We start from the raw sequence: 65885 nt of genomic DNA on the forward strand, positions 1-65885 counted from the left end.
CTTATTTCAACCATATCAAGTACTGACATCAAACGAACTGACGCATGCGCAAAACATATCATTTTGACTTACTTTTATTGTTTTCATCATTTTAAGGAAAATAGTACTAAACGTTTTTACATCATAATCATATAGAAGAATCGATATCACTCTGGATTCGTAATCACAAATGTGGAATCGGAGGTTTTCATGTGTAGTAATAATTTAAATGGTGTATTTAGTGATCAAAAAAAGATTATCATCACAAATCGTTACTCTCTGTTTAACAAGGTGATGTATAAACATATTTAATCAGCATCACTTACTTGTCTGAAATACTCATAGTCATTTTATCACTATCCAATTCCCTTTTGGTCATCCGGCTTCACAATCATCTTGTAAACTAATGAAGCATCGGACGTGAGACCGTCTATATAGCTTATTTATGAAACTATAGACAATGAATACAAATTGCTGTCTACGTAAAAAATACTTTTGTCTAATATACATGCATTATCTATACCTATTATTTACTTTTTATTGTTTTTGTCAATGAATACGCATAAATTTTCCAAAACAAAAGACAATACGCTCAATGTTTAAATGGCCATATTACAAAAGGGACTAGATATTTCTGTTCAAAATAGATGATCAACCTGGGGAGACATTATTATAATGGTGTATTTGACTAAAATTCCAACGTGGAGTAGATAAGAGAATCAAGATTAGTGTATGTTACACTACGCGATAAGGGGATTTAAATACATAAAAATTGTAAAAGGTATTGTTAACAAAAAATGCGGTAATCTCAAAGTGGTGGTTGAACTTGAACAATACAAAAATCACCTCGTAGATTAACAGATTATTGCCCTGCGATCTCTAATGACATTGTCAGGTAGAGGTTTATTTAACCTTAAGCCTTTAATGTATATTCATATATCACCTAATCCTTTATTCATTATTATGACTTTAACTTATATCAACCTTGTCCTGCTGAGACCCATCACAGTAGCCTTTGAAAATAGTTCGGTACCTGGCCTGGACGAACTCTGCAATTCGAAACTGAAGCAGACGACAATTTTCAGCAGACGACAATTTTCCATTTAGTGCATAATTCTTTCATTCATTTACGTTTGAGTTTATAAAAAGATAAATAACAAGAGGGCCATGATGGCCCTGAAGTCGCTCACCTGTATATAGGCCCCCAGAGCGGGGCCAGTTTAAACCCCAGGGCTTTTATTTGAACAAACTTGGTAGACACCCATTAGAAGATGTTTCATGCTAAACATCTAAGGTCTAGCTGGTAAAGTTTTTTCTTTACACATATAGTTAAAAACAATGACACACCTAGGGCAGGGCCAGTTTTGACCCAAGGGCTTTTATTTGAACAATCTTTGTAGACACTTACTAGAAAATGTTTCATGCTTAATATCTAAACTCTAGCTATTCGGGTTTTTTCAAAGAAGATTTTTAAGTTTTTGCTATACACATATAAGGAAAATCAATGTCACCGGGGCGGGTCCAATTTTGACCCCAAGGCTTTTATTTGAACAAACTTTGTAGACACTCACTAGAAGATGCTTCGTGCTTAATATCTAAACTCTAGCTATTTGAGTTTTTTCATAGAAGATTTTTTAAGTTTTTGTTATACACATATAAGGAAAATGAATGACCCCCGGAGCGGGGCCAATTTTGACCCAAGGGCTTTTATTACAACAAACTTGGTAGACACTCACTAGAAGATGTTTCAAGCTTAGTATCTAAAATCTAGCTATTTGTTTTTTTCAAAGAAGATTTTTTAAGTTTTTGCTATACACATATAAAAAAATCAATGACCCCCTGGGGCAGGGCCAATTTTGACCCCAGGGCTCTTATTTGAACAAAATTGGTAGACATCCATTAGAACATGTTTCATGCTAAATATCTGAGCTCTAGGTCTTTGGGTTCTTTACAAGAAGATTTTTTAAGTTTTTACTATATGCATATAAGGAAAATCAATGACCCCCTGGGGCGGGGCCAATTTTGACCCCAGGGCTCTTATTTGAACAAACTTGGTAGACATCCATTAGAACATGTTTATTGCTACATATCTAAGCTCTAGCTCTTTGGGTTCTTTAAAAGAAGATTTTTTAAGTTTTTACTATATGCATATAGGGAAAATCAATGACCCCCTGGGGCGGGGCCAATTTTGACCCCAAGGCTTTTATTTGAACAAACTTGGTAGACAATCACTAGAAGATGCTTCATGCCAAATATCTAAGCTCTAGCTCTTTGGATTTTTTAGAAGAAGATATTTAAAGTTTTTTCTTTTGGTTGCCATGGCAACCAGAGTTCTGCATGGAATTAAATTCTTTGAACAATTTTCAAAGGTGACCACCAAAGGAACATTCATGTGAAGTTTGGATGAAATTGGCTTAGTGGTTTATGAGGAGATGTCATTTAAAGTAAAAGTTTACGGACGGACGGACGGACGGACGGCCGGACGACGGACGGACGCCGGACGAAAAGCGATCACAAAAGCTCACCCTGTCACTTTGTGACAGGTGAGCTAAAAAGAAAACGCTTGCACAAAATAATTTCGATCGTTTCCCACTTCATCATTAAATCTCTCAATTACATTTTATACGCCCTCTTAACTACAGGTTAACATTGAAAATTTTAGCGTTTCATACATAACTCCGCGAGCTCTTATATTTTTCTGGTCCAAGGATCATCGATTGTTGAGGACTGGATACTGCTTAAGGTGTTGCTATGTGGCGCGAGACGCACAAACTTGTAGAGTTTAGGATTGAATATTGCATAAGCCGGTGCAATGGGGGGGGGGGGGCGTGAGACGCGTTAAACTTTTCTTTATCTCTGGAACATTTAACCTGCTGGGTTGCGCAGATTCAAAACAGTTTTCTCAGCAACTACTTACCACAGCCTCTTGATATTTGGTATATGTATATAGCATTAACACATAGTCCCATGTTGTGGGATTCGATTTCAGGTCTGTCGCTCATCCACTTCCTGTTTACAGACTTAGTTAAATTTTCGACATTAATGGTCCATGGTAAATTTTTTTCGTAAGTTTTATCAGCAACTACTTATCACATCCTCTTGATATTTGCTATATTATTAACACATGGTCCCATGCGTTTCAGGTCTGTCGCTCATCCACTTCCTGTTGAATTTTCTTATTAATGGGCAATGATAGGAAATTTTCGTACCAGTTTTCTCAGCAAGTACTTAACACAGCCTCTTGATATTTGGTATACAACATTAACACATGCTCCTATACCATGGGATTCAATTTCAGATCTGTTGCTCAACCACTTCCTGTTTACCGACTTAGACAAATTTTCGACATTAATGGTCATTCGTAACATCACATCCTCATATGAAATGGATGAGCGACAGACCTGAAATCGAATCCCATGGTATAGGACCACGTGTCAATGTTGTACGCGAAATATAAAGAGGCTGTTATGATTAATTGCTGAGAAAAATGTTACGAAAAATTCCTACCATTGACAATGTCGAAAATTTAAAAAAGTCGGTTAACAGAAAGTAGATGAGCGACAGACCGGAAATCAAATCCCAAAGTATGGGACCACGTGTAAATGCCGCATGCCAAATATCAAGAGGCTGTGATTAGTAGTTGCTGAGAAAACTGTTACGAAAATTTCCTACATGTACTGTTGAAAATATTGAAGATTTAACTAAGTCGGTAAACAGGAAGTTGATGAGCGACAGGCCTGAACTTGAATCCCACGGTATGGGACTGTATGCCAAATATCAAGAGAGGCTGTGATAAGTAGTTGCTAAGAAAACTGTTACAAAAATTCTTCCCCGCCCGCCCACCTCCGGCCATACACCATACCATAACCCGGGTTTGCACCTGTCCAAAAACAGATCCCATTTTTACCTCCGTCATCTTAATGAAACGTAGACAATGTGCATAACACGTCGAGATTTCAAAATGTTACTAGGAATATATCAAACATAAAACAGACTACATCCGAGACCACTAAATGAGCTGGTTCTGTTGACATTTTAGTCCTGGATAGGATTTTGCCTAGTCAATTGGATAGGAAAATAAGCCATTTTGACCTCTTTCCACTAAGTAAACAATCCTGGAATGACCAAATTCTGGACAAGACCTTACCACAGTGACCTTGACCTATGAGAATGTACTAGGTGTTGCGTAATACATGTCTAATCTCGGCGATACAATACTCGACATAAATAATTCAAAATCTATCAAGGGATGATAAAAGTTATGAAACAAGGTACAAATTTAAATTCCATGTGCGACTGTATTCCAGTCAAATGTTTAAAACAAGTCATGGTATTTCTTTAAATTTTTAGTTTATTCAATATGTATATATCCATCATATAATACAAATAATCAACAGTTCTGTATACAAAATACATGTAGCACTAAACACTATACTATAGGCACTTGAATCTTCTTGCTAATACACAAACTCATTTTAATTCCAGATACTATTGCAATAAATAGCCATACGTGACTAACTAATAAAAGTAGAAAAAAATGATTCATATAAATCAGTATTGCAAACTTACATGGGCTATTTGATTGAAATGTTTATGTATTGAGTTTCAGCTTTTGCAAAAAATATGCTTTGTACTGGATTCACATCATTCACATGTACACAGAAACAATCAATGTTAATATTCCATATATAATTCAATTCCTATTTATGATCCACCCAACACTATGACCAACATTCAAATACATATATGAACACATCACATTGTTGGTCTCAAAACCTTTTAGTTATTTCAAATACATTGCACATATATATACGATCTGAAGAATTGACATTGTTGGTCCTAACCGCCATCAAAATTGAGACCGATACTTCAAACTTCCATGTATGACTGAAGAAAATGAAAATGTTTGGTCCTCACAAAACCTGTTCCAGCAAATATCCCTAAACTTTCAAATGTCTCCCATGTATATATATCAAATGGCACGCACAGTGCCTATATGTATATTTGGGCTACCAGTCTGGGTCACCAAATCTTAACATGAGCTTGTCTTGATCTGCAAGATCCTTTTGTACTTTCTTCCTCATGTAGAATATTGGACAATCTCGACTGAAAATATACAATATTTGAAATCAGACTTATAATACAGAAAATAGACGTCTTAATTGCAATTTAATCAATGAATTTTGAAATGTACATTTTTATCTTACAGAATTTTGATGATCAAGCTAAGCTTAGCAGTCTTCAGTCTAGCCAGTCTGTAGGGACTTCCAGCTGAATTGACCTTACCCTTTATATAACCTGCTGAATAATGTAATGGATTTGTTCTGCTTTTCATTTCGGAGAGTCAAATCAACTTATTAGGGATTTCAACATGACAATGTAACAATAGTTATAATTTATCACAAAATACACCAGTCACAAATGTTCAGTTGTATCAAAATAGTCAACATTTATATCAAAATTCCATCATTCATGATTGCTTAATAACTGGTCTATACTCTTATTTTCAATTTATCTGACCTTCGACCTCTATAACTTTGACTAAATGGACAAGAATTTTGCCCACAACACTTTGCCTAAAAATGTTAAACATTTCAGCCAAGTAATCCCTGTTATGTATGAAGAAATGTGACCTTGACCTTTAACTTAAAGACTTGGTTCACATACAACACTTCATCTCTAATGAACACTGTGTCAATAATCCAATGCCAATTAGAGATAAGAGTCTTGACTCTTAATATAAAATTTCTCGGTGACCTTAACATTGCATACACTGACCTGAATTACGGTGACAATACTTAGGTCTCATATAGTGATTAATATGTTTTGGTGGTTAAAACTGGTGACAAAGGTAAGTCACTGTGTATGTATACTACAATACCAAATTGTCCTTTCAAATATAAGGGCATTTTAATTTAAAAAACTCTTAAAACTTCAAATGACAATATAACAACCATATTCTAACAATGTTTTGAATCTCCAATTATCAATAAAATTTGTTTGATAAGGTTATAATAGCCATAAGCCATGTACAGATGTCAGGTCTTCAATCTAAAAACATCACTGTTATCACAAAACAATATCACAATAATATTTCCTATGTAATAAAACAGTAATTCAATATAATGAAATAGTTCACCTAGTACATAGAACATCCTCATGTAGACTACCCGAGCATCTTTGACATTGGGTCCACAGACGGGAAAACTTCTCCTCTAGTGCGTTCATCGTAGAAATCTCCTTCTGATAAATCTCTGATTCTTTACTCTTACAGTGTTTGCAAACAGCTCCTGAATTATATACACAAGTTTTTTAATGGATAAAGGTTTACATTATTATCCAAGACTAAATAAACGGGTAATTAAAAATAACTTTTCCACTAAATTGTTTCTTTGTTAAAAAACCCTATGTAACCAATCCAAGACTATGTTTATGAAATAGATAGCTTTCGAGAGAGCTGCGATTAATGTATTCAAAAAGGGGTGGGGTCTAGTCCGATTTTAGGTTTTATATTTTGTTTACCATGTGTAATTTCAGCGTTCAACAACCATGTAAAATAGCTCAGATTGTTAATTAATATTGCTTGTAAATGTGAAAGTCACTTTAGGTATTTCCAAATTAAAGAGGTGAGATACTGCCACATTTACTTACTGTGACACTTCAGATACCCTTGAAGTAAATGTATTAGGTAAAAGGGGGTACCTAAATGAGGACCACCAAACTCTTGCCAACTAGAATCATTTTTAGTTCATGTTTGGGGACCATGATCATGAGGAAATGCGTAATATGCCTGTGGTGCTTTATGTATGGCAATACTTAATCCTGACCACCCTTAATATCTTTAATAGATTTGTTCAATTTTTAATCTGGGTGCAAAACCAGTGATTATTTTTAGGTTACATTTCAAAATATATACTGACTAAATGGCACTCACTGATCATGATAGGCACAGGTTACATGGGTATTATCTACTGCCACCAGCAGGCAAATGGTTTAGTCAGACAAAAACTGTAGTGGTCAAGCAATTACTTTCAAGCTTTACTGGTGGAGAAATTGATAGATCCCTACTCTGACCTTTTATTTGGATAACAATAAACTTAACCCCAAACATAGACATGTGCTCTGTTGTTAAGAAAATGTTATGAAGAAATTCTTATTGTATCCACTTATCTGATAATAAGAATTAGACAGGTCAGGGATCTATGCATACCTCAGAGGCCACTTCCATTATCAATTCAGGGCACAACAGAAGAACAAATGAGCTCTTGAAAGCTAGCTGGATAACTTTCCTACTTGAAAGAATTCAAGGTTTTAGTCATGATAAGAACTAACAACAGTGAGGTAGCTACATAGATGGATTATTTTATATATTCAAACAATTTTTTTATCAGAAGAAAACACATATTAATTCATTTCAGACAGCATGGATGTACAGATTAATATGGCTTTATACTGGCAGCATAGGATTGCAATAGAGGCCACTAACACTCCAGAGATTAATAACAACCTCCAAAAAACACCACAAACTTACCATCATTATCTAGAGGTACTTTGCATCCTATACAAGAACTTTTTTTCTTAGCAAATGCCATCAAACCTCCAACCTTTGAAGTTACCACAGTTTTTGTTCTAGTATGCTCACCCTCTGTAAATATATTTAATAACCAATGAAATGTCTGAGGGTGTTGTAGAAGTGTCTGTGATCTTCTAATTTACTCCACATACATGTATGACAGAATATAAAATACTTTAAAAAGTATACTTCAAGTGTATATAAATATGATTATGCCTTATTTCTATATTTATAACCCTCTTTTTGTTTTGTCAACATTACTTGATAGTAAAATTCCCTGACATTTTCTGTATTTCCAAGTTTCCCTGACCAATTTCAAATTCCCTTGACTTTTCAGTACCTTAAAAAAAAGTCATTTTTCCCCCCGACTTTCCCTTGATTGTTAAAAGCCTGTGTGATACTTACTAAGAAGTACAGATTCAGCTTTCTTTTCTCCTATAACAGGTTCAAATATTCTCAGTAAAGGTTTAGACAGCTGGTTTTCTAGGTAGTACTGTGTATCAATAGGTATATTGTTCTCTAATACATATATAGGATCCTAGAAATGACAAAAAATATTATTGATATCTTTTTTTACTAAAACAGAACTAAACAGATCAAAGATTTCATATTGCATTTGTACACTAAGTACATCATCACAAAGTATATAGAACAACTTAAAGAATTAACTATAAAGTCACAAGGAGTCAGCAATATTACTTGTCAAATACATGTACTAATAGAATATTATTTTAAACACTGAAACACAATTTTCTTTTTCAACTTAGTTTCTAGATACATGTAATAACAATTATCAAGAGCTCATGTTCACATGTTTTAAAAATATTCAAAGTCAACAATTTAGGTTGCTATAAAAATTAAGAGTTAACTCCCTTGTGAAATAGTAATTACTTTGTTGTTAATGCTTAACAATTGTGACTTATCAAATGCATTCGCTATGTTGACTTTTTGACAGTATGTGGGTGTTCATTTCTATATTTCAGTACATGTGTTTATACAAATTAAAACATATATAACACAATACCTCTGACTTGAGATATGCAGCTGTTTTCTTAGCAGCAGCCATGATAACATAGGGTACTCTGTCACCTAATTGTGGAGCACTGCCAGGATCTCGTTTTCTCATTCTGTAAATCAAACATTTGTATATTATGATTAATTTTTAACTTAAAGTTTATGTAATTAAGTCAGGAATGTTTTAATGATAGCAACAGTAGCCTAGCAACATAGGTAGCCCACATCAAAGGAATGGAATGTCTAATTATAACAGTTCGCTAAAGTTGGCAACAAAATCCCATGAAATCAAGAATTATTCAATTTTAAAGTTTCCCTTTCTGTTACAAATGCTGCAAAGTCCATCCCTTGGCACTCAAGAAAACCCATGTACCAAACCCTTTCCCCTCCCCGTTTTACACAATGGGGTCCCTGGACTTGCCTGTTAGCTAGTTCCACATGAGCTTGTTTCCCAGCATAGTCATCTTCTGTCTTTGTTAATTCCTTTGTGATAATAAGATTTGATATATCTATTCTGTTACATAGGAGATCAGATATTGTCTGCTTAGCATGTTCTATGGCTCCATCTGGGTTCCTGAAAACAAAAACAAACAAAAATTATGTTTATGTTTGATAAATCATACAGCTTATATCTTTAGGCAGCCAGTAACAAAATTAACATTATCATACTTTATGATGAGCAATTGAAAGATATATCATGAAACATATAAATCATATTCATATCAAACTTGAATTTGATTACCATTTAAAATATTATTCTGCTCATTTCAGTAGGGTTTTATCCATTTAACAATGATTTTGTGAACAAGCCATTCACTTTTAAGGCAATTTACTACCACATTTATTTCATACAAGCATTTTGGAAGTAATTTTTTTTCTCAAAAATTCAAACATAATTTTTGCAACAGATATATTGCTGTACACACTTTAAGTAACATCAACACCTTTGCTGGTGAAGGAAAACCTTAGATGACTTTATTTCTGGCACAACCTGGCAACTACCGTCAAAAAGCCAGATGGAAAGCTTTGTCAGATGAAAAAATCAAAAATACCCCTGTCAAATATATCTATGTATCATAATCATGTAGAACATTAATGCAGTATTGTCTATACAAGGGCAAGTTTCTATGCACAAAAAATGTTTTCATTAGTTTGAGGGCTTGGTGCGAAAGGGTTGTAACTCATAAATAAAGGAGTTGCGACCCTTTCACACCACTGAAGTTGTCCATTTATCAAAATAATGTATTTCGCTGAACCAAACTAAATATGATCTAAGAAATCATTAATATCAATATTTACAAAGAATGAAAAAAAAAAAAACAAACAAAAAACAAAAAAAACAAAAAAAACAAAGTGGCTTCACAGTTTATCTTTGTGAGCAATGATTTTACCTGTCTATGAGAAGAAGTTGTAGACACTGGTTGATCAGGTTGGACACTAGAGGACTGTTGTCTCTACGTACTGTCTCCAAACCTTTACAATCCATCTTGTCATATTTCTGAGGGTTTGTCCAGTACAGACCGGCATATCTCTTCTTGTTAATCAACAGGTAAGGGAAATATACCTGGAAATAAGTCAAATGATACCGTCATTCAATTCAATTTTCTCTGTTCTTCCTGAATATGTGAACTTCTAAAACAATTCAGACTTCCATATTCTGGAATATGAAAACTTCCAGAGATAATATATGAACTAGAACTGTGTCCAAAGGACACCAATGCCCCCACTGTGCAGATGTGCACCGATTTAAGAGGAGTTGCGTTCACAAAATTTCTATCTGGTATATAGTGAAAAAAGCAACAAAGGGCCATAATTCTGTTAAATTTGGTTGCAGTAAAAATTCTTTCCTTTACCCATCTACACATTAAGGTTGTTCATCCCTGGAAGTTTAAGCAAAATCTGCCATCCAGTTTAAGAGGAGTTGTGTTCACAAAATTTCTATATGGTAAATAGTGAAAAAATCAACAAAGGGCCAAAATTCTGTTAAATTTGGTCGCAGCAAAAATTCTTTCCTTTACTACCATCTACAATTTAAGGTTGTTCATCCCTGGAAGTTAAAGCAAAATCTGCCATCCAGTTTAAGAGGAGTTGCGTTCACAAAATTTCTACATAGTATGTAGTGAAAAAATCAACAAAGGGCCATAATTCTGTTAAATTTGGTCGCAGCGAAAATTCCTTCCTTTACTACCATCTACACATTAAGGTTGTTCATCCCTGGAAGTTTAAGCAAAATCTGCCATCCGGTTTAAGAGGAGTTGCATTCACAAGATTTCGGGACGTACGGACAGACGGACAAGTGCAACGCTATATGCTCCCCACTTTGTGGGGGCATAAAAACTTTCTTGCACGAAAGAATAAAAATACATAGCTGCTGTGGAATTTACCTTTTGATTTACAATTAAAAATACAGCAAAATCTAAACTTAATTTTGATATAGTAAAAAAACCTATCAAAGACTTCTGATGGTGCAAACAGTAAGTAATTTAACTATTCATGGTCTCAAGTTGTCACTCACGTTATTGGACAGAAAAATAAAAAGACTTTTGAAAAATTCACAAAAGAACGAAAAATTCAGAAAATTTATTTAAGTGCTTCAACCAGAAAATAAAGCATCTGAAGGGTAGCGGTGGCCTAGTGGTTAAAGTGTCTTCCTATCAACCCATAGTTCATAGGTTCGAACCCTAATCTGGTCATGACCATGTTTCTTCATATAACACCTTTACTGGTTGGTTCCAGGAGGTGGACTCGAAAGTGATTTATATAAGTTGCAAGAACTTGTTTCACCATCGAGCTTTAAGAAATATGTTTAAACCAAATAAACATGTAAAATTACCTTCTCAAATTCCAGTTTAATAGGTTGGATGAATTTTCCTGAGATATAATCTGCCGCCTCTTGTCCTAACTTCATTGCCTCCTCTACTGTACTTACACCAAACTTACACATCACAGAATCTGTGTCTCCATAGATTACCTATATATGTCATAAAGTTAACACATGGATAACCTATATATGTCACACAGTTAACACATATAAATTAAATAACACATATAAAACTCATTATGCCAAGAAAATATAATAGACCAGGTTCCAGTATCCACTCCCAGACAAAAATGGGTTGGTTCATAGAAATATCTTGAGTGAGACTAAATAAAGGATTGGAGCACCACACTAAATACCGTATTCCGGTATATACCGGACAAGGCGCTTGAATCGTAAAATGCCAAAATCTTGCTTTTTTACGCAACGGAATGAACTTTAATAGGTCTTATTCATCTTTTCACACTGATTTGTGTATGATAATGCATGAAAAATGTTAAAATCAGCGAAAAAAACGATATTTGTCTATTTTGTGATCATGATTTCTGCAAGCGTCTAGAGGTACTTCTCCAATCCTGTATTGAGCTAAATCCAAATATCTTTAGTAAGTGTAACAATTTAACGAGTTGAAAAGCTTAAATTAAATTTTACCATCTAAATAAGAATTTAAACATTCTGCTACTGTCTATTAAAAAAAATATGACAAAAGTTTTATCTTCCATTGGAAGGAAATTTTTTACTAAATCATGCAGCATATTGGTTTAATTATGTTTTACGCAAAATGAAATGAGATTACAAAAGAAGATGACATAGGCATAGAAGCAGTAAAACTAGAATCTGCCATTCCAGTTGATAGGCTGAGATTTGTAACATTAGGCCACAACTTCTCTAAAGGATGATTCCTTTTTTTGTGTGTGTGTTAAACAAATAAAAATATGACTAAATAATAATAGCAATTTCAATCTTACTAAATCTAGTTATTTCCTTTAAACAATAAAGAACAATTTACCTTTGCATTGTGTTTATATCCATTCTCTATTGTATATGTCTCCTCGACATAGTTCTTAGTTTGTTCAATCATCATTCTACCAAATGCAGTCACACTCTATAAAATAATTCATATCTCCATAATAATGTATTGTAAATTATTTATTATTATACAACATTTGTACAATGGGCATATCCATCTTTTAATTTGAGACAATACATTGTAAGGTTTGTCATTCAATATCAAAATATTTTACAGCCAATAGTTTATAGTGTCTGGTAAAGCTTAAAAAGAATTGCACACTGGTATGGCACTTTACTTGTGGCATGTATCCAAACATCGAAAAATATTTTCAGAGTCACTCATCGTGCAGGACGAGTAGCTTCTAAATCCAATGTGTAGGCAACATTTTTCTACTCGTTCTGAAATACATCTCGTAATCACGAGCGGACAAATGGAATTTTCGATCTCTGTTATTTGTCATTTCCTTTAAAAGTGTCCTAACAAATGAGTCCTAGTCTTACCCGATTAACATAAAAATTTACTAAGTTACCAAAACGGCTTAATTTAAAAAAAAAAAAAACATGTCTGAACAATTGGGCTGGTTTCAAACTTTTTCTTACTTCACTCCTGTCACATTGAAGCTGGCATGCTGTTTCTCAAAGGATAACTTATTTTCAATTATTTTCTATCTATGTTACAACATTTTTAAAATAATTCAATATCAAATTACTTGGTAAAGAATGCAACTTACAACCTCTAATTAACTTATAAACTAAATCATATAATAACTTACTGACGAGATTTCCAAGCAGGGTAGTTTACCGACTTGTGCACCAGTAAAACCATACACAGAATTAGCACTGATCTTCAAAGCTAACTGTCTACCATCTAACACTTTCTTCTTGAATGGATCTGTCTCGTTCTTCAGATCTGTTTTAGCCCTACAAAACAATGATAAATCATAACCTTTTTCATGTCAATAGTTGTATTTTTTTTTGGTCACACCAACACTGTTTAAGACATATGACATGCCAATTTTACTAGCACAGGAAGACTTTAGATGTTGCACCCTACCTGTATCGTGTTCTCAGGCACCTTAGTAGAACCACCCACCTTCTGTACGCTAGCAAGATTGATTCATAACATTCATTATATGATACAATCCCAAAGTCCCTAACATTATATACTTTTATAATTCTTATACATATTTGAAGTAGATACCTTAAAAAGTAAAGAAGTTATAATATTTCTAAATGAAAATTGTAAGTACAAAGGGAGATAAATCTGAAAATATTGCTTCAAGAATTTTGAACCTTGTTAGGTAAGATGTGGTTGATGATAAGGAATATGTATTTGAAGTTTGAGGTAGATACCTTTAAAACTAAAGAATTTATAGTAAAAAAAAAAACATTTTTCAAGTAAAAAAAATCTTTGTTCATGGGGAGATAATTTTTGCAATATTGGTGCTAGAGTTATGAACTCGTCACATAAGATGTGGCTAATGATAATGAACATGGGGAGATAATTTTTGCAATATTGGTGCTAGAGTTATGAACCTTGTCACATAAGATGTGGTTAATGATAATGAACATATATTTGAAGAATGAAGTTGATTCCTTATGACATGTATTAAATAAAGAAGTAACAGTAAAGAGTAATATTTTTTAAGGAAAATTCTAAGTTCAAGGGGATATAAATCTGAAAATATTGGTGCTAGGATTATGAACTTTGTCACATAAGATGTGGTTGGTGATAAGGAACATATATTTGAAGAATGAAGTTGATACCTTAAGAAATGAAAAGGTTATAGTGAAAAATATTTTACTGCACCAAAACTTTATAATCTGAAATCTGGACGCAGACGCCGGGTGAGTAGGACAGCTCTCCATATACTTTGTATAGTCGAGCTAAAAATGAGGACAGCTTACTTCTTTCTTGCACCCAGTAGATGCTCCAAAATTTCTGGGAGTAGACCTTTCCTTATTGTGGACTTCACAAAATAATGTCCACATGGTGTCTTTATATACTGATCAGGGGTCAACCTGTAAATTATTAAAACATTCTTATAAAATATAAGTTTAAATAGCACTTTTTTTTCCCAATAAACATATTATTTTTTATCATTTGACTTATCGCTTGCTTATTGCAGTATTTATTCATTCCATCAAATATTTTGTTCCTTGAATAATGATTTATAGTGGTGTTGTTGGTAGTTTTCACTCCGGATCACGGCAGTTCAGCCATCAAATCATTCCTGGGCAAGCTATAGAGCAGTTTACCAGTATTAGTTGCCTTCACTTTTGCAATGAACTGATAACTTCTGTACATGCCAGAGGAGAGGTACATTGAATTACCATAGAAAGGATTTCATGATCAGTCACAATGAAAATGTTTGTTTGTTTGATCAGGTATTACGTCACACTAACACAGTATAGGTCATTTGGCGATTTACTGTTTGAGGAAGACCTCAAGTGCCCTTCCGTGCATTATTTAAGGCATGAACGGGTACCTCAGTAAAAACCACCGACGTTCCATATGCTATCTGGATAGCTTCCTCACATGAAAGAATCCAAAGTCCCTGTCGGGATTCGAAACCCACAGCGGTGAAAGGGAAGTGGTTTGAAGTCAACAACCTAAACTGCACCCTCCGGGAAATGAACCTGGGTTGCACAATTCACAGTCCAACACAATACCTATAGAGGTAACTAGACTGCTAAATATGTTTTACAGGAATAGCTTACCCTTCTTTGTTAATGGTGTTCTGGTTGAGTAGTGAGGTATAACACAGGTTGTGAGCCATCATAATAGATGGGTATAGTGAGGAGAAATCCAGGGTGGCTATTGGTAAATCGTAATAACTGAAATAGAAATACATAGATCTGTAAGTTTGCATTCTGACATAGTAGAAATATGATAAAAACTGTTAGTAGAACATAGCATGGAACCCAATCTATTATTGATGTTCTTATTTTTTTGCTATGTCTGCATTGAGTCAAAATTGCGAACTTTCTTAAAGTTTATGTGAACAAAGCAAACAAATTTAATGTAAACTTTGCATGTTTGATTGAACTGGCTCAAAGATGTTTAGGGTTAACATTGCTTGACCCCACATTACCAAATATTTTCAGAATACTTCTATATAATAGAAGTGTAATAACACAGAGTTCGAGTATACATGTCAAACAATGAAAACTGATTGTTTAGAAAAATATAAATGGAGTTTATACTAATTAATACTTATATCATATTTATTAAGATAAAAGCTTCAAGCATATCTTTATCAAGATTTCTTATTCTAAAAGTAAATCATTTACCCTTTAACAGGTTCAATTACTGTGGCACCCTCATATTCATCCCCAGGATCTATTTTCTGTGCAGGTATCAATAGATCTTGCTCCTTTGCCTACAATGTCAAAGCATTCCATGGTACAAAATAGTTCAAAAATCAAGTGTAAAACATTATCATCATCATTTCCAGCATATCTTTTTTTAAAGGAGGACTTTTGTATTTATAAAAGATTTTTGTTTCGCATCTTGTATTATAAAATTTTTTTGTTTCACATCTGGAATTATAATTCATTCATGTATAGGAAATGTTTTACACAAACATGAACTTAACAGTTAATACATACTCTTCTAAATGACTTAAACTAACATATATTAACTACTTTGAACAGTCAATACATAGATAAAATTTCTGGCTACCACTGATATAGTGTCAAGCAAAATCTTAACAAATAACAGTACTTGTAATATATAATACATATGCTGAATGCAAAATCTTTCAAGGAATTTCCAATAGAACCAACAACAGTTAGGGGGAATTCATTGGCAGTAGGCCACTTTAACCTTTTTACCATTAATGTCCTCTTGTATATCTCCCCTAAGCCATGAGGCACAATTTTATGTAAATTTAATGAAAATACAAATTTAACATAACATTACGGAATACACACTTACTTTTCTTAACAGTTGTGAAATGACCTTGATCTGTTGCCCTCTAGACAATAAGTATGTAAGGGGGACACCTGTAACCCTCGCCATCTCCATATAGTTGATCACACACATAAGTTTATCCAGCAATCTTATCGGCAATATGGCGTCCTTCAAACAATATACTGCCAGTCGACGCCTTGTCTGGTCATTTCCATGCTAAATACAGAATTTATTTTTTTTTATATAAGATTCAAGAATTATTACATTTATAACGAATCATACTGTTACTTCAAGCATTCTATTGACCATATTAAATTCATTCAACTTTCAGCTTCATGATAAGATAATAAATTAAAACAGGGAAGGGAATGTTTCTGATTCAGTTTTTTTGATGACAGCATTGGCATAGTGGTTAAAGGGTCTGGCTCCAAACCCAGGGATCATGGGCTTGAACCTTACTGGGGTGAAGACCATCTTCACCACATATAATACTAATTCTGGCAGAAAGCGAACTCGAAAGAGTTGTTGAAAAAAAAAAGCTTCAAGCTTTCAATATAAATCATGATAAAATAAGTATGATTCTTATTTTAATGCTCAGTCTAACTACACACAATATAGTTAATTAATATGAAGAAATAAATTCATTCTTTGTTTTGATAATACTGGTCACTATAACATTTATGTCATGCACCTAGACTATAATGTTAAATCATAATGTAAGGTAAATGCTTGAAATTCATTTCCTCATGTCTGTCAATTGCTTAACAAAATATGGAAATGCCTTAACTCCTCTTCAAAAGAATAAAGGCATAACTTTTTACAAGATGGATGAATGCAACATTAGCTATTTACAATCTTATACCAGGACAGAGATCCTGAAAATATCTAGAATATCTAAACAACTCTTAATATCTTAAAAGCATCTCAATTTTGTTTTACCTGTAAATCTGTAATAATGGAATGATGTACGTCCTCTTTTTGTTCTTGTAGAAAGTGAAATGATACGGCGTTCAGAGAATAAGATCTCAACTTGTAGTCACGGAACAAAATCTGAAATAATGAAAAATGTTACACAACAATCACCAATAACTATTTAAACATATTTACAAATGGTAACTATATTATTTTTCATAGATTGTCAAAATTATTTAGTGAGGAGTTGTTACTGTAGTGTGACTAGCCTGGAACAGAAACTAACACTTAAGGTTTTCTCACTGTAATGCTTTCCCGCCAAAAAACTCTTTATCATCGGCCAATATCGTAGCAAATTGGTTTTTCCGGTACATTATTTTTTCAAAATCTTGGATATTAGATTACTTACAATCACTCATCCTTTATTGCATTGTACTTAATTCCTGTTATGAACGATTACAATTCTTGAAAACTGGAGATTGTGGAAAAAAACCTGACCAATTTATTACGATTTTGGCCGATGTTAATACAGTCTAACTTGCCCATGCGACCACGTGTATTAAGCGACTTTTGTCTTAAACGACCACTTTAAATTCCACCCGATCATTTTCTCTCTATATCTTTAATGTATTAAGCGACTTTTGCTCAACGCGACCAGCGACCGCTAATTAGTCACCTAATTGACATCAGTCTTTTCATTAAACGACCACTTTTACCTGTCAAGTAATTGTGTTTTAGAGAACGCCACCTCGTTATGTCACAAGTGTCAACAATCAAAACACAACAATAAACGTGTGAAAAACTCTATTTCTCATACCGTTTTAGCGTATGCAAATGGAGATAAGTATATGCGTGACGTGTATTATCCAATAATATCGGATAAACAATGCAACGCTCCGCCCATACTGAGATGGTGTATACGCTTCGCTTGTTGACATTTAGACTGCATTGAATTGACCTTGAACTTGATCAGCCATTAAATCAATCGTAACAAATAGATGTAGTTTGTTTATTTCAAATGAAAAAATGCACAACAGAAAACATCTTCACTAATAGGGTTTTCGTGTTGGAGACAAGGACAAACAACGGAGAAGTTAAAAAATTTTGGAAAAAATGTCAAACATGTACGTAATGGATCAAAACTGTTTTTTAAATAAATATCAGAAAGTTATTTTTTACATTTGCATCCATTTAGATTATCGGACAATCTCACCGAATAAAAAAGATGTCATTTATAAATTTTGACTTTTTTATCATGCTGACTGTCTTAAGAGACCATTTCATTAAGCGACCATTTTGGGTGTTTCCCTTGCCCGGTTGCTTAATACACGTTTGACTGTAATTCATTGGCAGGAAAGCATTACAGTAAGAGTACCTTAACTTTACAGTATCTCATCTTAATAAATATATAGATGAGCTTTCGGTATCTTTTTGTCAGATACTAAAGGATATTGATATAGAATTCCCTTAATTCAAATAAATTAAGGCCCATAATAATTAAATAATAATTGAGATACATGTTACTGGTTGGAAATTAAAACTACATCACAACAAAATTTACTACAATGTGTAAAGTTTCCCCATCATTTGTCACTTACTGGTACTTAAAGAGCATTTTATAGAATGCTAAAATATGACTTCATCTAATGCATCAACTGAGATTATTTATCAAGATTTAAAATAATGCAGATAATTTTCTCAAATTTTAAAAATTACACAGCAAGGATGGCTTTAAGCTTTAATTACTTTTTATTGCACAGCTATACCATTTTATGTAAGCTAGATTTTCAGGACAAACAGTGATTAAGATTCGACAACATATATTTTCAACGCACCTGTAATAAATCTAATTGCACACGTCCTTCAATATTTATCACTTTATTTTCTCTTTTTCCCATCTGTTTGCTCTGTATGGTTGACTCTCTAATGATCGACTTAATGTCTCGTATTCTACCAAGGAATATAAAGTCGGCCACCTTCAGATGATTTGCTCGGTTTATTAGATATGGCAGATCGAAGTTCTGTATATTATAGCCTGTGATTATATCTGGATCCACCTCTCTTACAAATGCTGCCCATTTCTGAAATTTGAAACACTATCCTTGAAAACTTTCAATTAGACAATATATTGCCAACTTGGTTTATACAGAATTTATTTTAGTTCAATTGTGTAGGAAGCTACAAGCCTAAAGACACCCATTGAATCTCTACCAGTCATAAAAACAGTACTGAGCAATGAGTAAACTAGGAAACAATGACTTGCCCCTGACCAAGTTTGAACCCTTGCCACTAGTGATCATTGAGTCTAACATATTAACCACTCGACCATGTCACTACACATAGCGAGCTAATGATCATATCCTGTTTTAAATTCTTGACCTGCATCTAGATGATGCAGCAATGATGTGTCAAACCAGAATGCAAAGTTTTCATTGCTAAGAAAGATTTAGCATCACAATGAAATGAATATTCTGTCATGTTAACAAGACAAAATGATTATTATTTTGCTTTGACCTATATTTTGGATTCTTTGTTGTTAGGTTTAAAACACACAGACACTGACACACAGGTTTTATGGCCACTTTCAGGCTTTATTTGTAGAAGCAGACCTCAGGTACTTCTCCTTGTATCATTTTTCAAGCATGAAAAGGCACCTGATCAGAACCAATGACCTAAGGTAGCTGGATAACAACTTTCGAAGGTTACTGGTGGAGGAAGACATCAGGTGTTCCTCTGTGTATTTTTTCAGGCACAAAGTACACTTGAGTAGAACCACCAATGTTCCATAAGCTAGCTTGATAGCTTCCTCCCATGAAAGAATCCAAAATCCCTGGCAAAAAACTAACTCACTGCGGTGAGGGTCAAGGGGTTTGAAAAGAAACACTTGGCCACCGACGCCCCACGATTCAAGTCAAGCATTTCAATTAAAAAGCCAAATAATAAGAATAGACACCCTTTCCTTTTTCAAATTTTTTTGTTAACTTACTGATAACATTTCTTTCTCTGTCATGTATGACAACACTTGAGAACCAATCACTGGAGCACATGTGTTCAATGTGAACACGTTTCTGATAAATGGGGCGTGTTCACCTTGTCTGATAACCATGTTAGCTATCTGAATAACCGGATCTTTATCAGCCTCCGGAAACACTCCTGCAAATTAACGAAAAATAGTCAACGAAAATTTATCAATCAAATACATAAACATTCAGTTGTTTATTGTTCAAATATTAAAAGGTATTATGACAAATCAGCAAAATCCATTTACCTTTTCTATTGTAAACACATGTCATGTGATTACCAATCCCAACTCTGGATTAAATGAATCTCATTATCGAAATTGAAAAATTAAGTAGTTAACACTATAGACATTGGTCAGACTGCATGAAAGAGAAGTTGGACTGGCACTTCACAGGTGATAAAGGTTGTAAACTTTCTGTTCAAGCATTTCATGTATAGAAATAATGAAAATAAATCTAATATTTAAATTTGCAATTTATAAAACCCGCTTAATAGAATCTCTGAGAAAAGTTAAAAATTCACTTTACCTCAGACTAATCTAGGAAACAAATGTACCCTATTCTTAGTAAAAGAAATACAATTGGTATCTTTTCTTTCAAAATCCTTTAAATGTACTACATACAACATAGTTTCCTTTACTGTTTCTTAAGTCCTTACAAAACAATCTTACCTTTTCGTCCAGCACATTCTATATCAAAGCTGAGGATTCTGAATGGAGCAACTTTTGACCAATCACCTTCAGGTATATGTGAGACAAAGTCTTGCCAGGAAACATCGAGCTCGATCTGGCATCGAGATTTCAGAGGTGGTCGCTTGGCATCAGATTGGTTCGAGTTTTCCTTGTCTCGAAGGGAGTACTTTCCTGCAGGTACCTCGATCCAGTTACAGCCCACAACATTACTGTCTACCATAAACCTTATTAAGGAAAAGAACTGACTTAGCATGTGCAAGCTTTATGGAAAAGTAAAGATAGAAGTTGCTTTTCACAGACGAAATTTTTTTGTCAATTATTTCATATAGATAACAATTAAATGACTATTAATCCTTAAAGGTAAAATACATTAAACTTATAACAAGAGCTGTCAGTAGGACAGCAACGCTCGACTATTCTTAGTGCTTGATAGTAAAAAAAATGCTTGATACAGTTACCTCTTCCTGTAAACAGGTTGGGGTCATGATGGTGAACAAGTGTGCAAAGTTTCAAAGCCATATGTCAATGGACTTTGAAAATATTTGAACTATTACAAAAACTTTAACATAAATTCTAAGTCGAAAAAGGGGCATAATTCTGTCAAAATGCTTGATAGAGTTACCTCCTCCTGTTTACAAGTTGGGGTCATGATGTTGAACAAGTGTGCAAAGTTTCAAAGCCATATGTCAATGGACTTTGAAAATATTTGAACTATTACAAAAACTTTAACATAAATTCTAAGTCCAAAAAGGGGCATAATTCTGTCAAAATGCTTGATAGAGTTACCTCCTCCTGTTTACAGGTTGGGGTCATGACAGTGAACAAATGTGCAACGTTTCAAAGCCATATGTCAATGGACTTTGAAAATATTTGAACTATTACAAAAACTTTAACATAAATTCTAAGTCGAAAAAGGGGCATAATTCTGTCAAAATGCTTGATAGAGTTACCTCCTCCTGTTTACAGGTTGGGGTCATGATGTTGAATAAGTGTGCAAAGTTTCAAAGCCATATGTCAATGGACTTTGAAAATATTTGAACTATTACAAAAACTTTAACGTAAATTCTAAGTCGAAAAAGGGGCGTAATTCTGTCAAAATGCTTGATAGAGTTACCTCCTCCTGTCTACAGGTTGGGGTCATGATGGTGAACAAGTGTGCAAAGTTTCAAAGCCATATGTCAATGGACTTTGAAAATATTTGAACTATTACAAAAACTTTAACATAAGTGGTTACGCCGACGCTCGGGTGACTGCAATAGCTCTACTTATTCTTATCGAATAGTTGAGCTAAAAACTAATCTTAATGAGATTTGATGATTTCTGTTTTATACAGACTCCAAATTAATTGAACTTAAAGTTACCTTAAACACTTATGATTTTTTTTCAAATGATTTATTGTAAGTTAATTTAGAGATTCAAACATGTTGTGTTCAGAGACATATACTCTGGAAAGCACCCTTAGTTAATACCCTCAAGCAACGATACATCACATTTACCTTTATTTAGAAATTCAAACATCTTTCTATGACCATCGAATATGTATTTGTTGCATACATCAATTCAAATATTCAGAACCTATATTAAGTTTCTTTTTTGTTATGTTTTACCTTATTTCAAAATCAATGTTAGACTCATAAGATTGGAAGCCATATTGTCCGTAACCAGGGCAGTTAAAACCTTGTTCAAGTAATCTCTTGGCTGGAGCTATCAGACGCTGTAATGCCACTGTTATCTTGATAAATGGTATCTTTCTGTTGCCATGGAAACCATAAATACCTGAAATTTTTGAAAATAATTTTTTTTTAATGATCCTTCAAAAGCAAATTGATGGAAAAAGTACAGCGAATTTCAATTCTGAGGCTTTTGCATAGAAGCTAAATTGTTCCATCAATTATAGAATTACTTTAAGTTACAGCATAATTTGCAATGCCATCTTTCTGTTTTGCGGAAACACTACTGGTACCCATAGAAAGGAAAATTTTCACATCATGACTATTATGGAAAGCCAACATTTTGAAGCAAATTCATGCACAACTTTTTATTTTGAGAGCCATGATAAAAGTTTTACTTACTCTCTTTTATAACAAGTTCAACACCAAGAATGGCCCTCACTATTTCTTCCTTATTGGACCTAAGATCACCCATAACAGCAGTGTTCAGTGCATCCTGGGAAGATAAATAAGTTTATATAGGTTGTGTATCCATGTAAACAAATAAGGATGAAAGGAAGAAAAAATAAATATTTAAATGTTTTTAAATTCTTTTCATATAAATTTCTTTTAAAGCACTAAAAGTTGTCATATTACTCAGCACCATCATTTTATGAAGCTCTCAATTTCCCAAATACTTACTTAAAGATCCTGGAACTCAATTTTTTTATGGTTTTATAGCATAAATATAATGCTCAAATGAAGATTTATCAATATTGTAAGTTCCAAAAAGCATTACTTGTAAAGTTATTAGCGAATTTACAATGCATTTTAATAAAGGGAGGTAATTAGAAATTTACTTTCTATAGAGTCTTAGTCAAATGTTTCAATAAGAAATAAATGCATATATTTTAATTATTACATATGTGGACAAATAGTTGCAGTACATATTTTACATATTCTTTGATGTTTGAAAATTTCATTTAAGTGTGGTAACAACCAAAATTACAACATACAGGATCTTTAATAGATGACTTTACACATCTACACATGAGAAAACATTCTATAAATTGTATATAAACAGATGAACAATGTTTGAAATACTCTTATATATATATATCACACTAACCATAAATTTCTTGCAGTCATCTTCACTAAATCCTGGATATGCCGGTACAAAGAAGTATGGAGTAAAGCCATGAACGTGTGCAGTGACACTGTGACCTTCCATAGTTATACCAAACATGCGAACCACAGGAGTCGGACCAACTGTACAACCAGGCATGCCAGGCATGTGTTTACCTGTCAAAAAATGTTCAAATCTTCAAGTTCAACTGCTAGTTTACTATTTTTAACAATTTTAACAAGAGGGCCATGATGGCCCTGAGGTCGCTCACCTGTATATAGCCACCCCCCCCGGGGCCAATTTTACCCAAGGGCTTTTATTTGTTTATTTGAACAGACTTGGTAGACACCCATAAGTAGATGTTTCATGCTAAACATCTAAGTTCTAGCTCATTGGGTTTTTTAAAAGAAGATTTTTTAAGTTTTTACTATACACATATAGTTAAAAACAATGACACCCCTGGGGCAGGGCCAGTTTTGACCCCTGGGCTTTTATTTGAACAAACTTTGTAGATATTTACTTAAAGATGTTGCATACTTAATATCTAAACTCTAGCTATTTGGGTTTTTTCAAAGAAGATTTTTAAGTTTTTGCTATACACATATAAGGAAAATCAATGACCCCCGGGGCGGGGCCAGTTTTGACCCCAGGGCTTTTATTTGAACATACTTGGTAGACACCCATTAGAACATGTTTCATGCTGAATATCTTAGCTCTAGCTCTTTGGGTTCTTTAAAAGAAGATTTTTTTAAGTTTTTACTTTATGCATATAGGGAAAATCAATGACCCCCTGGGGCGGGGCCAATTTTGACCCCAGGGCTTTTATTTGAACAAACTTGGTAGACATTCACTAGAAGATGTTTCATGCCAAATATCTTAGCTCTAGCTCTTACGGTTCTTTAAAAGGAGATTTTTTAAGTTTTTACTATATGCATATAGGAAATATAAATGACCCCCCGGCGCGGGGCCAATTTTGACTCCAGGGCTTTTATTTGAACAAACTTGGTAGACACTCACTAGAAGATGTTTCATGCCAAATATCTTAGCTCTAGCTCTTTGGGTTCTTTAAAAGAAGATTTTTTAAGTTTTTACTATATGCATATAGGGAAAATCTATGACCCCCTGGGGCAGGGCCAATTTTGACCTCAGGGCTTTTATTTGAACAAACTTGGTAGACGCTCATTAGAAGATGTTTCATGCTAAATATCTTAGCTCTAGCTCTTTGGGTTCTTTAAAAGAAGATTTTTAAGTTTTTACTATATGCATATAGGGAAAATCAATGACCCCCCGGGGCAGGGCCAATTTTGACTCCAGGGCTTTTATTTGAACAAACTTGGTAGACACTCACTAGAAGATGTTTCATGCCAAATATCTTAGCTCTAGCTCTTTGGGTTCTTTAAAAGAAGATTTTTTAAGTTTTTACTATATGCATATAGGAAAATCTATGACCCCTGGGGCAGGGCCAATTTTGACCCCAGGGCTGTTTTATTTGAACAAACTTGGTAGACACTCACTAGAAGATGTTTCATGCCAAATATCTTAGCTCTAGCTCTTTGGTTCTTTAAAAGAAGATTTTTTAAGTTTTACTACTATATGCATATAGGGAAAATCAATGACCCCCTGGGGCGGGGCCAATTTTGACCCCAGGGCTTTTATTTGAACAAACTTGGTAGACACTCATTAGAAGATGTTTCATGCCAAATATCTAAGCTCTAGCACTTAGGGTTTTTTAAAAGAAGATATTTAAAGATTTTTCTTTCGGTTGCCATGGCAACCAGAGTTCCGCATGGAATTAAATTCTTTGAACAATTTTTAAAGGTGACCACCAAAGGAACATTCCTGTGAAGTTTGGATGAAATTGGCTCAGTGGTTTATGAGGAGATGTCATTTAAAGCAAAAGTTTACGGACGGACGCCGGACGGACGGACGCCGGACGAAAAGCGATCACAAAAGCTCACCCTGTCACTTTGTGACAGGTGAGCTAAAAATTCAGGGTTCATACAGACTAACAATGCAAAAATTCAAGCACTGTCTCCTATTTTCCAACACATGCATAATTTTTACCAATGATCAAGTAACTTAAGACAGTCTTAGTGTTAAAGCATCGTATGTTTAACTACATGAACATGTATATTAGTAACACATATACTGATTGATATTAATAACATATGAAAAGCAGTACATTATTTTTTTTTACCATCAACTTGCTACTTTTAACAGAACAGAATTTTTTCTGAGAATTTAACAATTATTTTCCAAAATCCAGCAAATTAACAGTATGAATAGTAAAAGATGCCAATTCTTTTAAATCATATGTGAAAATTCTAAAGACAATGAAAGTAATAGATTCTTAATAATTAATCTAGATAATTAATCTTAACTTATACAGAAAGTTTGCTATATGTTTATCTTAAGTTTTACCTATATAGTGATCTAAGTCAATCTGTTGAAATACCAAAGCATCTTTTTTAGGATCTATGGGTGGTACAGGAGGGCGAGCCCATTTCGCGCTCGTCAATTCATCATCTGGTCCAGGAGCTAAAATTTATTAAGATTCACAATAAAGTACATTTCTTAAATGTTACTAAGGATCTTCTTTAAATAATAAATATAAGCTGTGTGGATAGTGTTCTTATTCGTTTTTCAGACCCAACTAATGACAAGAGCGATCAGTAATCACATGTGTCGCCTCATGATGGCCAATTTCATGTTGGACAATTTTGTGACAGACGGACAGACAGACGGACAGTGCACAACAAGACTAACCACTTTGTACTGATCATTCCTGTAAAGTTTGGATAAAATTGCACCAAGTAGTTTATGAGGAGTAGTCCGGACAAGCTTTTGCGTATCTGGCAACACACAGAAAAAAAACACCTTTTTATCAAAGGGCCATAACTCGGCCAAAATCATTCAACCGGAAAACCCATGCAATATGCGCAAGGACTTGAGCTACAGATCAATCCTGTAAAGTTTCATTGAAATTGCATAAGTGGTATAAGAGAAGTAGTCTGGACAAACTTTAAAAATAAAAATTATTAAAGGGCCATAACTCAAACAAAAATCATTGAACCGGAAAATGCTGACAATATGCACAACTAGACTTGGTACTGATCATTCCTGTAAAGTTTGGATGAAATTGCACCAGTAGTTTATGAGGAGTAGTCCGGACAAGCTTTTGTGTATCTGGCAACACACAGAAAAAGAAACCTTTTTATCAAAGGGCCATAACTCGGCCAAAAATCATTCAACCGGAAAACCCGTGCAATATGCACAAGGACTTGAGCTACAGATCAATCCTGTAAAGTTTCATTGAAATTGCATCAGTGGTATAAGAGAAGTAGTCCGGACAAACTTTAAAATTAAAAATTATTAAAGGGCCATAACTCTGACAAAAATCATTGAACCGGAAAATCCTGACAATATGCACAACTAGACTTGGTACTGATCATTCCTGTAAAGTTTGGATGAAATTGCACCAGTAGTTTATGAGGAGTAGTCCGGACAAGTTTTGTGACGGACGGACGGACAGACAGACAGACAGACAGACGGACAGACGGACAGACAGACGACGGAGAAGTGATCCCTATATGTCGCCACTACTCCGTAGAGGCGACACAAAAATTGTATTTTTCCAAACATTAATAAAGTATCACTTTTCTAGCTTTAGTTGATACTCATTTTCCCCCCAATTTATCTAATTTTACAATAAATTATATAAGGTTGGTTTTACCCTCTTAGGTGGAACTGAATTGTTCTCAAAAATAATGGGGAAAAGTAATGTTGGAAATCAAAACATTACCATAAGTTAGTAGGAGTAGACACAAAAAGAGTGATCTGAGAGGCACAAATAATGTTCAAAGAAGAAGAAAAAGGAAGAAAAAAAGTTGCCTCTTCTGGGGCTTGAACCTGCGCCCCTAAGTTACACTGCAGTTGACAGTAGTTCTAGCCTATTTGAATACTCTTCAAAATAGAGGTAATGCATTAGGTGGATCATACCTTAAGAGTAAGACATGTTAGTTACAGGAAACTATATAAATACTAAACATATATTCTTATGATTAAAGCATTCAAAAATAATCAGTATATCAAGAGATCTTTACTCCTCATTTACATGAATACAGAAACTTAACTACCTTTTAATATGTGCCAATATCTAGGGTCAGGTAACAGAGACATTGTTATAGTCCGAGATATATGTATTATCTATTTCAACCTTTTATTGGTTTTCTTTTTTTTCTTTTTTGTGATTTTTTTTTTATTGGCTCAACGTTAAACTTCCTTGTTGAGGTATTGAAAATAACATTCTTATCTAAAGTGTATCATTGATTGAAACAAATACTTAGTATTAAATCTCTTACATTTTAGATTATGTTTTCAGTGATTTTATGTGGTTTAAAAGAACACTATTATATGTAATGGGTATAAAATCTTTTGGTTTTAAGATTATGTTTTCGGAGATTTTATTTTTGTTTATAAGAACATATTTTTTTTGATAGTCAACCATTTAATGTTTTGGTTTTAAGACATTGTCAGAGTAATTGTCATTTAGGTAAGAAAAAAGATGTGGCTGAAGTTTCCAAGAGGCCAAATGTAAGTTGAAATAAATTTACTCAAATACTCTTCAGAATGAAATCAAAATCAGTTCTAAGCTACTTCATCAATATTAAGTAGTTTTAAAGCTACTATCTCACACATTGTAAAAAATTGTTAAAAGGTAAAATTTCACCACAGACTTGTACATTTATATGGAGCTAGATGATAAATACATGTCTTGTCAGACGAAAAAACATCTAAATTTTCAAAGTGTTTGCTTTATTTATCTAACTGTAATTTTAAACCGTTGCAACGTTTTATTTTGTAAATATTGACCTAAATTATAAACACACCTGTTAACTATATGCAAGTTGATCAGTTTGTTTCAGTTAGAACAATTGTGTGCTTGGTTAGTTTTTTATCCATAATTGCGCAATTGATTGCTTCACAATATACCATTAGAAAATTATGTCAATAAAAAAAGACAAAAAAGAAGAATATATCTGGGCAATTCCATTTAAAACTGACATTTACATATATAGTAAGTTCTACCAGCATCAAACTGTTCTACTAGCTACATGTTAATGGGTGTGATAATAGGGGTGTTTTACTTCTATGCATATTTTATAACTGTCAATAAATATGTTGATATTTTTTTTAAATCTGTTTTGTGAGGGAGAGAGCTTTAAAGGTAGAGAGCAAGGAAGTTTTTCAAACTTTTCATGTCTTCAAAGTATTTCAAGGCACAGTATTTGTAACCTAAGAAAGATAACTTTTCCTTGAAACTGTATAAAAGGAAATAAATTTACTGTATAAATGCAAAATATGTAACAAATTTACTCTATATAAAGCATATGTGTTGTAGTAAGACAAGTGTGATTCAGTGTGGTTTTCCTTTTTTTTAACAATTGAGTGCTCCAATATTGTTTTTTTCCTCTTACTTTATCATAATTTAAAACTGGCAGTTTGTCAACTCCTGGCATATCTTCACAATTGAGCAGCCCTTTTTATAGCCTATACAACTGTATAAAAATCATGATTTTGATACCTTTAACACAGATCTGGGTACAGGTGACATTTGTCTCCCATTATCATTTTAATCAGCAATAATTACCCTATGAAGACCAATATAAAGTTACCTGATGATTCAACACCTTCCATTTCCATGTCATCCATTATTGCCAACTCTGCTTCAAAATCCATCTCATCGTCATCATCAACTCTATAAAACAATTACAGTCGATATATATATATATATATATATACAGGGTTGTCATTAAGAGGCGGCAGGAGGCCAAAATGCCTGTCTCAAATGCATTAATGGCCGCCTCAAAATTCAGAAAACACTCTTTGTTATGCATGATAAAGACAGAAATGACCGCCTCAAGTTCAAAACAAACCTTCTGCAAAAAATGTTAATGACAACCCTATATATATATATATATATATATATATACATTTCAATTAAAGGAACTCCACTGAGGTCAAAATGCCTAAAAAAACCCATAAAATTTCAAAATCTAACGAATATCAAGTGAAACACTATAAATGGACAAACCTGCAAAGGATAACAAAGAAATATAGTCAGAATTAAGGAATCAATGTTTGTACAATTCTTGACCAGTCTTGAGAGAAAAGCGTTGCAAAGCTTTTCATTTTTAGGTCTTTTTGTACAACAAAAAATTTTCATTCTGGAAAAACAGAGAGGGAATGAGCTGAAAATTTGCATACAAATAACTGGTCCAGACTTACATCAATTGAAACAATAATCTCCGGAAAAAATAATTCCAGTTCTATCATGTCAAAATACCTCAGTGAAGTGCCTTTAACAGTAGTCCAGATTCACATAAGTTCTTTCTTGCATTTAAATGAGTAAATGTCAGTGTATTTCTTAATTGCCTGTTTCCTTTCCTTTGATAAGCAAGAAATAATAAAACTTATACTGCTGTGTGGGATGTTAAAATGTTGTGTTTTTTTTATAAATTAGACCTGTTGACAGGACAGGGTGCTTGACTATTCTCAGTGCTTCATAATAAAACAAGAGCCCGGATATTGTAGAAATTTCAAAAAGGGCCATAATTCTGTCAAAATCCAAGTGAAAGTAATATGGGCTTTGGAGGGTGACCTCATATTATGATCTCAAATAAGTGTGGGAAGTTTCAACCAATTCCCTTCAGTAGCTTTCAAGATACCTACTTGTATGCAAAAATTTAACCTAAGTGTGATGATGACACCTAGGTGTAAATAGCTCCCAATATTCTTCAAATAGTTAAGCTAATCAAGAGCACTGCATGCAGTGTTTAGGCTCGTCTCTTAAAAATTTCTATGTTAAAATGGGGCATAACTCCCGAAATATCATTTTTATAATTATGCCCTTGTCTAACAACTGATCCATGTCATGAGAAATTAGTATTCCTAGTCTGATGTTGAATGGTGGGCTTCATTTAAGATTTTGCATGAGAACTACTTCAATGACAATAGGGCAGGGTCTGTGGTCATATAAATACTTTTTCTTCGAAACAGACAAGCTTAAAATGGTTTCATGGTATCTTTTTTTCCATACCGCAAATACAAGGCCCAATCATTAAAGCTAAAATGGAGAGAATAATGTTAAAATGACAAACACAGATAAAAGAATACTTACTTCTGTTTTTTATTTGGTGGTCCCCCTGGTTTAAATTTGTTCGTCGCCATTGAACCTTTTCCAGTAAAACCTTTTGTTGCCATATCTTTAGATATTCAGAACCTGAAATTTGTAAACAATTGAAAATATCTTATTGAAGATATTCTTTATTCTATAAAGTTATTTCGCAGACAGATTCTATAAAGTAAACATTATCCAAGCACAGTATTAATTTGACACTGACAAAGAAAAGGCAAACTGAAACAATGGCACAGGTTTCAGAGGTTTTTGCAACTAACTGCCGAAAAATGTTTTATTTTATGCCAGTAAGACTAACTGTTGAGCAAGGTTGTTTACAAATCGTTCTCGGGTAGGTAAGGGGAGCTACTCTCAGCGTTCCAACAAGTTTAACATGCAACACATCAATATTAATTTAGATCCGTATATTAAGAAACAGCGACGTATTTTAAAATTGTGTTGCAAGAGTTTTTCAAACGGAAGAAAACCATATAAAATAAATAAACAAATAAAATTCCCCCTCCTATTGCATTTTTCCCCCTCCAAATGGCACCAACCCCCTTCCCCCAAAAGTGAAAAAAAACCACTGAATTTGCATATGTAACATATTTGTATAGGACTTCAAAAATTATGTGTTATAAAATCATGAAAAAGAGAAAATAATTCTCACAAAAGTGACAGTAGCCAAATATTTTTCTTTCTGTTTATGTCAAATATTATTCTCAAAAAACATACAAAGTTTAAAAGAAATATATTTATTACTTTTCTAGAAATATGATTTTTTTATGTCATAAGCCCGACTGGGCATTTTCACCAGCCTGTTGATATTGTGTTTGAATTCCAGTGTTGATATTTGAAGTGTTTTAAATGACTTTAGGTGGGAACCTTACTGATGAGATTCAGAGTTATACTTCAGATGCAGACAAGCCCGAGAATGTACCTTCAATTTTTATATAAATTTCTCAAGGTTTATAAGTTTTAAAGAAGACTGGTCATCATAAGGTTCTTACACAAGATGAATACAATGTTTTGAAAGGTTCAGGTTCTACTAATACATGTATGGAAATAAGTAACATACGAAAAGAAACTTTCGGATTTATCCAAGCTTATGTTAGTCATAATTTGACTTTAATTTCCGAATCAGCAAGTCATTGGCTTCGAATTTAACAGTGCGTAATTTTCTTTTTGTTTACTTCTCGCGAAATTATATGACAATTGGCTAGAGGCATAAACCGATACAAAAAGATAATGAAATTGGTTGTAAAGTTAAATAAATAGTACATTTACATAAACATATCATTATATACAAACATAATGTTATCTGATTGAAAGAAATTTACCATGTAACACAACAACAATTTTTGCAGAATCCGCGGAAAAACAGTACGGGAGTTCACTACACTAAAGTCCGTAATTCCGGGACATGATCATTTTAGGTCGAACATCACTAAATATCCTCAAGCACACTCATCATCTAATTATTTATTTTTCAACCTCAACATCAACTAATGTTCTCCACTGAAATGAAAACTTATTCCAGAAAGGTATTTATAAAGTAATAACGAATGAGATATACCCTGATTGGACAGATCGATATTAAATTCGTATTTTTAATGCACGGTCAAACGGAAACATATTTGCAGTGCAAGCATATCTCTGGATTATATGGAAAAAATCGTCATATGTTATCAAAACTCCAAGCAAAAGTCTTAGAGTTACTGTACACACAAATTTACAATCAAACTGAGCCAGTAGCCAAATATAATCAAATGATTTCTGTTAAAAAGCTATCGCATTATTTCTCCTTTGCAATGCATGCAGCCTTTGTTAACATAAAAAAGACTTTCAAAATAAATAAAAATTTAAAAAACTTTACTTGGGGTTGTTAATTGTATTCCCGCAATATGTACATATATAGTTGCAGGAAATAGGTAAAATAGCTGCATCTAAAAATACTTGTAAAAAAGAAATGTTTGTAACTTTCTTACAAATTCCCAAACTTTAAACTCATGACCCCTAGCTTAATTTTAACTCGCACGTAATATTACTAAAAACGAGAAAAGAAATCATTTTATGGGTTATTCGAATTTCAAAAATACTATATGATTAAATCATATTATTGTAACAGTTTCATGAAATATGCCAGAATACGACAATGAGTCTATAAAAATACAATATATGTAGATGAAGGCATGGTTTACGTCTTTACTCTTAACTGGCTTAAATGGCCGAGAATGACCAATCTGGTTAATTTAACCACCTGCTGCATGTATGATAAAGTAGCCCTGAACTTTAATCAGATTGTTAAACTGTTTAATAACCCTTGCCAGCAATAAAGTATAGTCTGACCAGGCGTTTTACTGTTGATTGAAATCCCTAAAACTATACTCGTAAATGGTATGTCAAAAATTCAAAGCTAATGAAATCAATGGTTAACATATTATATGAAAATATTATTAGGAAATTGATAAAATGTTATCTTCGCTATTTATCTTAATCAGCTGTCCAGTTTATGCACACACTCGTGTCCTTGCATATTGTTTACTTTTACCTGTAAGTACTGATATACCTGTATACTTATCAGCAATTTATCATAAGTTCACATACACATACGGAAAATAAATAGTGTAAACAACAGAAAAAACGCCGATAATTCTGAAAGGAAAGAAAAATGACAAGTTTTGATTTTTCTATCGCGGAAAAGGATTTGAATACATCCTGCATTGGTCGGAAAATTAATCACAAAGTAGTGACTGTAACTACAATGAATGATGCCGAGGACGGAGCTAGGCAAGGTAAAATGAGCTTACTCTGTCAGATATAAATGTCAAGGTCGTTAGAAAAATGAACCTCAAGATTTACTTTGCTAGCTGCTAATTATTAAGTGCTTAAATTAAAAATAATGTGCATACCTTATCAAATCAAATCCCATTGGATAACTGTAACCATCATTTTAAAATCTTTTTCGTGAATTTAAAGTTGCATTATATCAAAGGCCCATTATGCCACAGAAATGCTTTAATTTTTATTTCTCAAAAGATTTTTATTTTTGATGTACTTTTATGGTTTCAAAAATGTTACTCATTGGCCGATTTCCTGAGTCATCATTTTCTTCTGTTGCTTTTTGGCAATTATATTAAGTACTGTTATAGTGATTAAGCATTTTGTAAGGATGTAAAATGCTATTTAGTTAACATTTTGCTATTTTCATGACAACTAATTTTACATTTAGCGCTAATTACTTCAGGTAGCAAGCATTTAACATGCTTTACCACTATTATATAAACGTTATAAAACTCATGCTTGCCTTATCCAAAGAAGTAAACATTTATTTCTGAGGCATAATGTGCCTTTAAGACCATATTTAAGTTCTTTATATGAGGCATATATATACAGCAAAAAAGCGTTTAAGATTGTGTAGGCGGACTCAGAGAGCTTTAGCAAACCTTAACGATAGGTGAACGGAAAGTTGCTTACATGGACAGCTGCTACATATGGATAAAAACCTCGTTACCTCAATGGGGACGAATATTGCGGTCCGAACCGCAACATATGACAGACATTATTATTCTTGTAGGTGATCCGCATGGTACAGTATATATAGCAGATGTAATGACTGATGGTAGAGGTACTAAAGGCAGAAACTGGGTGGCAACAAGTAATGAAAATCTATACATGTCAATTATTCTACACATGCAATTATTACAGGTAAGTGTAAATTGTAGTAATATTTTACGTGTTTTTTATTAAGTAAATAAGAAATAGATTTTTATAAAAGATTTCTCGCCAACACTTGTGACGATCATAAAACAATTTGTAATTTGCAATTCACATATAAAAGGGATGTTTCTGCAGATTTGTTTTGTAATCCTTAAAATAAAGAAAAACAGAATCCCTAAAGAAAGCCCAACACGGCAAAATTGAACATGTTGCAGGCTCGGTTTGATTGTGATACCGTCCACACCTCTAGCACCAACTTAAGCAGAATTCAACATTTTAACACGGAAATGGTGAACTCTAAAAGCCTCCCTAAATATACATTACTGACATCTATAAAATGACGTCCTGTACTTCATAACGCTTTTATTTTCTTCTGGTCGTTGGGTATGAATGATTTTACAATGTGTTGGTCATACTGACACCATAGTAGAAACACCGACCTTTTTAGCTATTTGTATACAGCTTTCCCACATGAAATAATAAAAACACTCAGGCGGGATTCGAACCCACAGCGATGAAGTGCAACTTATTTAAAGTCAGCAACCTTAACCACTCGGCAACAGAGACCTCTACTATTATTAACAGTTTACATGAAATATTCAACCTATTTCAGGATGAAGATCCTTCTGTAAGTCGACGTAAAGAATTCGACATAGACGTTGCCGGTGCTCTTGCATCACTGCAAGCTCTGGAAGAAATTGGTTTGAAGGAGGTGAAGATCAAATGGCTTAATGACCTTTGGGTAAAAGGGCATAAAATTCTCGGCGCTCTTACTGAATATAAAGGCAAAATTACAGGTATCTGTCTTAGCATGTACTTGAATGGCACTGGTGAATCAAAGATTTTTGCTCTTACTAAATTTCAGTATTGTTATATTTTTCTGGACCATGCATTCCAAGACTTTTAGTGTATAGGATTAAATACATCTTAAACGGATGCTATTGGGCACGAGAGTTATAGCATTTTCCATTATCCGCATGAACAGCCTCAAAAACCGTGTCTGCAATTGTCAACTTTTGTTTTGCTTGTCGAGTGATATAACCTTGCTATTTTTTTGTTATTGATATTTTGAATTAAAAGAAATAATGCAAATAAATTAGAATATGACTGACTACATGTATTTCATATCTTAAAATACAGGTTTAGTTCGCTCACATTAATTTTGTAAATTCGGTTTAAGCTGCAGTTTTCCTTAAATATGGTATCTCTAAATTTACTGGTACGATAGAATTACTTCATTGCTTCGAATTATAAATATAATAATTTTTCTGCACTATGATGGCCTAGACGAATTGATTGTGAATTCTCAATCTTAGCCGCACAACGCGGCAATCTATTTGTAATCCACTTTAATTGCGAATAACTTTTTTTTTTTTTTAGATTTTATTACAATACATTATAATACTCTTTATTGATAAAACAGGTTACAAACATGGTAACAACATGACAATTTATCTAAAATATTATTATTTTAGCAGTCAATCATATATCTATAAATATAACCATAACTTGGTTTCAGATCTAAATATACTTGTTGCGCTAGATCGACCTTATTTTCATTTCAAAATTAAAATAAACAGTAAGTTATAACTCTTACAGTTGATTCCAGAGATGTACACTTATATGTTCTTGGTATTGGCTTAAACGTTAATTGCGACATGCGAAGGGATCCAGTAATGCATCGTATATCAACAAGTGTGATGTGCGAGCTCGGAAGAAGTGTGTCAAGGGAGGTAATATTTGCCAAAATATGCAACCATCTTGAACCTCTATTGAAAATGGATAGACAAGAGTTGTTAAAACTATACAAATTGCACGAAGCTTTTCAATGTGGCGACAAAGTGAAAGTTTATAAGCAGGATAATTCAGTTGTTAATTGCACGTTTAGAGAGGTCAACGACGATTGGTCTGTGGAACTAATAGGTTGTTTTTACACAATTTGATTTTTTTTTCCATTTTTTATTAAGATATGTGTGTTAACTAACATTTAAATAAAAAAAGTTAACTATAATAAAAACGTTAGACAAAAATGGTTTCATTGTAATGCTAGAAATACGTGGGCCAAACATAAAATAGCATGTTTCCTTTTCCTTACTTTTGTAATGTCTGACAAATTAAAATTTTTTATTTATATAGAAGCCACCTATACATGCTGATGAGTGTATATATAAGCGCTTATTTTCCCCTCTCTCTCTTTACTCTTCGAAAAGGTGTTCACTGGCTTCTTCAATTATATCAGATATGTGGTAGTATTTTTGTTTAACTAACTTTAACCTTATATTAAAAATGTTTTGTTTCACAGAAGATGGTCATTGCACACCCGTTTGTTTTCCATGTACTGAAATTTCTCTGCGACAAATAAGAGCAAAGGTTGTGTACGTATTAAATGGGCAAGATTTTCATTCTTGGAGTTCAGAATGTTTGCTGAAAACATGCAATAGTCTACTTGATATACAAACATACGAAGTGAAATCGATATCGGCAGAAAAAGTCAACTTTGGTAAGTTTCGCATCCTATATATTTATTTTAATATGTATTCGATAGCAGCCATTTTAAATGTGAACAATTAATTTTCTTATGTACATGTATATACAATATTCGTGGCGGCGTGGCCAAGTGGTTAGCAGATTAAGGACTGAGTGCTAGTGGTATCGCATTCCGTCAGTTTCCTCGACACTACATGTAATTGCTCAGTAGTGGTTGGTTCTATGTATAGACTTAAGAGTGAAGATTGTAGATTCCAATCAATCAACCATAAATTATTTTTTTTAAAATATAAACTAACATCAGTGAATGGTCGAAGTTAATTATAGAGTTCATATATGATAACCTCTTTGAATAAATTGTCACGGATTGAACTTTGACAAACTTTGACCGGTATCTTTAATTATGATCGCATGCTTATAAACAATTTAATCATTTCTTCATCAATTTATGAGTTTGTTCAGTATATTTTGTACATTTTAACCAAATCTCGTATAATGTAAACCTAGAGTCATAAGATTGACAGAACAGTGGCGCGGTGGGGGCACCCGTGTCCTATGGACACATTTCTAGTTAAACAATACTCGTATAATTAACATTTTTCACACTCTTTCCAACTCTGTTCATTTATGATAATCACTGGTGCGCACATTTTTTTCTTTTTACAATTTAAAATCATCTGTGCGAACTTATTCCAAGTCATATATCACTTGTAGTGTAATATTTTCTTAATAACACAAATCAAATTATACCTTAAGCGAAGTTGAAAAGTACTTACAAATGGCAGGCTCAAGTCACTTTAACATTACCTGAGGCTCTTCCTTAATGAGAAAAAAGTGTAAATGTAGGAGCTATAAATAGTAAATTTATAATTTGTGGCAAAATTTTTGTTTCTATATATTTGGCTACAGTTTGTCTCTATTACAGATACCATGACATCATGTGCAATGGTAATAATTGGTCAACTTACGTCCGTACCAAAATCAACGCCAAACTATATGACTATAATAGAGGATTATGTTAAGAAAGGAGGATCATGCTTGGCTATTGGCAATGCTTGCTCTCTGTTTCAATCTGAAGATGGCAATGAAATAAAAGGTAGACTCAGCTTGTTATCCTTAGCTATAACTTATTTTAAAATGTATTTTTCTTGAATGGTTAAACCATTGTCGAAATGTTTCAAGTAGTATGCGGCATGGAAATGGCAAGCAGCAAATGACAATTAGAAAGTAGCAAGCAAGTAGCATGGCTGGCCGACATTCCTTATACAATATTGTTATGTTTTTGCTGTAGTTTTTAGTGAAATTTGCTATTGAGTATTGCTGTCAAATAATTTGTAAAGATATCAAACTTTATAATTACTTTTACAAACATTTGATGTGAAACGACTCGTGTATAGATAGATGGCCATAGAGAATAAAAGTCGAATACGCAAGTAACTGAGGTGTAAGTTATAGGTAGTTAAATTGTAAAAAAAGTTTTATGTCCTCTCATGGAAGACGTTTTTCTAGTTTGCATAGTTTATGTAGAGTATGTTAAAGATATAATTCACTATGTACATTGATCTAGCCCTTTATAGCAACCTTTGAATGCATTACTTTTAACAAACAATGACGAACGTCATATTTTTTTCAGGCCAACATCCTACTCAAGTTCAGGAGGAAATACCATCTATAATAGAAACAATTGTATGTAGTGTGCCCTCTTCAGAACAACGTAAACAACATGTACATTTATGTTTATTTCAAGATAATTGTCAGTTGTTTCCAACACATTATACAACATCAAATATTCTTGCATATCGTGATTTAAATACTAAAGATGATATCAGAGAGAGTGACGGGACACACATTTGTGATCAATGTATAGACAACTCTACAGATGTTGTTGTACTTGATGTAGGAAAGGGCAAGCTTTGTTTGTGTAGGCCTAACATCGAGATATGTTACGCTGACCTTCACGAGTATTTTCCGAGACTTGAAGATAAGTCAGGAAAGCTTAAAGACACTGTACATCATAGAGATCTTTTATTTCAAGATATCTTAACAAAACTTCTGTAAACATGTAAATGGTAATATTCTGAATAAAGAAACATCTGCAGATGTGTTCATACGGCAGTGATCATGGTACCGTCAATGTGACGATTCAGTGTAATTCTATGACAAGCAGTGTACGTGTATATGTTCTCCAAATAAAGAAAGTGTGTACATGTTAAGCCATTAATGCTGAATAAAATTGACACAACTAAATAAAGCAGATATATTGTTTTATAAAGAATCAGATGTTAGAAGCCACATTTCGGATTACATGTATTACTTTACAGCCACATTTCCTGGCACAGCTGCCCGCGCCATATCTAAATTCATTGAAGAATTATTAACCCAATTCAAGCGCAGATAATAAAGGAATAACCTCATTAAACGGATGTATTAAAGCAATAAAACATAATGTACATGTACTCTACATAGATTTGGATAAAATTCAATTTCTCCAACTTTTTCTAAAAGTATTATTTATTTAGGCTGCTTGGGTGTGTGAGCATGCCTATAAGAACACACTGTGGATGTCCATTATTCTAGTGAAAAAGATTTTAAAACCATACGATCGTAAGCAGTGGTATGCCTATTCAAACATAAAAACGTGGCAAAGCTTCAGCCCGATGCCAGAAATTCATTTTAAAAAAAGATTTTGAATTAATAATCTATTTCTTACAATATAAAAATTTACGGCTCGTTAAAACCTGCCACCACCTACCACAGAAAAAAACGACAAATAAAAAAAAGGTGTCACGGCTGACGAAACGGCATTTGTTTGGCAAACGTGTCCGTGGACGACCGGACCACGACTCTGACTGAAGTGCAAGAAGTTTATTAACCGTGATATGGAAAGGGGCAAGTTTTCAATGATTAAGTGGAATTATTTATGTTGATAACGATGATCAAAAAAGTAATTTCCTACACTTGTGGATACAAGTTTTTATATATAAAAAAGTGTATGATACTGACCAAGATGGGTGTTTTTCGGCTCTTGTGGAGAAATCTGTCGGCATCATGGAGTCAGTCTATGGGAACGATAATTTATTTATGGACATTCCAACAGCAACGACAAAATAAAACAATAATTCAATAGATCTATTACATATACAATTATACATTGTACATTTTCAACATTTTTGAGTTTTTGTATAATTTCACATTTCATTTGGTAAAAAACAAAAGTAAAATAAATCCAAAAAGTGTCATGATTTGTAGAATTATACAGTTAAACTGGATACTAGTATTTGCGAAATAATCTGAAACTGTATTTTGCACATTTACCAACCACTATTTAATGTTCATGTTTGGCCATTTATATTTTGTATCATTTTGATCAAGGTTACAAGGTCTAGTAAATTCTTGACCATGTTCTCGTACCCATATGTTTGCAATGTATTTATCTCCAATAACAACCGGACATGCTCCGTGTCTTGTTTCATCACATGGATTTCCATCGGGATTTAAGTTGTACCAAAACACTGCTTTTCCCTTGAAAACATAATTAAATATGTACATGTTTGATAAAAATGTCTTACGATTAATATATCAGATATAAAATTAATAACTCTGTATAGTTTTTTAAACCATTTTGGCAAAAACATCAAAGAATTTATAGTCCGTTTTAGAAAAGGGGTTCATATTATTCTAAAATAATATTTCATAAAAAAATGCTTTTTTTACGTCGTTTCGTTCTACAGCTTACTCAAGATGGAACTGTGTGTACAGTTGTAAATCTTATATTATGAGATTAGCATACATTGCTGAGTACAATACTGAATTTTACTGGACGACTGTACAGCTAGCTGCCAGAGTGTTTCGGCAGCTTTTAACGTTGTCAAATAGAAACAGTATCGTACACTACAATATAAAATGACCTCATTATTTCACACAACCATATCCTTATATTCCTATTTTGATAGGAACTTTGCGTCTTCGAAAACCGTATGAATCTTTTATTCTTAAATATGAAAACGAGGTCAGACAAAGTGTAACAGTGATTATATGTGGATTTATTTGGACTCTGCAAATGGAATCGACCCTTAATTGATAAGATTGGATCCAATGTCTTGTAGTGCAAAAGTTGAAAGTTCACAGAATACATGTATATTTTATAAGGCGTGAATTAAAATATAAATATCAAGCATACGCCCATATATTTTAGATCAGCATTTTCATTGTGTTTTTTGGCGAGGTAGCATCATACTTCCATATATGATAATCATACTGTATATGAAAATGTCAACTTCAGCGTTTTGCATAATTCAAAAACCAACACATTTGTTACCTAGCAAGATATTTGTTTTGAATTTGAATAATAAAGATGGAAAAATGTCATACCGCTTTTGGTACCACAGATAAATTAGCTTGTGGGAACACTGTTGCTCCGCCTTTCTCAACGTCCGTCAACTAAAATTAAGCAAAGCTAATATTTATCTTCATACCAAGTTTACAAATTTATTGAAAAGTCAAGGCCCAAAAGACACCTGATAACCGTTATAACGCGACTTCTATTGAATCGTGGCCTTCTATGATCAATTCTGAATTCTGCTTTGCGTCTATTAGACATCTCCGAGCTTTGTCTCGAATCTCAGGATTTCTACTAGTCAACGTCTATTCTTTGTCGATTTTAGACAATTCAAATGCCTGAAGTTTGAAATGAGATATAAGTAAGCTTGGACCCAGTGCTACTTGGGGCGTGGACAGTAGCTTGCATTATCATTACTGTGCGCGTCCATGAACAGACTTAATCAAACCGAGCATGCGTTTTTTGTTTCCTTTTTTGACATAGGCAAGTCGTAATTTCCACAAGTACCGAACTTCTTGAAAAATAATACGATTGACCATTAATCTGGCTAATGTTTTAAATGTTGACTTGTCAAGCTTCTATAAATTTTGTGGATATTACAATGAACTCTGAAGTGGGTCAGCCAGTACAGAGTCAGGTCAAAGTGCACTGGTAAGCAGACTGAACTTACTTTTAACTGGTGACAAAGATTCATAAGTTTCGGTTACAACAGGTTACGGTTTAATAAACGTTTACTTACGTATATCATAAAAGTAGCTATTCTGTGGTTACTTGAAAATATCTGAAATATAAAAGGTGATTTCTTTACAATTATTGATGTAAAAAAATATCTCCAATCTTCTGTTACATTCAAATCAGAAAATTGATGAAAAAACATGACACTAAAATTGCACTTTACATTAAACTATAAAAAGAAAAAGAAAGAGAGGTGTGACTGGGGATCAGTTGATTTCTTGTTTACTTATCTATAAATTTCATTGGTGTCCTGGTATACATAGTTTATAGTTATATAGCAATGACGATTTTCCATGGATTCTGTGCAAATCTATTAAGTATTTTTGCAATGTTTTCTACTAATATCTCCTTCTCTCATCATACTCAGATTTTTAGAATAAAAATAAAACATAAAATAGAATATATATAAACATTTATAGCGCTTATATCCCCGTCACACTGGACTTGCACCCTCGGTTCTTTTCCAGGGCGACCTATGACGCACTTGATACGCCATGAACGTCGTAGGGTCGGATTGGGAACGACTTAAGCAGCCTTTAGGACACCGTAATAACCTCAGGACGTCAATCCGCGGCCGCTGATTTGGACATGCACAATAAAAACGCCGAGGATTGGCTTTCTCATACATGTATAATATCTGTATTAAATTTGCCTCTTTTTCCGAATTTCTAACTTGATATACATACCGTCTCAATTTTACCGGGATTTTTTGTATCATGATGGGTCTCGTAGTGTCCTCCGATACCATAGTTTGCTATCTACAAAATTAAAGTGATGGATATAATGCCAAAATATTTAACAAAATTGTGCGGTAATTCTTTACACGCTATGGGTCAGATATACACACGTGTGCTCCAGCATAACACAATCTTGATTTGTAAAATTGTTGAACTGGGTTCTAAATCATACTATATCAAGTTACTAACTGGGTTTCTGTTCAATATTCTAATATTTAAAAATAAATCAAAGTTTACAAGAATAAGCGTACCTGAAAGTTTTCGAAGGACTCCCATCGCAATGAGGTCAAAGCACCAACATAGTTGTAGAGTTTTGTAATCATGCCATCGCTATGAAAAGACACCCTACAATGTGATTATGGTAAACGTGTGTTAAAAGCCTGTAAATTGCAAAATCTTTAATCATATTTTGTGTCTGATAAGATATAATTATGTGATAAGCGTTGGTATATCCGGAGTAATATCGAATGTGTGTATTATATGTATTTATTATTCTATGTATTTATTCTATTTTTAATTAGGATCCATCCTCCCGTTAAGGCCCCAAAACATGGTTCGCTTTTGAGTAAAGACGCGAGAAATGCCACATGTCATACCCTTGAAGAGTTAATTGTGAAGCTTAAAGTGGTGATATTTTCAATTCAAGTATTGGCCAAATATATGGATTTTGAGCTAAACACCACTGTATGGTCTGGCAGTACAATAACCTGAGACAATACGAAAGGATAAAGTAGCCCTGAAAAGGGCTGTTTCGACAGCAAAAGGTGACTTCGTTTATTTCTACTAACCGTCAAGTAAAATTAAACTGACAACCAATTTTAAATTCATGGTCGCATCACATATCAGAAATGAAATGATTTGATTTTGAATGGCGGCCGGTACCAAATTATTTTCCCAAAGCTAATTCTCTTATTTTAAAACAAATAAAAGCAACGCAAAGCTGTCCTCAATACCATAGTTTTAATCTCAAAACATTCTAACAACGCTTTTGAAACGGTGCAGAATGTCAACTAAAAATGGTGTCTTGGTGAGAAGCAACCATGATTGATGTTATTTTAATGGCCCTCTTTTTGCATTTTTGTGACTTCAGGGGTACATAAACTTGTACGTGACTTGCATACGTATTCTTTTATTTGGGGACCATACGCCGCTTTTCATGGAGTGGCACAACTGTGTTTAAATGTTGAATTCTGCTTACGCCGGCGCTAGGAGGCGTGGACGGTAACTTGCACTTTCCAGTACCGTCCATGAAAAGGCTCAATCAAACCGAGCCTGCAATATTTTCAATTCTGCCGTGTTGGACTTTCTTTAGGGATTCAGTTTTTTCTCTATAGCATGTTAAAAAAAGTCGTTCACAACTAAATTAACTAATTAACGCATATATAGTTTTATAGAAATTATCCTAAAGAGTTGAATATATATTTGTATCGTTGAAGAAAACATTTACATCTTTCCTGTTCTTATCTAATATTTATTGATAACATGATTTTAAGTTGCACCAATTCAAATAATTTCGGCGTTAAATTGAACACAAAATGACAATCTAATTATGTAGAAATACCAAGAAAGCTCTGTAGACATAATTATTTCTGCAAAAAGTTTCAGTGTTTAAAACCAAGAGTATAAAGCAAAACGAATAAAAAGACAAAGTGGTTACAAACCCTTTACTTGTTCTATGTTCAGAAATAGAACTAGATGTTTTATTGACGTTGACTGTAGATCTCTGCAACTAAAATAAAACAATTTATTATATACTTATAAATGAAATATTGAGAAATATTGATGAAATAAAATGCGTATTATCATTTTCCGTATTTTCACTGTAAAAAATTATTTTTCACTGCAGTGAAACATATTTTCCGTATTTTCACTGGTGTCTTGCCGGACTACTTTCTTTTAAATTCTGCCAGTACACAAAATTTAAGGCAAAGTCTTTCAAATTTTATCGCAAAAAATGAGAAAAATGTATATAATAAACAGAAAATTCAAGTTTTTCTATAAATACATGATTTATTTTCATCTTGTGGCATGAAAATTACCATATTTCACTCGTGGCTACCGCCACTCATGAAATATGTATTTTCATACCACTCGATGAAAATAAATCATGTATTTATAGAAAAAACTTGAATATCCTCTATTTATACAGTATCAAATGACGTAAATTATATCGGAAAATAATCGGAACGTATTCGTTCAAATTTAATTTTTGTAATGACACATAAACTAACAATTTTGTTTCAAAATTTTTAATAACTCAGATATAGAAAATAGTCATCATTTATAAACAAGAATAAAATATGCCCATTTAGTACTTTATTTTATCAATTATAAAAAAAATAATTACTTAACTTATGTACAGTCAAAATAAATTTAGCAATGTAATGAGAGTACTGTACTTATGTACGTAACTATGTTAAGAAAACTTGTACATGTATTTACATTTTATAGGCTTTTTCATTCTAAGTTATTTAAGTCGAAACAATCCTTATGTCAAATTTCCTGAATCCATTAACGCTAACAAGTGTTACCATAATAAATTTATTTACAATATACTTATGACAGAAATATTGAGAAATATTAATGAATAAAATGCGTGTTTTGTCGGACTACATTCTTCTAATTTCTGCCAGTACACAAACTTTAAGGGAAGGTCTATCAAATGTATATAATAAACAGACAATTCAAGGTTTTTCTATAATACAGGATTTATTGTCACTTTGTTGTATGAAAATTATCATATTTCACTTGTGGCTACCGCCACTCATGAAATATTTACTTTCGTACCACTTGATGAAAATAAATGCTGTATCTATAGTAAAAACTTGAATATCCTCTATTTATTTTGAAAAGCTCCCTACTCACGTATGGTACTATTTGTTTCAGGAACGTTGAGATGATCTTTGGTGTAAAAGTGTCATGGAAGACAAAGATTTGTGGGTCCGATGAGATAATTTCCATCTTACCAGGCTGGTATTTCAGCAATGGGTGATCGTTGTCCACGTAGGTACAAAACAAGTCTTTACTTATACTGGTGTTCTATGAATGTATAAAGTATGGAGGGTGATTTATGCCAAAATTACATCTTGCTTTCTTACGTTACATCGTGCTTTCTAACTTGTACATCGTGCTTTCTAACTTGTACATTATGCATTCTGACATATACATCTTGCATTCTGACTTTTACATGTTGCTTTCTTAAATGCACATTATGCTTTCTGCTGTGTGCGACTTGCTTAATTTTATGTTGATGTCGTTATTTAACGATCAATTATTATTCATTTGTTGATCTGGTATATTAATTCAATAAATTAACCTGCAACTGTTTGTATTTGGGTCTATTTACTCAGCTTGAATGACGAATGTCATAAGGTAGAATGCGCATAGCCGAAAGCCGAATGCAGCAAGCATAATACAACGCGACATCTGGTGTAATAATATGTGACACCCAAATTATGCTAACAGGTGGCGCTACAGTTATATTCTCGGTAAAGTCCGTATTGCGGTTCGGATTCAGTTTACCAAGTTACGTCCCTTTGTTTTAAAATTTCCATTTGCACTCATGGAGAAAATATACAAAACGATTTAACCAATTTTTATATTTATTAATGAAACTCTGTAGGTCAAATTATATTTCCAGCTGACAATGACAAGTTGCACATTTCCAAATCAATGGTTTTAGAATTTTTTTTTTCATCAACAAAATAATTATAAAATAGAACAGTTGTTCAACATTGTTCAAAGTGCTTTGGCCATAAAAAAACTTCTTATTAAAATATATATTTCATCCTCTTGAAAAGTTCTTAAATTTTGACATGGCTTATTTCCAATACCTGTGACCATCCACAACATTTTTAATGTGTTTCTATTAATTAGGACATTTTCTTGCCTATTTTTCAAACTAATTTTGTACACACGTTAGATTTTTTAAATTCAACTTGTCAAAAAATGTCTTTCTTCACTAAGTTGAAATTATTCACTAAGATGCTTTATGAATACGGCCCAGGTTCTTGTTCACAGTGTCAGCTTAAAACTGAAAGAACTGTTGCCAAAATCAGCTGATTCTCAGGAAAAAAAAGAAAACAAAATGTCAAAACTCTCTAGTCTGTCAATCTGTGAGAGTTTAGCTTCAGGACGAATGATTTCATAATATTAATTGATGAGTACATAAAAACAAAATGTACAAAAAATGTCCCAAGAAATGGTTATAAAATCAAATGAATTGTTTGTCATAGAAGATATTAATAAACATTTTTTCTACATTCTCAATGGTATTATTGCAAATACTATTGCCTTAAGGTATGAAACTTTTTTTGTTTTAAATGAGTAAGATCTGCTATACATTTCCAATATCATGAACGCTATAATTAAAGAAAACTACTAAAAAGGCATCTTCAGCCAAACATGCAATATTCATTTTATAACCATTTCTTGGGACGATTTTTGTACATTTTGTTTTTATGTACTCATCAATTAATATTATGAAATCATTCGTCCTAAAGCTACACCACGGTGCATATCTATATCGGTACCCTCTTTGCGAAATCTGCTCAAACGGTCCCCTCTTTACACATGCACAGGTCATTCTCTGCTAAAAACAAACCAGCGATGGATAACAATCCAGTAAAATTTCAATGTAATAAGGAAAGGGGGTTTGACACGTACAAAAGATATATACCACGGAACACTAAAATGTTTTATTTATGTGCTGATTTGTCATGTGCCCGTTTTTCATGTACTGCAATTATAACTTCACAATAAGCTACAAAAAATCGACATGTCTTGCCTCGCCCATCACCTCGCTGCAATGAACCGTGGGCTTGATTATATATGCATTATACATATTTAATATGTTCATTTACATATCATATTCGGACAAATGCCAGTATATATTGTCAAAAATAAATGTAAAATTCATAAAAACACCCTACTTTCGGTTTTGCAGCGTACCCTCATGGCACAACATATGCTTTTATTTGCGTTAATCGTTAAATAGGTATGTAATATTTCTTACTTTTATGTAAATATTACATACTTAACGATTAACGCAAATAAAAGCATATGTCGTGCCTTGAGGGTACGTATGTGTTAAAAAATGAGAGGGTACCTGTGATATAAAAATTCAAATGAAGAGAGGTAGCCCGTGCCGCTGCAAAAGAAAAAAAAGGCAAAACTGTCTAGTCTGATTTGACATTTTATTTTATTTTTTTTCTCAGAATCAGCTGATTTTGGCAGCAGTTTCTTCAGTTTTAAGCTGACACTGTGAACAAGAACCTGGGCCGTATTCATAAAGCATCTTAGTGAATAATTTCAACTTAGTGAAAAAAGACATTTTTGGACAAGTTAAATTTAAAAAATCTTAAGTGTGTACAAAATTTGTTTGAAAATAGGCAAAAAATGTCCTAATTAATAAAAACACATTAAAAATGTTGTGGATGGTCACAGGTATTGGAAATAAGCCATGTCCAAATTTAAGAACTTTTCAAGAGTATGAAATATTTTAATAAGAAGTTTTTTATGGCCCAAGCACTTTGAACAATGTTGAACAACTGTTCTATTTTATAATTATTTTGCTGATGAAAAAAAATAATTCTAAAACCATTGATTTGGAAATGTGCAACTTGTCATTGTCAGCTGGAAATATAATTTGACCTACAGAGTTTCATTAATAAATATAAAAATTGGTTAATCGTTTTGTATATTTTCTCCATGAGTGCAAATGGAAATTTTAAAACAAAGGGACGTAACTTGGTAAACTGAATCCGAACCGCAATACGGACTTTACCGAGAATATAACTGTAGCGCCACCTGTTAGCATAATTTGGGTGTCACATATTATTACACCAGATGTCGCGTTGTATTATGCTTGCTGCATTCGGCTTTCGGCTATTCGCATTCTACCTTATGACATTCGTCATTCAAGCTGAGTAAATAGACCCAAATACAAACAGTTGCAGGTTAATTTATTGAATTAATATACCAGATCAACAAATGAATAATAATTGATCGTTAAATAACGACATCAACATAAAATTAAGCAAGTCGCACACAGCAGAAAGCATAATGTGCATGTAAGAAAGCAACATGTAAAAGTCAGAATGCAAGATGTATATGTCAGAATGCATAATGTACAAGTTAGAAAGCACGATGTACAAGTTAGAAAGCACGATGTAACGTAAGAAAGCAAGATGTAATTTTGGCATAAATCACCCTCCATAATAAAGTAAGAACTCGTCTAAGTTAAACAAGTCGTATGCAAGAACCGAAAGTGTTTAACGTTTGCCACCAGTATACAGCCAGGTCAGCGTGTACTTCCGTGCTGTCTGGTACCAGGCTCTATATTATTGACTGACAAATTGTAATTCTCATCTTGATATACCAAAATTCATTATTGAAAGTTCCAAAAATGTTAGCTAGACTAGTTTGCGGTGATGAATAAAACTCTCGAAGAAGGGTACGTGATTCCTATATGAAAATTACAAACCTGGTTTGATCGAGTATAATGAAAAAGCGCAACATCTCTTATAATATGCCACCTAACACCGGCCTGAGCGGTACTCAATTTTTCAACAAACAGTGATTTAGATTTTACGCTGATAAAGAATTACTGAACGGTGATACAGATTAAGTCTGTTTTTATGTCACATACAAATTTCAACATAGAATTATAAACCTGTTCTGATTCTTCTAAATACTTCCGACAGTCGTTGCGGAAATTGTCAGTATGCTGCACGAATTTGAAGACGTCCTGTTTAGTATTATTCTGGTAATATCTCATTTTGTGCTTGAAATATCTGTTCTTTGGGTCTGAAATAAGTTGACAGCCTTTAGCTCATTTGATGTACATTAAAAAAACAAGCAATTTCCTACATATTGCTTATCAGGAAATTGGAGAGCTAATAAAATTCTTGATGAACCAATCTCATTTTAATCAGATCATATGAGTGGTGCATAAGCTAGGCTATGATTTTATGAACAAGTGATATCTTAAGTATTTAAAAATAGATAGCAATATATCAAACCTGTTCAAGGCCATTAGAAATAGTAGTCATGCAGCTTTAAAAACAGAATAAGTTGATACAATTTACTGTTCAAAACATGTTGGTTTTTCTTTGTTTCCACCAAATGAGGAGTTTTGCTTAAGACATTATTTAATTGGTCATACTCTACTAGATAGCATCTTAGTCAGTATATCTACAATGATTTCCAACTCATATATGTTAATTCCATATCATTACTCTATCAAACTTGTATACAAGAATAAATTTAGAAGAGTAAACAAAACTATTTTAAAGAAATAAGTCTAAAACATTTTCCTGAAGTTGTATCGACACTGTTCAGTTCACAGTCTGTTTTCTTATTAAAGAATACTACGCTCAAAATTGATATTAGACAGTATTGATAATTACTATACGGTCTCTTTGTAAATATATAATAAACATGTTTTGACTTCACATAAAGTAGATATGATATGTTTAAAACTCTTCACAATATGACAATATGGACACAACATGAATATATAAAAAGAACTGCTATTTTTTTTAAAGAAAGTACCAACTTTACTTAACTTGTAATAGTGGACGCAGCTCCATACATATTTTATTCATTCTTTTATTCAATTTAGACATATTCTGTAAGAATTTTGTATATATTTTCAATAAATTTCCATGTTTAAAATATTTTACTCAAGGATGAGCATAGTATATTTTTAACAGTCATAAGAGGCCTCTAATCATCTTGTTGCATTATTTGAGGCACGTGGAAGAAGCACCGATCATTCACAAGGCGATAAGAATAGCATAGGATCCCACTGTTTTGATCCGAACCAACAGAAACGAGGGGCAGTTGATATAGAGTAAGTCACATAGCATTGTAATTCGGTCAAGGAGGTTGCCTAAATTCTAGCGAGATACAAAATAAAACCTACTCTGTTCAACAACGTATTCATAAATGATAACAGCTTCTGCTTTGCGTTTGATCTGTAATAGACAAAATTTGAAGGAATTATTTCTTAATGATGTAAATCATATTAGAGTGATTTGCTGGCTGTCTTAATTTTTTTTAAATAATTTGTACATGACTATGTATAAGTAATAATTTACTGTTAATTAACCGTAATTTATCTGTTTCTCATGAACATTTTTATATTCTTTGATTAATTAACGCCAAACACATTGGGTATATAATTTCTTACAAGTTAAATTGATATCTTTTGCAATTGACATTTTCTTTCAATAAGGATATTTTGAAGAAAAAAAATGACCAAATTTATAAATAAGTTCTTACATTGAATGCGGACGCTGCAGCTTTACAAAGTAGGGCAGTCACGGTAGCTGTTTTATCACCCGCTTCTATTCTTTGTATTGCTATCTCTAGCCAATCAAATGCTAACATGATCTGGTCGGAATAAAATGCAATGATCATCATATCTTTACATTCGGCGGCTGTCATTTCTCTCCTGTATTGACCAAGAACATTTCCTTCGGCAAGATCGTTTGTTTTTATACCGTATGTATTTTGAATGCGAATGATTCCTCGCAAGGCCCCTATCAAATCATCCTCGGGCAGGGCGGTGAGGTTTTGTGTCAGTTGAATAATTTCAGCGTGAGCTGAAAGACAACGCATACATATGTATTATAATGTATTTTTGTATAATGTACATGATATAAAATAGAATGATTTATCGTATAACTCATGTTTAATTGGTCAACATTTTCAAAATGAAATATCTGTGACATAAACGAAAATTCATACAACTATTGAAATTGGCACACCGTTTGTAAAGTTCTTTACTAAACAGTCATAAGAAATGAAATATATTTAAACATTTGTTTGATACCTTTCTCAAAACCTTTACAACTGTCATGTTTTAATGTACATGTATAATTCTATTTAAGGCGGCACAAAGGCGTGGGCGGTCACTTTACATTGTTCCACTGCTGTTGATCTTGAGGATTTTATATTTTGACATTTATAACTATCAGAAAATGTGTTATGTTACTTTTAATGATTACCATAGCCATTCTTCTGCATTTCTTTCACAAGTTGAGTGACAGTTTCGTTGAAAATGACAGAATGATTTCTAATGAATCTGTAGGCGTCTAGTGGATGTAAGACTGTGAAGTTTGGGTTCTTAGCGTCTGCTTCCAGCTGATCAAGCGTCTCAATGAGCCTGAAGATAATATTTTGTTATTTGGCCATAAAGCCATAAGAAATTAAAGATGGAGAAAACGTTATATTGTAACGACATGATTGTTTTTAGAAACAAAATAGCTATCTGAAATGCATCATCTCATGAAACAATTCAAAGATCTTAACTTAAATAATTATTTACTTCTAGAAACGAATTTTCAACGATGTTGCTTTGCACAATGACATAACATAACACTTTACATACGTTTTCATATGTGTTAGATCCGAGGACTCCTGGTTATCTAGAACCTGTTTAAGCATTTCTATGGACTTATCTTGTCGTATCCTTGACAACTCCAACTTGATGTGAGCAGTTGATGAATAAATCTCAGCCATCGAGCAATAAAACAAAGTAAAGGCCAAAACGATTTGGTAAATCATTTTTAATCAATTATCGGCTATCACAAGCTTTTATTTACGATTTGTTTTATTAAGTATTATATGATGCAAATACTTCAACCCTTAGGCAAAAGTAATAAAACATAAAGACCACAATTTCCGCAATTTTAACCAGCTTGAAAATGATCATGTTATCAATTTCAAATAAAACAAACAAAAATCTAACATGTAACTGCATCTTTGTTTTTATAGAATTTAGAAGACTTTTTGACTGTTTGAACCGACGAATTGTACAGTTGAGTTCACACTAAAGGTTACACAAAGTGCACTAGGAGTGCACTAGAGGTGCACTACTAGTGCACTTCAAAGTGCACTAGTAGTGCACTACTAGTGCACTTCATTAGTGCACTTTGTAGTGCACCAGACCTATTATATGGATTAAGCAGTTACCTTTTATTTCAATGAATAGCAATTTGACTTTTACAAAAAGAAAGATAAATATAAATATCTGTTTAATAGCTTTTCATAATAACTTTGAAGTTGAGAATATTGGATTTTGTAAAATATGGCGTAAAATATTAAAAAAATATTTTTTCAAAGTCATTAGTTTTACTGATTTTGTACTTTAAAACTTAATTGTTAGAATAAGTATATACATATAAATAATTATTTCTTTAATGTTGATAAGTGCATAAATAAACAAAATTAATTGATATTTAATTTGATTCTATCTTAATATAATCTGGTAATGAAATATGAAACATTGAAATGCTAATTAAACAAAATTCAGTCATTTTTGATTTGTTTTTTTTGTTGTTCTTTTTTGGTGGGGGAATTATACCAATAAGTTGTTTTTGATTTTAACTTATGGTTGCTTTAGTTAGAGGTAATGATTTCAAGCATTAATAGCCTTTAATACATTAAAGAATTAATATGTTTATAATTGGCCTTTATCCCATTTATAATCTCTCTTACCTTCTCAAACTGAGATTTACCTATTAAGATTAATATACATAATATATATTATTCTGAAAATAGTTTATTATAAAATGCAAAAATAATTCAGTTTTCTTTTTGTACTACTTGATATGAAATTTATTTGCACCAACATCCAGAGAATACAGAATTTACATTGCCTACTTATAGTTATCATCTGCCTTTTGTTATTTACCCTGAGGCGCTCTCTTATCAGCAGGGTACAATATATTAAAACACCAATACACAGCATGACTTTTGACACTTTTAATCTTCTGTAACTGTTTTCTGCCCATGTGTGATATTTTATTTAAAAAAAAAAAAAAAAAAAAAAAAAAAAAAAAAACCAGATCTGCATTAATGTGAAAAGGAAGTTGAAAAAGTTTTATAATCATGTATTTAAATATTTTCTTTAAAATATATTATCTTCTATAAATGTGTTTAAACTGACACTAAGGCAAGTTTGTCAAATCTATAATAGAAAAAATTAACATTCACCAATTCAAAACTAAAAGATGCTGCAGATTTATTATTTGTAGAATTGCAAGAAATGTGGATAAATATTGATATGAGGTCTTTCTAGAATGGTTTACACTTTTAAACCAGTTTTTTATGATAAGATTAGAAAATTCCACTTCAAAGACAATAATGACAATAATATCTAACACACGTTTATGCCATTAAGATTATTTTTCATATTTGATTATTATAACAGAAATTATAATCATTTATATATGTCTTACATGTATTTTGGAAAAAAAAATAGGAAATTTTAAATAACTATTGCATACATTTGCATTTTTGTTATTTACCCTGAGGCCCTGTTGTCAGCAGGAGACAACCGCAGGAGACCAGTATAATGAAAACAGTCGCACTCAGAAAAATACCAATACACAGCATGACTTGAGACTTTTTTCTTGTATAAAAGCATTGCCTTTATACATTAAATTTTAAATATAGAAATCTTGAATAAAGTTATCAATTTAATAATTTCATGGAAAACTTTTAATTATTTATATCTTTAAAAAGTATGCAAGCAATTCATGGTTGCAAAACATACTATCACAGTGTATAGATTGTTTTAATATCAATGAACTAATATCTTATTTCAATCTTGAACATGAGGAATTGCCTCTTAAGTTATATACGATTATGCAGAATGGCAAGAAATTTGGATAAATATAGAAAATTCTGCTTTAGAGACAATAATATCTATACGCATTTATGCCGTTATGATTTTTTTTGTATATTTGATTATACAAAAATTATGGTCATTTATCTATATGACTAACAAGCCTGAGTGCCAAGGCATTCCAGGCTTATGTCTAACATGCATTTTGAGAAAACCACAGAATTTCAATGCATACTTATAATCTGCAAAATTGACTGTTCTTTGTGAGTGTATATCAAAATCCCCTTGATCATAATCCCCTTGGTTGAAAAATGACATAGTGATCGAAATCCCCTCAACAGAAATGACCGGGTGTTCATAATCCCCTTGATGGATAGTCAAAATCCCCTTGGCAAAAATGATGGGGTGGTCAAAATCCCCTCAACTTGTGAAAAACAACCCCCTTTACTCAATATTCTTTTTCCTTTGATCTTTTGTCACTCCAGCTAAACTATTGTGTTACATAAAGAAATGTTGCAAACAGCAGTTACATTGAGTAGAGGAAAGAGTATGGAGTATACTTTAGCAATATAATACAGGTTATTTTTAAATACTCCAATGTTGTCATTTTCATGTTAATATAAAATATAAAACCAGACATAATATTTCACTCTTATTTATTTTCTGACAGCACATTTTACATATGTTAGCACATTCACAGAATTTACATAGCACCAACATTATTTTATTCTGATAATCTGTCCCAGAGCACCCAAGAAGGCTTACGAGAACCTTTGTTACTTGTAATGAATTCCATTTTGGGTATTCATGTCTATTGCAGAGAGCCATCATATTATATACCCAACAAAATAACAGTTTGCAGTTAAGTAAAACAAAGATGAAGTAATTTTAAATAGCAAACTGCAATTAATAGCCTCATTTTAAGTTATTATCTGGAAAGATCTAAAGCTAGTGTGCAACAAATTTGCCTTTAAAGGTGTGCAAAGATTAATTGATTGTTTGTTACATATAACTATAATTGCAATGATTAATTATAATCAACTATCATTTATTTGTTTGTATTTTACAATTTTCTCAGCAATAATAACATCAATAAAGGGTGTCATTATTAACTGGCTGTGACAAACATACACCTTTTAATTGTTTGTATGCTTTTCTCTTTTTTTTCAGCAATTCTTGAAGCAGTTGGTTCTTAAATTCATTGAACTAAAAAGAAAAATAAGAAAAGAAATTATTTGAGGGGATTTTGACTACCCACTGAGGGGATTATGACCACCCCTTTATTTTTGCCAAGGGGATTATGATAACCCTGTCATTTCTGTTGAGGGGATTTCGATCACTATGTCGTTTATCAACCAAGGGGATTATGATCAAGGGGATTTTGAGCGTCTCCCATTCTTTGTCATTTACCCTGAGGCCCTCTTATCAGCAGGAGAGTGGTATAACGAAAACTGTTAGTTCCTCTCAGAAAATACCAATACACAGCATGACTTGTGATTTTCCTCTTCAATAAAAGTATTCCTTTTATACATTATTTTTAATATTGAAATCATGAATAAAGTTATCAAATTTATTTATTTTATGGATAATATTTTAATTTTTTTATATCTTTAAAACATATGCAAGCATTACACAGTTGAATACTAAATTTTCACAGTATATTGATTGTTTTAGCATCAATGTATTAATATTCTCTTTTAATATTGTACATGAGGAACTGTCTGTAAGTTATATATTATAAAAATAACACTTTAGCTTAAATATAAACTTTTCCTTGATTTATTTGAGCTTATGGAAAAAAGTTTATGTTGTTACAAACTAAATTATTTGGGCCAGAATTATCACATTGATTTTCCCATTTGTACACTTGAAAAATTAAAAACACTTATTTAATTATCCATTATGGAGCATATTTAAATTTAACTTTATTAATTCTATAAATTTAATTTTAAGGGGTGTTATTTTACACCTACAGTTAAATACTGGTTAGGAAAAATATGATTACAATCAATAAAAAAAATAATTTTAAGCTTTAACATGATATCACCTAAAATGTTAAAACTGCTGATTTTAAAATTTACTTATTTATATTCATGAATAGGCCATATATTCCCAAAGTTTTTTTTCTTACAGCAGCTTAACAATGGATGCCCCCTATCACTTGATATGCAATTATCCAATAAACCATTTAGGTGTCACCTTCCCTGGCCAGCCTGGTCATATGGTCTAGTGCACTAGAAGTGCACACGGTGTGCACTTCTAGTTCAGTTCTAGTGCACTAGAAGTGCACAAGGGTGGGTAGTTTAGTGTGAACTCAACTGTAACCCGGCATTCACAATTACATGCACAAAGCTTTGAAAAATGATATATAGCCGTCCTAAAGTAACAGGCCAGTTATACGTGAGTCGCACATATGATTAAATGCCGTCTTCTTTGAAAAAGGTAAGGGACAACTTTTTAAACGAGATGGTCATGATGGTCCTTCATCGCTCACCTGAGGACATGTTTAATCATTTATAACCTGGATCCAGTACATGTATTCCTAAAACGTATAAATTTTTTTCGTTCATTTTTCGGACGCCCATGTTTAAGAAAAACTTATAAGGAATTATATGAAAATTGGGAAATCTATTCTACTATGCTAAATGGTACATATACATGTATTCAACAATTCAAGACATTGCAAAATTTCAAATATTTTATTTGATATCATTTAATAAACGTTAGTATGGCAATAAGAGGTTAGTTTCAGCACTGGTAAAGTAGGATTTCGTTATTACGATAATATAACAAATGAAACTGAAAAAAAAACATGAAATAAAAAACAAAATTGTTAAGTCTTAAAGTGACACAATAATGAACATACAACTAATAAAGGCCACATCTTGTGACATTATCTTAAGTTTAAACAATATTTATTTATAATCTTTTCACTTACATAATAAAGTACAGAAATAAATTTTACAGAATGAGTAAGAAGCTTCAAAAGCTATTTTTGAAAACTTAAACTTTGTTTAAAACCTACTCTAGCTTTTGATGATCATATAAACTTCATCAAATATTAAATCTCTGAATCATAGATCTTACACTCTTAAACTTCTACAAATCATAATTTGTTAGATTCACTTAAACAAATGGGCCATAATGGCCCTAAAACACTCACCTGAATCAGAATACTTGTTAATTTGGGTTTTTTAAAAGAAGATTTTTGTTGTTGTTTTTTCTATATACATATAAAGGAAATCAATGACCCCGGGGCGGGGCCAATTTTGACCCCAGGGATTTTATTTGAAGAAACTCACTAGAAGATGTTTCATGCTTAATATCTAACCTCTAGCTGTTTGAGTTTTTCAAAAGAAGATTTTTTAAGTTGTTTCTATAAACATAAAATGAAAATAAATGACCCCAGGGCTATTATTTGAACAAACTTGGTAGACACTCACTAGAAGATGTTTCATGCCAAATATCTAAGCTCTAGCTCTTTGGGTTTCTTAAAAGAAGATATTTTAAGTTTTTTTTTCTTTTTGTTGCCATGGCAACCAGAGTTTTGCATGGAATTAAAGTCTTTGAACAATTTTTAAAGGTCACCACCAAAGGAACATTCCTGTGAAGTTTGGATGACATTGGCTTAGCAGTTTATGAGGAGATGTCATTTAAAGTAAAAGTTAACAAACAAATGCCGGATGAAAAGCGATCACAAAAGCTCACCATGTCACTTTGTGACAGGTGAGCTAAAAATTGAGGGAAAGAAATAAATTTATGGGTAAAAGGAGGTAGAACAAGGCTGAATGATGAAATATGAATTCACCATTTCTATTTAATGAAGTTTTTTTTAAAGAAAATGCCAATTTGAGCTTGCTCTAAGCTTTTTGTTAAATAATCAGTATCACAAGCCCCATATTTCTGAGCCAGTTATAGTTGAGCAGTTCATGAAATCAAACAATGGATGGGAAAATAGTGACATATATATCAAATTTGGTAGGTGGGTACTTAAATCATGATTATATTTAAAATTCAATGATCAGGCAAGAAAATAATCATTATCACACTATAACACATAAATTGACATGTTTATCTCTTTCTTTCATATAATATGATGCTTTGGTATACTTTGATAATAAAGTGTAAGTTAGAATGTGCACATAGGTTCAACTTCAAATATCAAGAATAACAAGAAGTTCATATAAAATTGTGATCAGTACAAATAGTGAAAATAGTGAGATTTGATGTGTGTGTGGGATGGGGTGTAACCACATTTTTTTTTTGGGGGGGGGGGGGGATGGGGAAATGGTGTAAAATGTGACCAAAAAATAATTAAATGTATAAAAGAGCTATTGAAACCCCCAAGAGCTCTGTAAGGTACAGTCAAATTAAACCAAAGTAACCAAAGCAAGCAACCAAAGTATTTGTATCAAAAAGTCAATAGAGGTATCATTCTACACTTAAACTGGAAAATGAAATGGCTGTGGCTGTATTACTAGATCCATAACTAAGATGCAAGAGAATGAAAACTGAACACAAAAATAAAATGCTTATTTTGCACAAAAAAGCAAAACAAAAATACTTTTTAAACAAGTGTCAAAAAATGGTGCAATTAATAGTAAAACACATACTTTTGATAACTTAGGTTAGCAACTTCTAATCACCTTCAATTTTCCATGCACTTAACCATCTAAATTTGTGTTATAGATTTTTTGCCCAGCCTTTAACTTGGAACTGTACATTTGAAATCTAAGACATTTCAATATCAAAATACAAATGTCAAATAATAACAGGGCTCACACTGGCTCAAATAAAATAATAGCCAATAATTTTTACTTAAAAAAATAATAGCCAAAAGTTCACCGGACTATTCACGAATTAGCGATTAACAACATAAGCAGTTGATTAAATAAACATAACATAAATTCATATCTTTCAGTTTTATAAGGATTCTCTAATAAACTGATACATTTGTGTATATTGATAACTTCCTTTTTTTTTAAATAGAACCACAACTTTAATTGTAATTATAGAACAGAATAAAAACGTTATAATTAGTATAATTACTGTATAACAATAATATTAAAGATTCATTATAACTTTACATAATGCTGTTATCACACAACTTTTTTGTTTGTTCTAATCAAATTTTGTCAGCTATAACCACTGTCAATTTCCACATTTCACACAGAACTGGAGTAGATCTAGGTCATATTAGCCTATAGAAATAACACAAGTTTGCAAACTCATTCACAGAATGCAGCCTTATTTCTGAATAGTTAACTGAAAAATATCATCATCACCAATGTAATACAAATTTACTGCAATAGTAGTAAAGATTTTTAAACAGAACATAGCTTATTTCACCTTTAAATAAATATCAAAATTATCGGTGTCGCGAAAATATGTGACAATCAGGGTTTTCCTGTTTTCTGAAGAAATATTCACAATTTTGGTTGTTGTGCAAATAGTTATTTGGAATTTAATACTTTTTAAATATTTTACCATTGTTTTCCACTGGCGATTTAGTCAATTAGCTTAAAACAAAAAAAAATAAAAATTTGCAATTACTGGAATTCACGGTAAATTTTGGGTAAGTCAATATCCAGTTTATCAATTTCAAAACGATTTTTGTGGCTAATCGACGGATATTTGATGGCTATTATAAATGCTGGACAATATCTTTAAAGTACTTATACAATTATACATCTCGCATGTATTTTATCACCTCGGGCAATATAGTTAGCAGCACGTGACCGGTAAAAAGTTGACACTCAATTAAATGCACCCCGCTGGTGTTAATTGGGTCTTCTGCATTCATTATCGATTTTTATACCTTATATAAACACTGTTGGAAGTAAAAAATAATCGCCAGATTTTGTAGCCAAAATGCAAAAATAATCGCCAATCTTATAAAATAATCGCAAATGGCGACTATGGCGACCGACAGCGTGAGCCCTGAATAAGCTACATGTACTACCAGTGTAGAGCCTGGTCAGATTCCACAGATGTTCAAGCTGACCTGGCTCTAAACTGGCAAACTCTTCACAGTGATTACCTCCCTTGGCAGATTGTACTGATAAGGGGAGATCACTGCATAGGAGATTGCTATACTGGTGGCAAAATCTAGTCACTTTCGGTTTCAGCATGTGTTAAGAAAGTTATTACATGTAATATATATTGTAATACATTGATTGTCATGATATTAGTACAGTCGACTCCGCTTATAACGAACTCAATGGGACATTTAAATATCGTTTTATATCCGAAGTTCGCTAAAAGCGAAGTAGCAACAACTTGCTGACTTGTTTGGATGGATAAATTTGCCGTGAAAAAGGCATACCTGTCACGGGTTATAATCTGTATTTTACGGCAGTGGTAATTTAATGCAGGTAATTTTATTGAACAATATATTATGTACATGGTACATGTATTTAAACATGTTTGTAGTTGCTTGGTTAATATCGCAAACAAAAAATCGGTTATTTTGTTAATTATCGGGTATTTACAGCAATTTTTCAACTGAGGGTGCGAAATACAAATATTCCGCGTAACAAGTAGGAAATTATGTTGTGAGAACATTTTAACAAAATCTTTATTCTTACACGTGCTATCACTCAATTGAATAATTATCGGAGAACGGTATTCATGTACTGATCTTAATCGAGAGCATCCAGATATTTCAATTATAACAGTTTGTTTTAACCGAGGAAATTTACATGTTTTTCGCCGTTTGGGACTTGAAAAAATGGTTCGCTATAGCCAAAAATTTGTTATAAGCGAGTACGTATTATGCGATGTGATTTAATATAAAATAAAGAAGGAATCTGCCGGGGATATCAGATTTAGTTCGCTATTAACGATAATTCGTTATAAGCGAGTTTGTTATAAGTGGAGTCGACTGTATACCGGTATATTGAACTTTACAAGTCCGATGTTCCTAATTCATATGACATTCTTATGAACAATCTTAACATCAAGAAAATTTTATATCTATGATGGCACAACAAGACAATCAAAATCATAAATACTACATTAAATATCATAATTAAAATACACTGATTATTAAATTTTACATATTCCAAACATGTATTATGCTTCATACATGTATATAGCATATATACAAATGCATATATGTGCTAGAATTTGTTTTTCCTTCTTTATACAATTATTTATTTGTTAATTATTTATGTAACATATACAAATATTGAGGGCTGACTGCTAAACCTTTTGTTACCTCTATGAGATAACAAAGGACTAAACAACAGTTTTGCAGTCAACCCTCAAATTATACATACAATTCTTGTAACTGAGATTCAGCTTGGATTAAATCTTTAAAAAATTATTGAAAACTTTTTCAAAAAGTATGACTATCAAATACAATAACAAAACAATTTACATTATAATATTGCCATGTATGGTTTTAAGGAAGCTCAAAATTCATTAACCCTTACCATGAGCAAGTCACAAAATCGGCATGTTTTATTTTAGATGTGAAAGATTTTAAAATGAACATGTTATAATGAACTCTTTGCTTGCCAGAGGCAAAGGTTTTACCCATGCAACAAAAGTAGGGCACAGCTATGCCATTTGATCTTGGTCTACACTGTTTGCTATTCGGTCAGTACATATTGTAAAAATTTTTCCCTCAAAATGATGAATGGTTTTGACAAGATTGAAAGATGGACAAGTCAATTTTAAAATATTCAGGGTGGTCAAGATTAATTAAGCAGCCGACAGTTGGTCATTGTCTTCACTAGTAATTGAATGGTGAAATTACATTGGGTAAATACATGTATAGAGATGCATGTTTTTATTTTCTTATACAGTCTATGATACAAATGAAACAATATTTACAAGAGTATCTTTCAAACCTTCTTACATTTTACAGCATACATACAAATTAACCCTTCCTGAAACAATAGCTAAATTATGCAGACAAATTCAGCACATCAGTACAGACTGACAAGACTCTATTACTGTTGGCTGATTTGTATGTATGTAGTTTATGCTAAATGAGGGTCCATCCGCCCGGTAAGGCACAACATGCAGCATTAGCTATCGAGTACGGACCCCGGACATGTCACCAGTAATGCCCTTAAAGAGTTTTTTTTTGAAATACAAAGTGGTGATAATTTACCTCCAGGCAATTTCCACAGAGTATAAGCAAATGATATGAGTTTTGAGTCAAAAGTAGGTCACTTATGGCGGTCAATGAGAGCCTAAATGTACAACAACAGTGTTGGCTGATTTATTCAGTACTATCATATATAAAACCCCTCTCATTAACAATGAACTTTTCCAAAGTCCAAGAAGGACAAGTCCATTAATCTCATTATATAATACTGCACATTTGTAACACTGCTTTTCATTGGATAATCATGGCAATTATAAGAAATATATACACATCTGTAATTGATTTTCAAGTAAATGTAAGATTTTCAATGGAAATGTTGTGGGTTTTTTATTATAAAACAATGCATTTTTAAATTTATACTCAAGTTGACTTCTATATTTACATATTTCAATTAATGAAGAAATACACTTTTAAAAAATAGATAACTAAAACTATCTTTCTAATACTACTGACTTGGTTCAAACATCTAAAAAATATCCTACATTGCACATAATACAATATTTTCACTTTATCATAATCTTATCTGACCATTTATTTAGCAACATGATGCTTGTATCGCATGAAAAAAAACATGATGCTTGTATTGCATGAACAAATAACATGATGGTTGTACTGCATGAACAAAAAACATGATGGTTGTATTGCATGAACAAAAACATGATGTTTGTATTGCATGAATAAAAACATGACACTTGTATTGCATAAACAAAAACCATGATGCTTGTATTGCATGAACAAAAACATGATGCTTGTATTGCATGAATAAAAACATGATGCTTGTATTGCATGAACAAAAACCATGATGCTTGTATTGCATGAACAAAAACATGATGCTTGTATTGCATGAACAAAAACATGATGCTTGTATTGCATGAACAAAAACATGACACTTGTATTGCATAAACAAAACATGATGCTTGTATTGCATGAACAAAACATTATGCCTGTATTGCATGATCAAAAAACATGATGCTTGTATTGCATGAACAAAAACATGATGTTTGTATTGCATAAACAAAACATGATGCTTGTATTGCATGAACAAAAACCATGATGCTTGTATTGCATGAACAAAAACATGATGCTTGTATTGCATAAACAAAACATGATGCTTGTATTGCATGAACAAAAACCATGATGCTTGTATTGCATGAACAAAAACATGATGCTTGTATTGCATGAACAAAAACATGATGCTTGCATTGCATGAACAAAAACATGATGCTTGTATTGCATGAACAAAAACATGATGCTTGTATTGCATGAACAAAAACATGACAGAAACAAAAAAAGTTGTTAATGCAGAGCATTAAAAATACAGTTCAATAATGAATACATGTATGTACCATGCTTTCAGTTTACAAGCACCTGCTACATTTATGTATTTCCAATCACTGTATCTTTATTGAAAGCCTATGATATACATGTATTTTTACGTGTACCTTTCTTGCGATAACACAGGACAGTAGACTCGTTTATCCCCATGTTTGTAAGAGAACCTTGATCTGGGTCTTATACTTTTGGTTCACACTTGGTGCTTTTGTGTCCCCATGTGACCCAATTTCCTATGCAGTGATCTCCCCTTATCAGTACAGAGATCTCAGCAACCTTAAACATATTTAACAATATTTTGATATTTTATATTTTTTAGCTTTTGAATTAATTTTCCATTATTGTGTATTCTTTTGATAATTTTTTGATAAACTATATTGAACGTAGGTAAATGACGTTAGATTTTCTATGTAATGGTTGATATTTACATTTGAATTTCGATGTTAAATCCCAAGGGAGGTTATCCCTTCGGGGGGGGGGGGTTTGCATATGACCTTGACCATGCAAATACCATAAGAAAAAGAATACCAATATCAGAATCTATTTTGTGTATTCTTTGTAACCATTACTACCATTATATACATTATTATGCAAGGCCTATAAGTAAACATGGGTTTATACAAAAATCTAAATACAAATCTTAGGTAACAACACTTTTTACAAGCCTCTCGTTTCAGTGTAAACAAGCAAATTCGTTGAATTTATATCCCCCGCCGAGTACTGGTTATTATTAACACAACAACTGAAGACATAAGGCTATGCAACAGACCAGAACCATTTGATCAACTTTGGCAGGGGACCACCCTAGGATCATTCCTGTAAAGTTTGGTTGCTGTGCAGTCATTTGTTTCTGAGGAGATGTTGTTTAAAGAAATTGCTGACGACGCATGACGACGGACGGTGGGGGATCACAATAGCTCACCTAGATGTAAAAACATCTTAATCTCCAGACTTCATTATTCGTAATTTAGTGATGTTGATCATTATTCCTGTAAAGTTGGTTGATTCTAACTCAAGCACTCAAGGATCAAATAACAACATAATGAAACAGTTTTTACTAAGTCAAGGGAAATAACTCTACAAATACTGGATAAATCCACAAGCGAAACCCCAGGAACAAACTAAATATGCTGAGCAACTTTCCAATAAGATTAAATGACTCTATGTCAAATCCTTTTTGAGTTACATGCGACACATGTTGAAAATTGCAAAAATTTTATAAGTCAAGGGCAATAACTCTAAAAATACTAAATAAATCCACATGAAAATACCGAAGTGCACAACTACACATGCTGATCAACATTCCTGTAAAGTTTCATTACTTTAGGTCAAATACTTTTTGAGTTACATGTGACACAAGTTGAAAATTGCAAAATTTTACTAAGTCAAGGGCAATAACTCTAAAAATAGTAAAAATATCCGGACGAAAATACCCAGGTGCACAACTACACATACTGATCAACATTCCTGTAAAGTTTCATGACTCTAGGTCAAACACTTTTTGAGTTACATGGGACACAAGTTGAAAATTACAAAATTTTACTAAGTCAAGGGCAATTACTCTAAAAATGCTAAAAATATCCAGATGAAAATACCCAGGTACACAACTACACATACTGATCAACATTCCTGTAAAGTTTCATGACTCTAGGTCAAATACTTTTTGAGTTACATGCGACACAAGTTGAAAATTACAAAATTTTACTAAGTCAAGGGCAATAACTCTAAAAATACTAAAAATATCCAGAAGAAAATACCCAGGTGCACAACTTCACATGCTGATGAACATTCCCATAAAGTTTCGTTGAATTCCAGCCATTAGTTGCAGAGAACTACTCCGGAAACGAAATTCGGACGTTTTACTAAGTCAAGGGCAATAACTCTAAAAATA

The 65885-nt window shown here is 32.7% G+C and overlaps 5 protein-coding genes across 7 annotated transcripts in view; 1 reads left to right on the forward strand and 4 right to left on the reverse strand.

Moving 5' to 3' along the window:
- Window positions 1-449, reverse strand: part of LOC132746427 (uncharacterized) — a 6391-nt gene extending 5942 nt beyond the window's left edge. The window contains exon 1 of the mRNA XM_060735599.1: window positions 306-449. Within this exon, the coding sequence (XP_060591582.1) occupies window positions 306-358 (53 nt within the window). The 5' untranslated portion in view covers window positions 359-449. The remainder of the gene's footprint in view (window positions 1-305) is intronic.
- Window positions 450-4365: 3916 nt separating this feature from the next.
- Window positions 4366-32354, reverse strand: LOC132746562 (DNA polymerase delta catalytic subunit-like). 3 transcript variants are annotated; one of them, XM_060735786.1, is made up of 25 exons: window positions 32228-32354; window positions 30891-30992; window positions 29386-29468; window positions 26132-26248; window positions 23714-23886; window positions 23008-23101; window positions 22543-22711; window positions 20915-21159; window positions 20210-20376; window positions 19059-19304; window positions 17251-17361; window positions 16336-16527; window positions 15690-15778; window positions 15117-15233; window positions 14304-14417; window positions 13169-13316; window positions 12394-12489; window positions 11400-11537; window positions 9958-10130; window positions 8988-9140; window positions 8577-8679; window positions 7958-8090; window positions 7511-7624; window positions 6119-6269; window positions 4367-5085 (listed from the first exon to the last, which is right to left on the reverse strand). In XM_060735786.1, exons 2-25 carry the CDS (start codon window positions 30971-30973, stop codon window positions 4989-4991), a joined length of 3306 nt encoding a protein of 1101 aa, XP_060591769.1. In that variant the 5' UTR covers window positions 30974-30992; window positions 32228-32354; the 3' UTR covers window positions 4367-4988. The 3 variants fall into 3 exon arrangements, with proteins under 3 accessions (XP_060591908.1, XP_060591769.1, XP_060591845.1); XM_060735862.1 differs by lacking the exon at window positions 32228-32354 and adding an exon at window positions 31966-32094; XM_060735925.1 differs by lacking the exons at window positions 29386-29468; window positions 30891-30992; window positions 32228-32354 and adding an exon at window positions 27847-27916 and having other exon boundaries at window positions 4366-5085.
- A 985-nt stretch (window positions 32355-33339) lies between these two features.
- Window positions 33340-39326, forward strand: LOC132746152 (uncharacterized). Its single transcript, XM_060735263.1, has 7 exons — window positions 33340-33682; window positions 34465-34595; window positions 35221-35404; window positions 36207-36530; window positions 36910-37107; window positions 38020-38190; window positions 38728-39326. The coding sequence occupies exons 1-7, from the start codon at window positions 33559-33561 to the stop codon at window positions 39150-39152; spliced, it is 1557 nt and encodes a 518-aa protein (XP_060591246.1). The 5' UTR covers window positions 33340-33558; the 3' UTR covers window positions 39153-39326.
- Window positions 39327-40323: 997 nt separating this feature from the next.
- LOC132746249 (prolyl 4-hydroxylase subunit alpha-1-like) lies at window positions 40324-45940 on the reverse strand. The gene is made up of 7 exons (XM_060735375.1): window positions 45771-45940; window positions 44567-44634; window positions 43157-43250; window positions 42855-42926; window positions 42173-42214; window positions 41466-41534; window positions 40324-40616 (listed from the first exon to the last, which is right to left on the reverse strand). The coding sequence occupies exons 1-7, from the start codon at window positions 45864-45866 to the stop codon at window positions 40416-40418; spliced, it is 642 nt and encodes a 213-aa protein (XP_060591358.1). The 5' UTR covers window positions 45867-45940; the 3' UTR covers window positions 40324-40415.
- A 3569-nt stretch (window positions 45941-49509) lies between these two features.
- On the reverse strand, window positions 49510-52723 carry LOC132747340 (prolyl 4-hydroxylase subunit alpha-1-like). Its single transcript, XM_060736726.1, has 5 exons — window positions 52303-52723; window positions 51920-52077; window positions 51192-51514; window positions 50833-50884; window positions 49510-49712 (listed from the first exon to the last, which is right to left on the reverse strand). The coding sequence occupies exons 1-5, from the start codon at window positions 52476-52478 to the stop codon at window positions 49510-49512; spliced, it is 912 nt and encodes a 303-aa protein (XP_060592709.1). The 5' UTR covers window positions 52479-52723.
- Window positions 52724-65885: the final 13162 nt, after the last annotated feature.

The sequence above is a fragment of the Ruditapes philippinarum genome, unplaced genomic scaffold (genome assembly GCF_026571515.1).
Source record: "Ruditapes philippinarum isolate M1 unplaced genomic scaffold, ASM2657151v2 ctg512_1_1_1_1, whole genome shotgun sequence".
In the NCBI taxonomy this organism is placed as follows: Eukaryota; Metazoa; Mollusca; class Bivalvia; order Venerida; family Veneridae; genus Ruditapes; species Ruditapes philippinarum.

What these genes read in the sequence shown, in the direction of transcription:
- LOC132746562 (XM_060735786.1), bottom strand. Translation starts at nt 30,973, where the DNA reads ATGGCAACAAAAGGTTTTACTGGAAAAGGTTCAATGGCGACGAACAAA. An exon ending in CCATTATTACAGATTTACAG is followed by an intron (nt 16,528 to 17,250) that starts GTAAAACAAAAT and finishes TTCTGTATTTAG; the next exon opens with CATGGAAATGACCAGACAAG. An exon ending in CTGCATATCTCAAGTCAGAG is followed by an intron (nt 8,091 to 8,576) that starts GTATTGTGTTAT and finishes TGTCATTTCTAG; the next exon opens with GATCCTATATATGTATTAGA.
- LOC132746152 (XM_060735263.1), top strand. Translation starts at nt 33,559, where the DNA reads ATGACAAGTTTTGATTTTTCTATCGCGGAAAAGGATTTGAATACATCC. An exon ending in GGCAGAAAAAGTCAACTTTG is followed by an intron (nt 37,108 to 38,019) that starts GTAAGTTTCGCA and finishes TCTCTATTACAG; the next exon opens with ATACCATGACATCATGTGCA. An exon ending in AGATGGCAATGAAATAAAAG is followed by an intron (nt 38,191 to 38,727) that starts GTAGACTCAGCT and finishes TATTTTTTTCAG; the next exon opens with GCCAACATCCTACTCAAGTT.
- LOC132746249 (XM_060735375.1), bottom strand. Translation starts at nt 45,866, where the DNA reads ATGGAAATTATCTCATCGGACCCACAAATCTTTGTCTTCCATGACACT. An exon ending in AGTCCTTCGAAAACTTTCAG is followed by an intron (nt 42,927 to 43,156) that starts GTACGCTTATTC and finishes TTAATTTTGTAG; the next exon opens with ATAGCAAACTATGGTATCGG. An exon ending in ATCCCGGTAAAATTGAGACG is followed by an intron (nt 42,215 to 42,854) that starts GTATGTATATCA and finishes TTTATATTTCAG; the next exon opens with ATATTTTCAAGTAACCACAG.
- LOC132747340 (XM_060736726.1), bottom strand. Translation starts at nt 52,478, where the DNA reads ATGATTTACCAAATCGTTTTGGCCTTTACTTTGTTTTATTGCTCGATG. An exon ending in GATCTAACACATATGAAAAC is followed by an intron (nt 52,078 to 52,302) that starts GTATGTAAAGTG and finishes TATTATCTTCAG; the next exon opens with GCTCATTGAGACGCTTGATC. An exon ending in AATGCAGAAGAATGGCTATG is followed by an intron (nt 51,515 to 51,919) that starts GTAATCATTAAA and finishes GTTGTCTTTCAG; the next exon opens with CTCACGCTGAAATTATTCAA.